Source organism: Helianthus annuus, chromosome 5 (assembly GCF_002127325.2).
Source record: "Helianthus annuus cultivar XRQ/B chromosome 5, HanXRQr2.0-SUNRISE, whole genome shotgun sequence".
Taxonomy (NCBI): domain Eukaryota; kingdom Viridiplantae; phylum Streptophyta; class Magnoliopsida; order Asterales; family Asteraceae; genus Helianthus; species Helianthus annuus.
The window spans coordinates 163407117-163479205 of record NC_035437.2 but is presented as its reverse complement, the minus strand read 5'-3'; the positions used below and the strand labels follow the sequence as shown (position 1 = coordinate 163479205).

The following is a 72089-nucleotide window of genomic DNA, read 5'->3' as shown; positions in this document are numbered from 1 at the left end:
TCATCCAACAAGATCATCATCAACAATCTGAAGAAGAAGCTAGGATCCAAGAAGGGAAAATGGGCAGAGGAGTTACCTTATGTGCTATGGGCTGACAGGACAACTCCCAAGAATGCCACTGGTCAAACACCTTTTTCTTTAGTATTTGGGGCAGAAGCAGTGATCCCAACAGAGATGGTGATCCCAACCGCTAGAACAAGTACACGTGATCCTGAAGAGAATGCTACAATCCTGGCTCAGGATTTGGATACTATTGAGGAAATCAGGGACCTGGCTAGGATAAGGATGGCAAGCTACCAACAAAGAATGGCTGGTGCTTACAACAAAAATGTTAGGATAAGGAAGTTCCAAGTCGGAGATATGGTGTTGAGAAAAACATTCCAAAACACTATTAATCCTGCTGATGGGAAGTTAGCACCAAAATGGGAAGGCCCTTACTTGATTGAAGCTGAAGCAGGAAAGGGGGCATACAGATTGCTAACTATGAAAGGAAACTTGTTACCAAGAGCCTGGAATGCTGTTCACTTAAAAAGATACTTTATGTGAACATGATCCTTCAAGCATGTGATCCTTACACTGAAGTATCCTCGAAGGATCCCGGTGATGTCAGTGATCATTACTCTGGTAATGTCCTTATCTTAAAACATTTACATTTCCTTACTTTTTACCAAAGGATAAGGATCCTGTATCCTTCATCCTCTTCTCACGAACCATTTGAGTTATGATAGTTCAGGTATCTACAGCATATCGTCAAAGATCTTCAAAAGCAACGCAGATCCTTGGGCTTGTCCCCAGTTATCCTTGGGATTATCCCCAGTTTCCGCCAGCAACGCACGATGATCCTGATATAGTTCACGTCTTTGGGACCAGTACCCACTTCCGGGGCTGACAACCTCATCGTACTGGCTATACCCAGGATCCTACGTATAATGGTAGACGTACCATACATCCGTTCATAAGGTTTCTAACGTTTTCACGTTAGCTAAGGTTTTGACATTTTCATGTCACTAAGTTTGGATAGTCGCCAGTAAGGGCCATACTCCAGTTTACATACGATCCTTTGGGCTTGTCCCCAGTTATCCTTTGGGCTTGTCCCCAGTGATCCTTTGGGATCATCCCCAGTGATCCTATGGGCTTGTCCCCAGTTATCCTTTGGGCTTGTCCCCAGTTACTAACTTATCTTTTATATTGGCTTAGTCCCAAGTTATATTCCATTTTTTCAGGTTTTCGAAGTTAAACGATTAAGGATCCCTAATCCTTATTATCCATTAAAATCTTACTTATGGTTATCTCGGTTAAAGGTTAGGATCCTAACTTGGATCCTCAGGTATGATCCTTAACTATTTTTAATTTCATTATTCATTTGAATGACCTTTAGACCTTGACAACTGAACCTATGATCCTTAAAATAAACTACCTTGAAAATTTTCGATTATAGGATATTTGATCCAGGATCATATCCTAAATTTCTTAAACATAATTTGCTCAACTTTTCCTACTCAAACAAACATGTGTCAAAACAATTGAAAATAAAAAGGATAATAACACAAGATAAGCCAGAAAGATTAAGGTTATATTATTAACAAAAGGATCTTTAACCCTTGCAAAAAGTTGTCAAAATTGCTAACCTACATTTCTGCCAGCAAAACGTGGCCCGTCCACATGGGTTAGCAATGGGTGTCCATTGTCTTTGCGGTCTTAGCATGTGCAGGAAATTAAAAGCGGCAGGATCACAAAGGCTTCATCCCCCAAACAGAGGATCCCTCCACCTTTTGTAATCCTACCTATTGTCCAAAGGATCCAGGATCCTTAACCCTAAAAACTATTGTTCAAAGATTACAAACCATAATTGTTTCAAACCACAAACAAACCACTACCAAACTCAAAAAATTGGGCTCCGGCCTAGTCTCGAAATATCCATCATCGCCCAATCTAGCAGCTCACACCTTTGCTGCTCCATCACCACCAGCTTCTCCACCCTGATCCTTGTCAGCATCACCGCCCTCCAGCATTGGGATCTCCTCTGCTTCGTCCTCATCATCCAGCTCTGCCAATCTTGCCTTCCAACCCTCCACGTCCCATGAGCTCTTGTCAAAGGCAGGATCCTGAGCCTCCGCAGCCATTTGTAGTTGTATCTTGTACATAGCAGTTGCGGCAGAGACCTTGGCATCCTGGATAATCTCCTGCTTCTCGCCATCCATGTCAATTAGCCTTTGAGCAGCCTCATCCTTTGTAGCCCGGAGTTCCTTCTCAAGATCGGCTATCTTGAGATCCTTTAACACGCCCATTTGTTGGAGGTCGGCGATTTGGCTCTCCTGATCCTCGACGTGGCCAAGGTAGGTCTCAATCTCAGCAAGTTTCTGCAAAAGAGAAAAAAGGTAAGTTCAGGATCAGGTGATCCTCAAAAAAGCAGGATATACGGGCAGAATATACAAGCAGGATATTAGAGAAGGATAACCAACAGGGGCAATGATCTTTACCTCATTGACATAGTCAAGGAACTGTTGGCGGATCAGGGGAAATCCTTGGAGATCCTCAGAAGTCTTCCTCTTCTTCCCCTTACCCCTAATGGATGCTTTAGGGGCTGAAGCGGAGGGACTGGCAGCAGAAGTCTTCCTCCTCGAAGACTTGACGTTGGTGAGATCATCTATCCCAAACTTGGAGGCGGACTTGGCAGATTTGGCAGACTTCCCAACACCTACACAATCAAAACAAGATAAGTTCCCTTACTAATTAAACAATCTAGCATATAACTTACTTTTTATAAGGATACTTACTTGACATAGTGGCAGATGCGGAGGATACTTCTTGTGAATCTTGGACGATGACTTGGAAACTTCTGACCTCAGGATTAAGCTTTTTAAAAGCTAAGACTCTTTCTCTTGCAGCAGGGGTTAACTTAAGATGAGCAATGGATATAGCTGCACAAAAAATAAAAAAGACGTTAGTAATCCTCATCATATGAGACAAGTCTGATAGTGATCCTTCCAGGATCCTCTACCCTACCATGAGTGGCCCATTCCTTGGGCAGATCCTTCCCATCTGGGATGGTATCCCTTCTAACAAAGAAAAAGCGACGCTTCCAGTTCGTGTCATTCTTAGTAACCTTGAAGACAGGGTGATCCTCCCCAGCTTTCCGTTTTAGCAGATATCGGCAAGAACCGAACGTGGTAAGATCATAAAGTTCGGCCAACTCTACCATCCCCAAATCAATTCCCTCCTGCTCGATGATCCTCTCGAAGGTATACAAGACCCTCCAGATCATCGGCATAGCTTGGATATAAGATATGCCGGTTAAAGAAAAGAAGGATTGGGTGAAAGCTGGAAAAGGATACGAATATCCTATGGTGAACGGAGTTGCAGGGAAAGCCATCCAGGTGTCGGAGATAAAATCACTTAGAGCGGTAGAAGAAAAAGATTTAAAAACGGTATCCGCCGGAAAACAGTGACGGATCTTATCAATGAGAGCATCGGTATAACAGCATCTCTCGGTAGGAGAATCCTTGATGATCCCTTGGCTTTTCAACGGACTACTCTTCTTGGGATCCTTATGAGGAGAATTTCGGAGCAACATACTTGTGGCAAAACAAAAACAGAGCAAGAACAGAAAAAACAGGGCAGAAAAAGGAAGAAAGAAAGGAAGAGAATACCTGATCAATCTTCGGTGGAGATTATAAAGGGAGTATATCCTGAATTTAAATACAAATCGATCCTCACCCTATCTCCTATTTATAATTATGATTTGCAGGGATGTCACTTCAGTGACGTAATGATCACAACGGCTAGTCCGCTTATAACGGCTAGTTATCCGAAGTAATCCGTTGAAGATAAGATCAGAGCAAAATATAACTCATTAATTTACAATAAACTCCTTATATTTTGGGGGCAATTGTTAGGGCTGGATTTTTATTATACGTGATCCTTATACGTGATCCTTATACGTGATCCTAACCAGTGATCCTTGTTTCTTTGGCAGACAGTGATCCTCAGCAGGACTTCAGGATCAGGATCATGGACAATTAAAGGATCCTCATGCTAACAGTTACCTTCGTTTAATACAACGTTATTTTGCAGGAACATCTAGCAGGATACGCTCTTAGCATCATAATCAAGGGACGCGTCTTCACAATTATAGCATGAGTTTAATCAGAGATAGACGTTGCAAAGGATATGGAAACTTAGCTTGATTTAAGGGCGGCAATTTAGGCTAGATTGTCTTTTATTTCTAAAGGGGTAATGAGCTGATTATTAGTCTTTTTACCTAAAATAGGTCACCTACACTTGTATATATAACACTCTTCCTCATTTGGAAGAACACACGACGACACACAACACAACTCTCACACGCTTAGACACTCGAAACTATAGTGATCCTTGTACTCAGCTCATTATCATCCAAAGTTGTAACTATTTTTCTTATATTGAAGTTTGGTGATCGGTAGTTGCCATCACCCGAGGTTTTTTATGCCGGAGATCATACATTGATCAAGGGCTTTTTCCTCGTATAAATCATTATGTCTTTGCATATTTCACATTGAAGTGATCCTTTACTTTCTCTACAAACCAAGCATCATACCCCATTTACATAAAGTTTGGTTGCATTATCCTTGTGTGATTTTTGACCAAAACACCATATATCCTAGGAATTTACCTGCCTTAACACCAAAGTGGCACTTTGAAGGATTAAGCTTCATGTTATAATTATCAAGGATATCAAATGCTTCCTCCAAATCCCTTAGGTGATCCTCAGCTTTCTTTGATTTGACTACCATATCATCTATGTATACTTCCATAGTTTGTCCAATTTGATCTTTGAACATCATATTCACCAGCCTTTGATATGTTGCACCTGCATTTCTTAATCCAAAAGGCATGGCAATATAACAATACAAACCTGTTGGGGTCATAAAGGCTGTATCCTCTTGGTCAGATGGTTCCATCTGAATTTGTTGGAATCCAGATGATGCATCCATAAAGGTCAACAGTTCATGCCCCGCTGTTGCATCCACCATGGAGTCAATGTGGGGTAATGGGAAAGGATCCTTGGGACATGCCTTATTTAGATCGGTGAAGTCGACACATACCCTCCACTTTCCATTTTTCTTTTGGACAACGACCACATTGGCTAACCATTTTGGATACTTTACCTCTCTGATCATACCTGCTCGAAGTAGTCTCTCTATTTCTTCTTGGATAATGGCATTCCTTTCTGGTGCAAACTTCCTCCTTTTTTGATGGATTGGTTTGATAGACCTGTCAATGCCAAGTTTGTGAGTAATAATATCCTTAGATATACCTGTCATATCTTCATGTTTCCAAGCAAAGGTAGATTTTCTTCTTTTGAGGAAGGATATTAGGTCTTCTTTCATCTTGCCAAGGATCCCTGATCCGATATAGATTTTTGATTCAGGATCACTAGGATCCAAGAGGATTTCGTCCACATCTTGTTCCCTTGCCTCCAAGACATTCCTCGGAGGATACTGTAATTGCTATTGCTCCCTTGGCTTCGAGGTTGGCTTCATGGATGAGGTATAAGAATCCTTAGCCTCCTGCTGATCACTGTCGATCTTGATTATTCCCCATGGGCTAGGGAGCTTCACACATTGATGGTAGGTGGATGGGACTGCTTTCATATCATGTATCCAGGGCCTGCCAAGGATAACATTGCAACAAGACAAACAGTCAATAACACAAAATTTTTGATAATTATGTAATCCTTCCACGTAGATTGGGAGTTTGATGTCCCCCAGAGTTTTCTTCGTTTCTCCACTGAATCCTACAAGCACGGAGAATCTTGGTGTGATGTCTGATTCTGGGATACCCATTTTCTTCAGAACATCAAGCTGGATAATGTTCACTGAGCTTCCTCCATCGATAAGGATCCTGCGGACAAAATGGTTAGAGATAAAGAGAGTAATAACTAAACTATCATGATGAGGATCCTGAATATTGATGCGATCATCCTCATCAAACGTTATTATCTTCCCCTCTGAGACACTTGATGTTCTAATAGACCTTTCTCCATTATCCATTTTTGACTCCTTTGCATGCCTTTTGGCCGCCGAGAAGGATGTACCACAGATGTCTGATCCTCCGGAAATAAAGTTGATCACTTGTGCATTTGCCGGAGGTGCTGGAGCCTTCTCAGGGATCCTTTCAGGATCCTGAGTCCTTTGCTTTTTTCTTCCCAATAATTCTTTTAGGTGCCCCTTGCTTAACAGATATCCAATCTCTTTTCTTAAAGCTATGCATTCTTCAGTTAGATGCCCGAAATCCTCATGGTATGCACACCATTTTGACTTGTCTTTAGTCCCGGATGGTTTGTCATTCTTCCTGGGCCACCTAGCTTTTCACCTAGATTCTGCATTGCAAGGATTAGTTCATGATTATCAACGGAAAAACAATATTCTGAGATTGGAGGATAATCCTCATCATCCTCTTCTTGGTCAACAGCATGCACATTCTGGTTCTCATTTCTATGGTAGGATTTGAATTTGTTGTTCTTGAAGGAGGATCCTTGCTTCTCCTGTTTTGAGGATCCTACTTGTCTCTCCTGGATCCTCTTGTCATCCTCTAGCCGGATGAACCTGAGTGCTCGAGTTCTTACTTCATCTAGATTCCTGCATGGTGTCATAACAAGATCATCATAGAATAGTGAATCCTTAAGCAGTCCCATTTTGAAGGCTTCAACAGCCGTAGCCTTATCCAAGTTGGGAATGTCCAAGGATTCTTTACTAAATTTAGTTATATAATCCCTTAATGATTCATTATGTCCTTGAGTTACCCTATATAAATCACTGGTTAATCTTTCAAATTTTCTACTACAAGAGAATTGGTTATTGAATAAATTAACTAAATTAGCAAATGAAGTAATAGAGTAAGGGGGAAGACTTAGCAGCCACTTAAGAGCTGATCCAGTAAGAGTGGATCCAAATCCTTTACATAGGCATGCTTCCTTCAACTTTTCTGGGATAGGATTGATCTCCATCCTCTCCCTGTATTGTGCTATGTGTTCCTCTGGATCCGTTGTACCATCATACAGCTTCATAGTAGGGATATGGAACCTTTTGGGTACCTCTGCATCACAAATTGGTGGTGCAAAGCGAGATACCTTGTGGCTTCCATCTGCAATCTCTGGGATAGGCTTGACTACCCCTGGAACACTTGAGATCATATCTTTTAGCTTCTGCAATTCCCTGGCCATAGCATGATTGATACCTGTATCCTGCATGAATCCATGGTTAGTGGTATGATAATTATTTAAGGTATTACCTCCCATTGGGTTCAAGTTAGTGAATCCATATTGTTGGGATTCTGGAATAACGGAGGGACCAATGGAAGCAATGGTCTGCATTGGAATGAAGTCCCCTTGATGGACATCTAGACTTCCTGTTTGCAAACTTTTTAGGGATCCTGGCATCTGGGAGGATCCTGGTATCTGGAAGGATCCTGGAACGAAGGAGGATCCTTGACCCTGGGATGATCCTGGAACAAAGTAGGGTCCTTGAAACTGCTGTGCTCCCGGATAGGCTCCCGAATTCATGAAGGATCCCATATGCTGGGGATAGGATCCTGCCGGCTGAAAGTGTGAGCCTGATGCCTGAGTCATTGTTGTTGATCCGAGGTGCAATCCTCTTGATTCTCCCATAATTTGCACGTCTGGAATTTCCGATGGCTGAGAAGTGATCATTGGAGTATCAAAGCTCAAGGATTTGGGCATCAGTGGGGAATGATCCTCTGCCGTTCTCCTTTGTCTTTTGAGATCTCCAATTTCCCTGAGGATCTTTTCATTAGTTTCATCCTGCCGCTGCAAACGATCCTTTATCTGCAAAATCAAAGTAAATACGTCACTAGTACTGGGAATATAAGAATTCATAGCAGAAGGAGATGGAGTTTTAGAATTAGTAGGAGTTTGTCTCTTCTCAGCATTCTTCTGGGATCCTGCCGGTGGAGGAGGTAGAGTGTTCTGAGATGAGGTGACTGCAGACATCGCCGTGGACATGTTTTTCAATGATGAAGCCATGTAATTCTTTGAAATGATTTCGAACAAAAGGTTCTCTTATGAATGAAGCACCAATTGCCCCACGGTGGGCGCCAAACTGTTTTGGTCAAAAATCACACAAGGATAATGCAACCAAACTTTATGTAAATGGGGTATGATGCTTGGTTTGTAGAAAAAGTAAAGGATCACTTCAATGTGAAATATGCAAAGACACAATGATTTATACGAGGAAAAAGCCCTTGATCAATGTATGATCTCCGGCATAAAAAACCTCGGGTGATGGCAACTACCGATCACCAAACTTCAATATAAGAAAAATAGTTACAACTTTGGATGATAATGAGCTGAGTACAAGGATCACTATAGTTTCGAGTGTCTAAGCGTGTAAGAATTGTGTTGTGTGTTTTTCCGAATGAGGAAGAGTGTTATATATACAAGTGTAGGTGACCTATTTTAGGTAAAAAGACTAATAATCAGCTCATTACCCCTTTAGAAATAAAAGTAAATCTAGCCTAAATTATCGCCCTTAAATCATGCCAAGTTTCCATATCCTTCACAACGTCCATCTCCGATTAAGCACATGCCATAGTTGTGAAGACGTGTCCTTTAATTGTGATGCTAAGAGCGGATCCTGCTAGTCATTCCTGCAAAACAATATTAAATTCAACGAAAGCAACTGTTAGCATGAGGATCCTATGATGGTCCGTGATCCTGATCCTGGAAGTCTGCTGAGGATCACTATCTGCCAAAGAAACAAGGATCACTGGTTAGGATCACATGTGAGGATCATGTATTGTAAAAAATCCAGCCCTAACAAGTACGATGAGGTTATCAGCCCCTAAAGCGAGTACTGGTCCCAAAGACGTGAACTATACCAGGATCATCGTGCGCTACAGGCGAAAACTGGGGACAAGCCCAAGGATAACTGGGGACAAGCCCAAGGATCTGAGTTGCTTCTGAAGATTGTTGACATTATGCTAAGGATACCTGGACTTATCAGAACTCAAAATCTCGTGAGAGAATGATGAAGGATACATGATCCTTATCCTTAAATAAGAAGATATGTAAATAAGAGTTCGAGCTTAGGACATTACAAGAGTAAGGATCATTGATCCTTCAGGGATCCTTGAAGGATACTTCCAATGTAAGGATCACTCATGCCAGAAGGATCCTTCTTCACATGAAATATTTCTTTAAGTGAACAGCATTCCAGGCTCTTGGTAACAAATTTCCTTCCATGGTTAGCAATCTATATGCCCCCTTTCCTGCTTCGGCTTCAATCAAGTAAGGGCCTTCCCATTTTGGTGCCAATTTCCCATCAGCAGGATTGATGGTATTTTGGAATGCTTTTCTCAATACCATATCCCCAACTTGGAATTTCCTTATCCTGACATTTTTGTTGTAAGCACCAGCCATTCTTTGTTGGTAGCTAGCCATCCTTATCCTAGCCAGATCCCTGATTTCTTCAACAGTATCCAAGTCTTGAGCTAGGTTTGCATCATTCTCCTCAGGATCACGGATACTTGTTCTAGCAGTTGGAACCACCATTTCTGTTGGGATCACTGATTCTGCCCCAAACACCAAAGAGAAGGGTGTTTGACCAGTAGCATTCTTGGGAGTTGTCCTATCAGCCCAAAGCACATAAGGCAATTCCTCTGCCCATTTCCCCTTCTTGGATCCAAGTTTCTTCTTCAGATTGTTGATGGTGATCTTGTTGGATGATTCTGCTTGACCATTGGCCTTCATATCGTGTATCCAGGGCCTGCCAAGGATAACATTACAACAAGACAAACAGTCAATAACACAAAATTTCTGATAATTATGTAATCCTTCCACATAGATTGGGAGTTTGATGTCCCCCAGGGTTTTCTTAGTTTCGCCACTAAATCCTACAAGCACGGAGGATCTTGGAGTGATATCTGATTCAGGGATACCCATCTTCTTCAGAACATCAAGTTGGATAATATTTACTGAGCTTCCTCCGTCAATAAGGATCATGCGGACAAAATGGTTAGAGATAAAGAGAGTGATGACTAAACTATCATGATGAGGATCCTGAATGTTAATGCGATCATCCTCATCAAAGGTTATCGCTTTTCCTTCCGAGACACTTGTCGTTCGAATAGGTCTTTCTCCGTTATCCATTTTAGCTTCCTTTGCATGCCTTTTAGCTGCTGAGAAGGATGTACCACAGATGTCTGATCCTCCAGAAATAAAGTTGATCACTTGTGCATCTGCCGGAGGAGCTGTAGCTTTCTCAGGGATCCTTTCAGGATCCTGAGTCCTCTGCTTTTTTCTTCCCAACAACTCTTTTAGATGCCCCTTGCTTAGCAGATATCCAATTTCCTTTCTTAACGCGATGCATTCTTCGGTTAAATGCCCAAAATCCTCGTGGTATGCACACCACTTCGATTCGTCTTTAGTTCCGGCTGGTTTGTCATTTTTTCTAGGCCATCTGGCTTTTTCTCCTAGATTCTGCATTGCCAGGATTAGTTCATGGTTATCAACGGAAAAACAGTATTCAGAAATTGGAGGATAATCTTCATCATCCTCTTCTTGGTCAACAGCATGCACATTCTGGTTGTCAGTTCTGTTATAGGATTTGAATCTGTTGCTTTTGAAAGAGGATCCTTGCTTTTCTTGTTTTGAGGATCCTACTTGTCTCTCCTGGATCCTTTTGTCATCCTCTAACCGGATGAACCTGAGTGCCCGAGTTCTTACTTCGTCTAGGTTCCTGCATGGTGTCATAACAAGATCATCATACAACAATGAATCCTTAAGTAATCCCATCTTGAAGGCCTCAACAGCGGTGGCCACATCCAAGTTAGGAATATCCAAGGATTCTTTACTGAATTTGGTTATATAATCCCTTAATGATTCATTTTGACCCTGAGTTATCCTATATAAATCGCTAGTCAACCGTTCAAATTTTCTACTACAAGAAAATTGATTATTGAATAAGTTAACTAAATTAGCGAATGAAGTAATAGAGTAAGGGGGAAGACTTAGCAGCCATTTAAGAGCTGATCCAGTAAGAGTGGATCCAAATCCCTTGCACAGGCATGCTTCCTTTAACCTTTCTGGAATAGGATTGATCTCCATCCTCTCCCTGTATTGTGCTATGTGTTCCTCAGGATCCGTTGTACCATCATACAGCTTCATAGTAGGGATATGGAATCTTTTGGGTATCTCAGCATCACAGATTGGTGGTGCAAAACGAGATACCTTATGGCTTCCATCTGCAATCTCCGGGATAGGTTTGACTACCCCTGGAATACTTGATATCATATCCTTCAGTTTTTGTAGTTCTCTGGCCATAGCATGATTGATACCTGTATCTTGCATGAATCCATGGTTAGTGGTATAAGAATTATTAAAAGTGTTACCTCCCATCGGGTTCAAGTTAGGAACATTGGATGTGAATCCATGTTGCTGGGATTCTGGGATGATGGAGGGACCAGTGGAAGCAATGGTTTGCATTGGAATAAAATCTCCTTGATGAACATCTGGACTTCCTATTTGCAAATTCTTCAAGGATCCTGGTATCTGAAGGGATCCCTGAACATGGGATGATCCCGGAACGAAGGAGGATCCTTGAACCTGGGATGATCCTGGAACGAAGGAGGATCCTGAGTTCATGAAGGATCCCATATGCTGAGTATAGGATCCTGCCGGTTGGAAATATGATCCTGATGCCTGAGTCACTGCTGCTGGGCCAAAATGCACTCCTCTTAATCCACCCATATGTTGAATGTCTGGGGCCTCTGATGGCTGAGAAGTAATCATCGGAGTATCAAAATTCAAAGATTTGGGCATTAGTGGGGAATGATCCTCTGCCGTTTTCTTTTGCCTTTTGAGATCTCCGATTTCCTTGAGGATCCTGTCATTAGTTTCATCCTGCTGCTGCATACGATCCCTCATCTTCAAAATCAAAGTAAAAATATCACTAGTACTGGGAGCAGAAGAAGTTAGAGCAGAAGAAGATGAAGGTTTAGAGAAGATAGGAGTTGGTCTCTTCTCAGCATTTTTCTGAGATCCAGTTGGTGGTGGAGGCAAAGATGGAATGCCATTAGATGAATTGACTGCAGACATCGCTGTGGAGGTATTCTTCAATGATGAAGCCATGCAACACTTCGGAACGATCACCAACAGAAAAACTTTGTTATGAATGAAGCACCAATTGCCCCACGGTGGGCGCCAAACTGTTTTGGTCAAAAATCACACAAGGATAATGCAACCAAACTCTTATGTAAACGGGGAATGATGCTTGGTATGTTGAACAAAGTAAAGGATCACTTTAATGTAAAATACGTGAGTGACACAAGGATTTATACGAGGAAAAAGCCCTTGATCAATTAATGATCTCCGGCATAAAAAACCTCGGGTGATGGCAACTACCGATCACCAAGCTTCAATATAACAAACAATATTTTTACAACTTCGGATGGTAACGAGCTAAGTACAAGGATCACTATAGTATCGTGTGTCAAAGCGTGTGAGAAATGTGTTGTGTCTTCCGAATGTTGAAGAGTGCTACTTATACAAGTGTGTGTGGTCGTATTTTAGGTAAATAACCTAACTATTAGCTCGTTACCCCTTCAAGAATAGAAGTAAATTTAGCCTAAATTATCGCCCTTAAATTGTGCTGAGTTTCCATATTGTCCACAACGTCCATCTTTGATTATGCATATGCCAAAGTAGCGTGACAGGTTCCTTGTTTACGTTGTTAAGAGCAGATCCTACTCGAAATTCCTGCAAGACAACATTAAATCCAAAGAGAACAATCGTTAGTATGAGGATCCCTAGGATGGTCCGTGATCCTGATCCTGGAACTCTTCTGAGGATCACTATCTGCCAAAGAAACAAGGATCACTGGTTAGGATCACATGTAAGGATCATAAGTCATAAAAATCCAGCCCTAACATATATGTTGACTCCTTGTTAATCACTAATCATTTTAATGGATCCTATGCAGTTAAAGGTGAGAAGTTAATCGAATACCTCGATATTCTCAAAAAATTAGCAGGATATTTCGATGTTTTTACACTTGAACAGGTACCAAGAGAGGATAATGCTGAAGCGGATGCCTTGGTAAACTTAGGATCATCAGTCAGGATACCGGAGGGAACCCAAATACCGATAGTTCATATCCTGTATCCTGGTATGGATCCCTTCAAAGCTCAGGATAAAGAGGTAACAAGCATTCAGGATTCTGGTTATGATCCTGAGAAGGATACTGGATCCTGGATGACTCCAATCATAAGATATCTCAAGGAAGGACACATTCCTGAAGACGAAAATCCTAAGGCATTTAGGATGAAGGTATCACGATTCACCATTATAAATAATATTTTGTATAAGAAATCTCTTGCAGGTCCATACCTAAGATGCTTGAAGGATCCTGAGGCCATGGAAGTGCTTCAGGATATACACGAAGGAGATTGTGGTAACCATACTGGGGGCAGATCATTATTCTCAAAGGTGTTGAGAACAGGATACTATTGGCCGACAATGAAGAAAGATGCTGCAGAATACGCTCGAAGATGTGATGCATGTCAGAGGCATAGCAACATATTGCATCAACTGGCTGAACCATTATATCCTATAGCTTCCCCTTGGCCATTCATGAAGTGGGGAATGGACATAGTAGGAAAGTTGCTAAAAGCTCCAAGAGGAAAAAGTTTTTAGGCTAGCAATGACTGACTATTTTTCTAAATGGGTTGAAGCTAACGTATTTGTCCAAGTTAGAGACCAAGAAGTAGTATCCTTCATAAAGAGAAATATCCTGACCAGGTTTGGAGTACCAGCCGAGATAATCTGTGACAATGGTTCTCAGTTCATAAGCAAGAGGATTACTGACTTTTGTAAGAGTTAGGGAATCAAAATGATCACATCTACCCCGGTACATCCTCAAGCAAATGGGCAACAGAATCCTCAAACAAGTTAATAGTCAACAACCTGAAAAAGGGACTAGGAGCTAAAAAAGGAAGATGGGCAGAAGAACTACCCTTTGTTTTGTGGGCTGATAGAACAACAATAAAGAGTGCAACTGGCCAAACCCCTTTCTCCTTAGTATTTGGAGCAGAAGCGGTGATCCCAACAGAAATGGTGATACCCACAACAAGATCGAATCTTCAGGATCCTGGGCAGAATCCTGAAGCAATGTGCCAAGAATTGGATACTGTGGATGAAACAAGAGATGCAGCAAAGCTAAGGATGGCAGCATATCAATAGAGGATATCCAGAGCATACAACAAGAATATAAGGACTAGAAGGTTCCAAGTCGGAGATTGGGTGTTAAGGAAAGCTTTTCAGAATACTACGAATCCTGCTGATGGAAAGTTGGCTCCAAAGTGGGAAGGACTCTATGAGATTGAATTGGAATGTGGAAAAGGAGCATACCAGCTTAAGAATATGGAGGGGGATATACTACCAAGATCCTGGAATGCTATACATCTCAAAGCCTATTTCAAGTGAGTTTAGAATTTAATTTATAACTCAAGATGGTATGAATTCTGTCTCTTTTAAATATAATTTATTTTATTTGAACCCAATATTAACTTAAGCATCGGAGGGATGTTAGCCAAGCTAACACCCACCTTAGTTTAAGGTTGTTTTGCAGAATATGCTTCGAGATATAGCTCCAGGATACACTCTCAGGATAGTTCGAAAGATTAGAGGATTGGCCCCCTCTCTCACGTTTAAGGGATCCTGATCCCTTCACTGGTTTAAAGGTATTCACCTTTCTCACGAATTGGGTTTAAACACCCCGCCTGGAGCGCAAGTTATCCAGGGATAGTTCAAGGTGGCGGGACCAGTTCATGTAAAAGTGGCTGACAATTTCGTTACTGTTGGCTATACCCTGGATCCTTAAGGTATATGAGGATTGATCACCATCTCTCGCGAAAGGGTATTTTCATACTCTCTAAGGTTTAAAGGTTTTCACCTTTCTAAGTCTTGGAGTTTATACACTCCCGCCTGTAGCGCACGAAAATTTATGATTTTCCCCAGGATACTAAGGGTTTATCCCCAGTACATTAAGGGTTTATCCCCACTAAAACTAAAGTTTTTAACAAGATTGCAAAGATATGACAAGTGGTGATTACACACGTTCTTTTGTGGATAAGAAGATACGAAGTTTAATCACTAAGTGAAGAAATACTCAAGTATGTCATGCACTGATGCAATATCCTACATAGACAGGGGACACCCATGCCGGGGACATTGCAAAGGATTCAAAGGTTAAGGTTGGAATTTATTGCCTAAGTGTTTCTGGTATGATTTATTATTCAAGTCTCGAAAACCTTATCTAAATGATCTAAGTTTTCTAAAAAGTCATATTCAACCAAGTTTTGTCTAACATTTAGAAGACATTTCATCAGTATCCTGACCAAGATATTTGATCAGGATATTCAAAACATACCTTTCAAAATAAAAACATAATAAATAAGACTAAAAGGTCAGTTTATTATTATTAGTCCAAAAGATTGTATTCTTGGTTTCGTCTCAAAAAGAGACCCATCCACCAAGAATACAACTAGTTTTAAAGCATATATACATAAACAGTTGAACGCTTCGTCCTGAAAACACAGGATCCCTCCACCTTCAACTGTCAAACTATTCTACTTGCAGGAAATTAAAATTGCTCTAAGTGCAGGACGGCCAGATGATTTAGACCCTACAAAATACAAGTATCATTAAAGACAAACTAACCACGATACAGGTTCAGTATATGTGTACGGGATACAGGATCTGGATACTTACCTTACTAGGGAAGGAGATCATGGGCTCGATGGATTCCATGAAGCCAAGGTCACCATAAGAGAAACCTTCGGCAGCAGCAGCAGAGGGCTTAGAGCTGATGGCAACATATGGCTCCTTTTTCACCAAGGCAGTCTTAGAAAAGCTGTCAAGCTCCTCTAGATCAAAAGTAGCAAGGTCCTTGATGGAATCTGCGTAAAAGGGACTAATTCTAATTACATTACATGATAGTATTCTGAAGTAACCAAACCTATGCAGGGATATTTAAAACAGATATCCTTACCAGACATGTTGGAATGACTAAAAAATATATCCGTTGGAATCAGGATATCCAACAATTATATTTTTGGGGACAATTGTTATGGGTGAAATTCTGAGCCCATATCCTGACTTTGTATCTTGATTTTTTATTAGTTGTATATGATCAGGATATTGGATCAGGATACCGTATCAGGATACCGGGTCAGGATATTGGTAACATCCTGAGGCAGTATCCTGACTATTACTAACGATTGGCTTGTAAAATGTTGGTTACAAGGGACTAACGTTCATAAGGACCAAGTCATCCTGAAGACCCGCTCAAATTGGTCAGGATAAAGACGTTGATGGCGGAAGAATAGCTCTTGTAACGGTCAGAATAGAAGAAAGGCATATTCCTCAAGAATTTCGGATGCTGGTCAACGTTATTAACGTTGTAACGGTTATGTGAGCTGAAGACCCGGTTTTATAGTCAATAAGCACGTGGAAAACAAGTAAAAACAGGCCCCCGACGTTCAGAATGGAATATTCCCAGCATCCCGGGATAATAGGAGAGTTAGTTTGTTATTTGTAACTATAAATAGAAGGCCAGATCAATAGGAACACACACTTCACTCTCTACTCTCTAACTCACACTTCTTTTTTATTTCTATTACGCACAAACACTCATCACTTGTAATCGTTGTATCACTTAGCATTGATCTGAGTCATATCCTGCACTGTATCCTGACGTTTAAAGCAATAAGAAGAACAAGGCAGCTGCGATTGTCAGCTCCCGAAGTTTTATGCCGGAGATCTAGATTGATCAAGGGCTATCCTCGTACATCTCGTGTCAACCCCTTTACTTTTTTCTCATTGTTTGATCGTAGATACAGCTCAATATCCTGAGCCGTATCCTAAAAACTGTTTTTACAAACAACTTAACCAACATATTTTCAATACTCTTTTTAGCACACTACCTCACTTAACTAATTTGATCACTTAATTGCTTCGGTAATTTTTGACCAAAACAACGACGTTGGATGGAAACTTTAAATGATTATGATTGTGAAATAAGATACCATCCAGGCAAGGCCAACGTAGTCGCAGATGCCTTGAGCAGAAAAGAAAGAGTGAAGCCGATAAGAATTAATGCCAAGAGCATTGAGATCAAGAACAGTTTAAATGAAAGGTTGTTAGCTGCACAGAAGAAGGCTGTGTTGGAAGCTAACTACCCTGATGAAAAGCTAGGGGTGACTAAAGAGCAGTTATCCTATAGCAAGGACAGAATCCTGAGATTAAATGGAAGAATATGGGTTCCTGTTTATGGAGGACTTCGGGATGTTATCCATCAGGAAGCCCACAGTTCCAAATATTCCGTTCATCCTGGAGCTGACAAGATGTACTAGGATTTAAAGGCAAACTATTGGTGGATAGGCTTGAAGAAGTCTATAGCTGCCTATGTAGCTAAATGTCTGACGTGTGCTCAAGTCAAGGCTGAGCATCAAAAGCCGTCAGGATTGCTACAACAGCCAGAAATTCCCACTTGGAAATGGGAAATGGTGACGATGGATTTCATCACCAAGTTGCCAAAGACGCAGAAGGGAAATGATACTATATGGGTCATAGTTGACAGACTAACTAAGTCAGCACATTTCCTACCCATTAAGGAGACTTATAGCTCCGACATGTTAGCCCAACTGTACGTGGATAAGATTGTATCGTTGCATGGCGTACCAGTATCTATTATCTCTGGTAGGGATACTAGATACACATCTCATTTTTGGAAAAGTTTCCAACAGTCTCTGGGCGCGCAGTTGAATTTTAGTATGGCTTACCATCCTCAGACGGATGAACAGAGTGAGCGTACTATTCAGACTTTGGAAGACATGCTTCGTTCATGTGTAATTGATTTAGGTGGTAGTTGGGATAAGCATCTGCCATTGGTCGAGTTCTCCTACAATAATAGCTATCATACCAGCATTCAGGCTGCACCTTTTAAGGCACTATATGGTAGGAAGTGCAGAACGCCCATCTGTTGGGCAGAAGTAGGAGACACTCAATTATCAAGTCCTGAAATAGTCTTTGAAACAACGGACAAGATTGTCCAGATTCGTGACTGCCTGAAAGCTGCCCGGGGTAGGCAGAAGAGCTATGCGGATAAAAGGCGAAAACCTCTCAAGTTTGAGGTTGGTGATAAAGTTCTGCTTAAGGTATCACCTTGGAAAGGAATGATGCGATTTGGTAAGAAAGGTAAGTTAAGCCCAAGGTATATAGGACCATTCGAGATTATCGAATGTGTAGGATCAGTGGCTTATAAATTAAACTTACCTGAAGAACTCAGTGGAATTCACAACGTGTTCCACGTCTGCAATCTGAAGAAATGTCTAGCTGATGAATCACTAGTCATACCACACACGGATGTGCATATTGATGAGAGCTTGAAGTTTGTGGAAAAACCTTTGTCGATTGAGGATCGACAGGTTAAGAAGCTTCGAAGGAAGCACGTGCCTATTGTCAAGGTCAAATGGGATGCCCGTAGAGGTCCCGAATATACATGGGAGTTAGAGTCCACGATGAAAGAAAAATAACCTCAATTGTTTCAGTAAATCTCGAGGTCGAGATTTCTTTTAAGGGGGTGAGGATGTAACACCTCGAAAATTCATGTCCAATAAAATAAAGACACGTGTCATGTAAGACAAACGTGTCAGGAACCCGGATCAAATAAAAGATGTATTGTAGGATTTAAAAAGGGGCGTCATGTTAATAAAATACCTCTGAACGACCCAAGGGCGACATGTTATTAAAATACCTCTGAGCGACCAAAGAAATAAATCCCAAGATCCTTAAATCATTTCGATTAGCATCAGATACATATTTAGCCTGTTATTCCTAAATGAATAAAATTCCATATTTGGGTTCTTTTGAATGTTACTACAACATCCAGGAAAATTAGATTCTTGAGTTTAAAAGAATTAAAACTTGAATTATTCAAATCCATGGTAAGTTCTTGTTATTTCCGTCACATTAAAGCCTTCCACAAAGTGCCAAAGGTGTAAGTGCATGGCTAGGCATGCAAACACTGACTACATGGTCCCACAACTGAAAGGAAGTGCATGGGATTCGGACTTGTAAGTGTTGCATGGTCAAACTTGGATGTTTGCAAAATTTTTGGCTTCTGGCCATCGGTTATGGACCGTATGGCTTTAAGCTTACGGTCAGTAAGGTGCCTATCTAGGCGATTTCAGCAAGGGTCGGTTACGGACCGCAACCGTTCAAGCATACGGTCCGTAAGAGCTGCATACGCACCGCAAGAGCTTAGGCTTACGGTCCGTAAGCCTGTCGCTGGCAGCAGGTTTTGGACAGCTGCCTGTTCAGCCTGTTGCACCACCTTATTATCATGGTTTTCGAAATCAGGGGCATGATAGGCAGTATATAGCACCTTAGGGACACCTAGGATAATCTTGTAACCATGCTAGACTATCTTGGCATGATCTTGGACAATAAGGTTCATTATATAAGAACTTGTAGTTGTGAACATTTGTACTTGCTCACTTGCATTTTTGTTCAAGCATCTTGGAACTTCTCTGGACAGCAACTAAATTTCCCTTAGGTCCCTAATCTCACTTAGGACTCTTGTAAGTGTTCCTAATCCTCTTTAATTCATTTTAGCTTAGTTAATTAGTTAAAAGTAAAACCGTCGTAATTAAGGTTTGACTTCGAGATTAGTCAATAATTACTCAGTCAAATCTCGAATTAAAAATACCTATAAGTAGGTAATTATGTGGGTAACAAACCCTTAAAAAGGTATTTCCAGATTCCCACTCTAACTATGTAAATTGTCGAGTCAAAGCTTACTTTAAAAAGTCAACAGAATGCTTAATTTCAAAATAATACATAATTAGCAATGTAGGATACATGCAACCTGTTTGATCATTAATATAACTTGGTAATTAATGTAAGAACATGTCTAAACATGTTCTACTCGACAATTTTCAGTTTAGACCCGGTTTGGAACCGAAAGTCGCATAATTTGACTTTCGCTTTGACTTTCTGTTCTGACCCGTTTTAGCCAAGTTTAGGATTGCCTTAGAGCTTCTTTTGGACCTAGTTACATGTTAGTATAACCCCCTGTGATTATACGGCTTGGTTCACTAGATGTCTAATTATTATGCAAGTTTCCGTTAAATGCCCATATGTTGACCATTATGCCCAAATGACCTTAAAATATAATTTTTGAAAATATAAAAGAGTAGACATCTTAGTTACTGATTTATAAACTTGTACCCAAAATTTGACATCAGTTTGAGGTCTAGATTAAGAGTTATGCTCATTAGCGTAATTAGAGGCCTTCTTTTTTTTTACGCATTTTTACGACATAGTATGTATCAAAACTAGTTTATATGCATAAGGGTTGATACCTACTAATATATATTCAGTAAATTTTATATTATAACAGTAAACTGAAGTTTTAAACTCAGGTTTCCAGTTTTGACCTTTTAGGCTTATGTGAAATTACCAAAATGCCCTTTCGGTGCACAGGATGGTTATAATTAATAAAATTCACATATATATGATACCCTACTGTTATAACATAATAAATTAAGTATATTTACTGATTTATTCAGATATGTAACTCAGGTTACTAGTTTAACTCTTTTATACCCTTTGAAATGACTAAAATACCCTTTCGGTGCATAGTTTGGGTTAAAAACCACTTTGGGCATAATAAGACGTATCTTACTGATATCACAACATATTTGGTGCATACTAACTCAGGAAACTTGTATATGATTTATATGGTTACCCGTTACGCACTTTCGCGTTCGGATCGGCTTATGTAACTAGTTTACACATATTAGCCGAAACGGGTCAAACCATATCATTTTTGTCTCAAAATCCAAAATGTGATTATGTTACCCATATTAAACAAGCATGCAAGCTTGTCGGGTCAAAACCACATTCTAAACCGGTTCTCACCTTCCATGCGATTGAACCGTATTCATCCTTGAAAACTAACCAGTCTAAGCTAAGGCTAAATTAAAGACCCGTTAGGATTCTAATAGGTTATTATAAACCTTCGTTCCAGAATAGGAGATCCAGCAAAAGATACTTGCACTTGCTTGTTGTGGTTTGTACTTGCTCAGGTAAATACTTTTAACTTATTTTCCCTTATACGGGCTTAGGGTACGGTATATAAAATACCGCTTGGTCGGGCATTTGACCTTAATCGATTAGTGGTTAAGTATTATAAAGATGACCCATTTAAAAATTTGTTTTGTTTGTTTTATGCCTTTGGGAGTTTAATGACCATGTCCCGGATATCCTTGGCATCATTTATGAAATGGCCACGACCTAGACACGCGGGTGTAGGCGTACACCCGATAATGTGTCCATATTTATTAAGGTTTAACCGTTGGTTTCCCGCCGCGGATGTATACTATGTGGTGTGTCTATTAATCTTAAACTCGGCACGAATCAGGCGACTAAACGCATAACAAACATGTAATTCTTTTACAAGTTTAAATTTGATTAATTATCCCAAGTTATAAAAAGTTTTGTGCCATGTGCATTCAAATAAATTTTTAAAAACATTTTCAAAATGAGTCAGTTAAATTGTATTTACCAGTGTAAAACTGACGTATTTTCCCCAAAAAGATTAAGTGCAGGTTCTACACGTAATAGGCTGGCCTCTCCTTAGCATTGTTTAGAGTCTCGCAAGCTTGGATGCAATAAATCTGTTGAACAATTCTCCTTTTTACTTGATCCGCCTGTGGATCTATTTCAGCTACATTGTGATACTTGAATATTACAATTTGTTTGGTTGAAATAAATCTATCTTTTTGCTTCCGCTGTGCATTATAATTTGTGTTGTTTGACTATGATTATATCAATTATGTCACGATACTCCCCCACCGGGCCCACGTGGAAATTAGGGGTGTGACAGGTTGGTATCAGAGCCAACACTGAGTGAATTAAACACTAGCCTTTTGTGTTTAATCTCAGTGCACAAATTGCACATTCCTCGAGTTCCGAGTCTAGACAAAGAACATAGGACAAACTCTGTTTTGTTTTTGTTTTATTTGGTCTTTTATTTTTATATATGTTGGTTGTTATCTTAACCATGCTTGCAGGTAAGAATGCCGCCAAGGTTTTTGAGAGGAAGAGGCAAGGGCCCAGTTACGGGCCATGACCATGAAGCCAGGCCTTCGCACCGGCGTACCCCATCTATCACAATGAGCACTAGCCCACAGGAGCCGTGGAGGGTTTATGTTGAACCCGGGAGGCGATCAGTCTCCTTAAGTTCCTCACCATCCTATTTGCATTCTTTCGGGCCGCAATCCGAAAACGAGCCCGACCACCCTCCGCCTTCCTTCATACCGTTGTAGCGGTCAAACTCGCACCATTCTTTTGGTGACCCTACCCCTACTTTACAAAGCCGGTTCATCCCGGCTAATTTTATTCAAGAACCCATGGGTTTTAACCCACTCGGACCCGAGGATCACTTCTCGGGTGAAAATGACATGGATGAAGATACGGATCCCATGGAGCCTGCCACTGGGACCCCGAACCACCCCATCGAAATCTCCGATGGGTCATCTTTTCATGGATCACCTTACCGTGGTCCTGACAGCTACCAGGCGAGGTTCAACCAGTGGGACTGGTATTTTACCCCATCTGAACACTCGTCCCCATACCAGCAGCAGCAGCAACAGCAGTGGGATCCTTCCGAGGATCCTTGATTTGTGGCAGTCACTCCGCCACCACCACCACCAGTGGAACAGCATCCGCCTCCGGAGCCACCGAGGCGAAGAAGGTCAAACGCACGGATGTCCGTGCGAGGAGGAGTCCGCATCAGCACTCCTCAGCCCTCGAGTGGCAGTCATTATCCCCCACTCCAAGAAGAAGAAGACCCGCAGATGGGGGGTGCATCAAACCCCATCCCAGAGATCAACTTTGCGCCTATGGCGCCACCGTTGGGTTTTGACAACCCAATCCCTGCCTACGCCGGTTTAGCGGCGTATAATCCTTTTGAGCAGCTGGCTCATACCCATTACGACTATGCCAATGTGGACTCGTACCAGGAAGCATGGGACTACAACGCGCGTCACCCAGAGGGACCTTATGGTGGTCTTTGGACCACTGGTTACCCAACTTATGGGTACCAGCGTCCGCCACCTCCTCAACCTCTGTATCAGCCGCCGCAGCCACAGTTGATCCCGCCAGAGCGCCAGCAAGAGGTCCTTGAAAGATTGGACCGATGTGAACGGGAAACTCAAACAGAGTGCAGTAACACTCGAGGCTTCTTCAAGGGGTTGTCAGACTTGATCAAAGGGAAGTCCAAGAGAAGGGGTCATTGAAGACCTTTTGTTATTTATTTTATTTAGTTGTAATCAAGTCCCTGCGTGGACTTTTGCTTCAGTATTCAGCCCCTGTGTGGGCTTGTCTTTTTGTACTCTGCCCTTACGTGGGCATGTCTTTTGTTAACCCTTGCGTGGGTTTGTTGTTTGTTTCACCCCTGCGTGGGCATTTTATGTTATTTTTGTAAAAGTCCCATTTAAGGCAAAATGTACTTGTTTGAAAATTATTTATGAGATGTTTAATTTAAATTTTCATTTTATTTATTATTAATTATGTGCATGAAACATAAAATAAATGAAAATAATTACAAAATTTATCATTGTAATAAAATGGTAAAATCTAAAAAGGACAAGACCTAGCCATATGTTATCATAAAACAAGGCCAAGATGGTAGTTCCATAATTAGATTAAGATCCATAATAATATCTCAACCTAGGACTATTCTGCGTTAATTATTAAAAGAATCTTAGAAGTAAAACCTAGCCAATGTGTCGTTGCAGACCTGGCCAAGATGGTAGAATCTACACAAAAGATTCCAATTCTTGTTAACATCTGTAAGTATGTTAGCATTCTTGGCAAACTGTGAATCGTTAAAGTCACACAGGCCATCCTTTAAAAATGGTTAATTTAAAATTCCCTTGATTATATAACCGCCCCTTATGGGCGAAGTGCCTGTGGGCAATAATTAAATGTCCTCAGGGACTAAAGACAGTGGTAGCTTACGACTCCCTGTTAATAAAAGGTGATGAACTGTGGTTCAAACCTAAATACCTGGATACTGTAAAGTCCTGGTTTATAATTAAATTAAATTGTTCTAGTGACTAGGCCTTATGTGCTACTATTAATTTATAAATTTAGGGTAATAATAAAAATCCTAAAATTCTAGCAAATTAACCTAAAATGGCAATTCAAAACATAGAAGTAATGGAAAGTGTAAATGATATGTTCGAATCCGCAAGACGGATTCGAAACAAAGAAAGAATAAAGGATATGAACGATATGTTAGAAGCCTCGAGATGGATTCGAAACATAGAAGGGAATGAATGTTAGAATGAAAAGTTTGAGTTTGCAAATAGGTACAAATCAAATAAGTGAGAATGATTGATAAGAATGAAAGGTTTGAATTTGTAAGCGAGTACGAACCAAGCAAGTAAATATTCTAAGAAACGAATATGATTCAAGTTATGCTTTGAAACTTATGTATATATATATATATATTTGTGTGTATGTATGTATTTATGCAAATACGTTGTATGCAAGAATGGTTTAAAGGATAAATGAGTTATGCGAATCAAATGATGATTGCCATTTGAACCCGAAATTTAATGATTGAAATGGTCAATTTATATAATGGTAGGTGAGCGTAATGTACCGTCATGTAATGTCACGAACTGGAAGGAAATAGCCAAAGTGAGGTATGGATAACGAGTTAATGGATTGGACTTGCATCAGGTATGTATAAAGGTTATGCTTTTAATGAGAGCTTATGGCTCAACGTAGGGATGGATGTGTCAGAACTGGGTAATTGGTAAATATAGGTCAGAATGTAATTATAAATGGACTTCCGAAAAGTTAAACAAAGTAAGTAGATAGCTATTAAGCAAGTAAATGTCAAATAGCATGAAGTATCTGATTTGCTAAGTAGGTAAGTCCGATGAGAACTAATGTAGTAAGAAGTGTGAATGAGTAAAGAGGTAGAAATAGAACTCCAGGAATAAGTGAAACTAATGCTAACAGTGATATGTATTAGCAAGTTCATATGAAATTCAAATTGTTGTAATGTAAATTACGGTATTAGACTCTCTAGGCCTCTACTAGTCAGCACACACTAGTTTAAGTACGGTAATGTAATGAGTTAAAAATTTAAGAAGAAATTGATAAAGAATGGAAATGTAAAGTATATGTAGTTGACCTGTTATGAACGGGTCAAATGGAATATATGTTTGATGTTAAAGGGATGATACGTACAAATCTGGGTGGGTTGAATTGATGTAAGAATGGAAAGGAAATTTCTAGAAGTGACGTTCTTAAGATTATGGCTTGCTAATGAACAAACCGACATTGATGGGAAAGGTTTCGGGGACGAAACCTCCTTTAAGGAGGGTAGACTTGTAACACCCCAAAATTTCATAAATGTTTATCTTAATGCTTAAATGCTTCAAATGATTAGTTAAGTTGTAAATAAATAAAGGAAGTTTAAAAAGGGTTAGAAAATATGCAATAATGACAACATAAGCAACTTTGAGGGGTAGAACATGTAAAATATGTTACTAAGTATGATAAAAATTAAAAACCCAGTGTTTTGTGGGTGTGTGGGTCGCGAACCAGAGGGCAGGAAGGGGAAACCCTACTCCTTCAACTCTTCATAAGAAATTCAAGAATTGATGATGAAATCAGACACAAAATCGAATGCATGAACCAAGGATGATGATCCCTTAAGCAGTTCTAACATCAAGTAAGTTAAATTTTATGATTTGGAGGTCTTGAATAAAATGGGTTATGATCAATTCGTAAATTGATATGAAATTAAGCAAGATTGTGAATTAGAATCACCAAATAGAACTTGTGTTGTGTGTGATTTTGAGTAATTTCATGGTTTGAAGCAAAACCCACTTCTTCAAGTAGTATGATGTTATGTGATGATCTTGTAGTTGTGAAATTTGTGTAAATATTATGAACTAGTTAGTGTGTGATGCATAAATATAGGTTAGATTGAAGGATGGTATGAAATTTATGTAATTCTTAGTGGTGATGATGAAGGAAGATAAGAAATAGGAATGAAAGCATGATTTGGTTGTACATTATGCATCAAACTGTGTACGCACACCAAGTGTTTGATGAAATGCCTAGTGTAGGATAGTGTGGGAAATTTCATGCTAACTAATGAATGAATATGTGTTGAGTATGGTAATGATATAATTAATGATAGTTGAATATAAGAGACGCGTAGTAGAAGGAATTCATGAGAAGGTGTTGTTGATGATATCATTTGGGTGGAAATGTGCATTAGGAGCTTGTACCTTATGCTTGAACGATGAGGATGCACATCATGTATTGGATCAATTTCTTATTGGTAATGTAGGATTTGATGTACACTAAATACAAAACATGTGAACTTGCTAGTAATGATGTTATGACTTCGTTTAAATAGGCTCACCTTGTATGTGGTGGTCAAATGTGAGATAATGAAAGCATTAACATGTGAAAGCATGTGTATGTGAATGCGTATGTGTATATAGTTAGGTGATCGTGTGGATGTAAGCATATTTCATCATGATTGTTATATATATATATATATATATATATATATATATATAGTGATGCTTGTATAGCCTAAAATAATAACACGGATATATGAGGTTATGTCGTAAGTTATATGTTAAACCGTTGACTTCTGAAAGTCAACTACGCGTCTATGCATAAGAAGCATGATTTGATTTGTTGTCTTAAAGGTAGGATCATAGGAAGCCGCATGGTACATGTTATGTTAATACGCGTCATTTGTGATGACATGATGAATTACATTAGTTTGAAAGGATATGAAATTGATTATATGTCTTATGCTTGTTAGTTGTGACTAAAGGAAGTCAAATGTGAAATATGCAGTTGATATGATCGTTAACATGTACAATGATGTATGATAACGAAAATGTGATTTGGTGACATGAAAGTATAGGAATCATGTCAAGACGGACTCAAGCATGAAAGGCTAACGGGTCAAGATGAGGCAAGGAATCAGATACGAACCCGGATGCACGAGGTAAGTGATTCCGTAATCACTTCTTAGTTTGTTTAAGTAATGTAGCGTTTTAATTAATTAAAAATGATGTTTAATGTCAAATATGGATTTAGTTGAATGAAATCGGTGAATTTTTCTAAGTAGACCAAACGGGTCAAAATGAGGTCTTATGATTATATCGAAATGTTGTATAAGAAATGGCTACGATAGTATAACCGGTTAATGGGTAGAATTGCACATAAGTACGCAATCCGGGAATCGGTGATGTGGTTTAATAGTCAAAAGACTCAGATGTGAGTTTGGTTTAATAGATATACATTTGCGCAAGTGAAGGTTTTAGTAACAAGTTTGATTCGTAGATTTAAATGTAATGAATGAGTTTAATGAATACCGGGTATCGGGTGCGTAAACCCCAAGTACGAAACTCTGGATAAAATAAGAGTATTATGGTTATAATGTTCATGTATGTTTTGGGTTAAAACAAATGAGTGGTTTGATGAAAACATAAACGTGTCGAATAATTAGAAAATGATTATTATAATGTTCATGTATGTTTTGGGTTAAAACAAATGGTGAATGAAGTGTAATGCAGGAATAACAAAGAAGTCTCACCGCGGGTCGTATGATCAGATGGAAAGCCGGAATGTAAAGAGTTAACGGAGCAAAAAATAAACGTGAATAAATCTTACATGTTTATGATGCGTACTGATGTTTATGAATTTTATGTGGTGAGCGCAGGTAGTACGAGATACGAAGGATCTTCAAGGGATAGAGATCAAGGACCGAGTCACTGGTGAGATTGTACGGGAACGTTGATGAATATAATGTAGTAAACATAAGCTATGCTTTTACTTAATAAATAAGTCGATTGATGGATCTATGTGAAGGAGTTATGTTAAATTTTAAATAAGTTAAGGTATTTATAATGAAAGAATTTTATGGCTTAAACTTCCGCTGCGACTTTTTGTCAATTACGAGTTAGGGTCTTACATCATTCAAGTCCGCGTGTCATTCGTGTATATATAGCGGTCGTGTATAGCATATCGAGTAGTATAGCATAATCGTATGAGTATGGTATAAGCGTATATCGTAGCATAATGTCGTCTATATTGTAGCGACTTGTTACCGTTTTGAGGTAGAAGAGCAATGCGAGTCGTGTGTGTTGATCGAAGTGAGAGCTAGAATCGAATAAATGCCAAAATTAAACACATAAACAGATAAACACACTTAAAACACATAAAATCGACGAATTATCAGAGTGGCAACTGCTGGCTCATAAAATCGAGAATCAGATCGTCTGCGGCTACTAGACATCGACTACCCAAAGCGATTCGACTATTCTCAATAGACTTGTCGTCACATTTCGACTTTCGGGATCGTGTTTCCGCCTCGATTCTTGGGCATTCAGCACGTATTCCCTAGGTCATACTCGTGAGTTCAGGTCGTTGGAGTCCGTCGAGGCTCTGGTGAGATAAATAAAAGTCGGAACAAGTTGTCAAGGTTAGGGTTTCACCCCTGGCTTAGCAACTTCTTCCTTGTTTTAGTGAAATTGAGGAGATTATTCATCAAAATATGGATTTCAATCCTGATTTGGTATATTTCTCCTCGTTAAACAAGCGTTCGTTATTGAAATATAGTGAAGAAATCATTGATAAAACAACATTGACCTAGCAAGTTAGTCGAGAGTTTGCGGTTTTCACACCTAATCCCGACTCTTGTCGTTGTCTGAAAATTCGAGTGCGGTGATTGTGTAGGCGAGAAATAGCAGGATATAGCACATAAGCTTGGTCTGTTGGTTCCTAACTATAGTCTAGGTCTCTAAGACTTCGACCCGGACTAGGTCGAGTCTAGCCTAATTCCCTATAGTTATGGCTCTGATACCAATCTGTCATACCCCAACCGATGGCGGAATCATCGGGGCATGGCACTGAGCGAAACAGATTGTCCAGAAGTTTCCATAACAACTATCATTACTATTCAATTTATATAATACGTCCCATACCGTACCTTAAATAGCAAACAAATTTTTACACATAACATCAAGTCAAATATTTTGTTCCGACAACTCAGATTTAAATGTAAAAATTGTTCAAATGCTTCTAGAGACTTGATCTGCAAGATCTACAGATAACTATGCTCTAGACGCTTATTCTAAGCTCGCCTTCCTAGCAGATAAGCATCCTAATTTCCTGTCACATACGTTAAAATAAAGTCAATACATAAAATGTAAAGGTGAGCATACAAGTTTGATAATAGCATAATAGAGTTCGAAATAGTTTACGCATAACCAGCACGTACACAGAGGAAAAACGAAGCATGTTAATTATCGACATGGATCTATCGATACCAATGACTGCGGGTTGACTGCCCGAGGCAGTTCGTAATACATGATTACCACCGTAATCCATGCATGTAATTGTCCTTAAGAACCCCCGTGTGAACGGGTGCTGAGTCCGAACTATAGTACTATCGTCGTTAAGGCAGGTAGACAACATTCCACGTGTAAACATAACAACAAGCATTCATTTAGTCACGTAATACATGCGGTAACGGTTAGCGCTTGAAATAATTGAGTGGTGTGTTCGTTTGTGATTTAGAATAAGTAACGTATGTAACACCCAAAAGTGCTAAAGCAAAAAGGGTTCGAGTATACTCACAGTGATTGATGGATTGAAGGGAGCACTTGAGAGTAGGGTTAGCCTGAATAGTTTGATAGCATAACGATGAGCAACACGTAAAAACAAAAAACAAGTGTTGGTGGGGTCGGACAGCCTGGTCGATCGGACGGTAGGTCCGATCGGACGGCGTGATCGTTCGGTTAACCAGTCCGTTCGGACAGTCTGTCCGGTCGGTCGGTAGGCCGATCGGATGGACTGTTCGAGTGGATTGTTTCTTTCTTTGAAAAGGATGTGTTTGTGTATGATGGTTTGACTTTTGAAGTTTTCGTTGTAGCATTTGAAAACATTGAAGTATCCTTACCTTTCAGGTCGATCGATCGAACGGACCGTTCGATCGGTCGGCTTAACCGATCGGTTAGGTACTTCAACAACAAGTTCTTATCAGGGTGTCACCTGGTCGGACGGCTCGACCAATCGGGTAGCACTCCAATGCGTTGAACAAGTTGAAAATCGATTAAGTGTTGAAGCATAGTATCTCATGATCCGAAGAGTAATTCAAATCAGACCGTAGTCCGATCGAACAGCACTTCGTTCAATACTAGACTTCATGAAATTGTTAAAGTGTGGGGCCATGTGCTAGCCGATCGGTTGGCCTAGTCGATCGGCTGGCTTGTCCGATCGGCTGGGCTGTCCGTTCGGACAGTCAGCCCGATCGGTCAGCTTCCTGACCTGGTCGGCCTGTTCGTCTAACACTTGGTTGTTTTGATTTTTTGACGTTATATCGAGGTACCTTGACAACGAGTTGAACCATAGAACCCTCGTTCTTACTTGTTTCTCCTGCTCGGACAGGAATCACCTAAATCCGGCCGGTGAATTATTCGGAACAGAGTTTAACGTTTAACCCGAAATCGGTGAACCTCATGGATAGAATCCGTATCTTGAGTCGTGCAACCATCGAATTGATTAGCAAGTCGGCACAAGCTCCGTTCCTATCGGTTTGAAGGCATTGAGTGTAAAAGAGTTGAAAGAAAGTTGGAAAACCATCTTTCAATCCATTTCACCGAGAAATGTTCAGATCTATGAAAGAGCTTTGCTTGTTTATGTGGAAATCGGCTAGATCCAAGTGATTCTTGATGGATTGAAGCCAAAACATGAAGTTCTTCAAGAACACCATGATGACATCATCCTTGAACACTTGAATCTTGATGATTTCACGGTTAAAAAGTAAGATTTGAAAGATAGAAAGGTGTAGGAGTGTGTATAGATCAAGAAAGTACAAGATTTAGGATGAAATCTTACCGGAATCGGAAGGAATCTGAGAAAAAAAGGATGAGAGCACGAGCTGGTCGGTCAGAGCTTTCCAAAAGTGGTAAAGATGACAATGACAGGGGTATTTATAGGATGCCGAAAGTGGAAAGGGTTGGCTGATCGGTCAGGCATCCCGATCAGACAGCCTGTCCGATCGGACAGCAGTCCGGTCGGCTGGGCCGTTCGATCAGCTGAGAGCCTGATCGTTCAGCTGCCTGATTCGAGCGTTCGGTGCGACGATTTTTGATATTTCAATTTCGATTACGTTTGATAGAATACGATAGAGTTTCCTATTCAAATTACTTTTAATCCCAACCACTATATCTAACATACAATCACCCATATCTCGCGCTGTCTTTCGCCACCAATTATCATAATTCAATTTCGGTTGAGTTTTATTGAGTTTCGAGTTTCGATTCGAGTTTCGATTGATTACCACACAATACATAAAGTAAACATGCACAGGTAACACACAAGGTACACACACACGTATAATAACACCAAGGTTACATAATTCGAGTTTCGAGTTCGATGATGATTTGATTAGCTTGATCATTGATTAATTGACTTTATTGCATTGTTACTTCCTACTATTCACAGTCGTTTAGCGTTTCGCATCAATTGAACATTCGATTACTTTGATTAATAACACTTACTCCACATAATACAACTAACGAAAATCATAAATTAGACTAGCTACGGTCAAAGGGTTCAATCTTGACTTTGACTTTGACTTTGACTTTCAGTAACATGGGGTGTTACATCCATGTTTTAACATCTACTTCAAGAAACAACTACAAGCTACCAACCTCATCTTCACCATTTATACAATATCCCAGCCACAACACCACCACCATTTCCACCGAAAACCACCGGTTTCGTAACTGAAGATTCCTTCTCCCTCACTTCAACCACACAATCCTCCACCTCATGAATCACATACTCCAATTCAGTACTAACAAATAACAATCAAACACACACATAGTAACATTTCATACTACAACATCTCAACAATACCGATCAAATATTCAAATCCATGAAAGAAAACTAAACACATAATTGCAAAAACAACTACCTGCTTGTTTCTCCTCTCTATTTGAACCACTTCGGTGAAGAATCTCAAGCTCCACAAGTCCTAGAGACATCAACCATAACGTCAAACCGGACATAAATCCTGCAAACAGTACCAAAACACACGAAACTCTGGTGTAAACAAACCACATAGGGTTTCCGAACTCGATATCATTCTCATCGGTGACTATCGAGCTTCTAGAAACTCCAGCACCGGCTCCGGCGGCTAGGGCAAGGGTTAGCAGAAACATTGAGAAGGGGGAGGAGGTGGTGGTGGATTTGAGAAAGATAGAGGGAAAGAGAAGGGAAGAAGATGAGGTGGTGGTGGTGGTGAGAAGGGGAGGAGGTGGCGGTGGTGTTAGAGAGAGAGAAGAGAGAGACAGAGGGGTGGTTTAAAGTTTAAACATGTCTGAACCATTGAGATTTTTTTATTTTATTTATATATATTAATGCTTAAAATGACTATTTTGCCCCTAGAGAAAAGGACAAAATAACATGATTTTATAAGACAAATATGACCTGATTTCACTTTTGTACCAGAATGGCAATAAAACTGAAACCACAGGGACCCAGATGCAAAAGGTTTGAGTTTTGGACTAAAGTGAACAAAACTCAGAGACCAAAATGGCAGTTTACTCTAAGTTATTTGTCAATTAAATTTGAGAAATCAAATCTAGTTGTAAATTGGATGAGAATTTACTACAATTGCGCTTGGTTGTTTCTTAAAGTTCTCAAGTCAAAGTAACTTTTTTGTCTACATTTCTATTTATTTCGGTATATTAGATTTAAATAACTCTAACTTTTATGAGTTGGTCAATAACACTTTTAACATTCAATTTGTACCACATCACTCTCAACTTTTAACTTATTATCTTACAACACTCCCAAACTAACCCAACAGTAACCCAGTTTGCTGACATCAGCTGCCACGTCACCAAACCAACGCCACATTAGCTGCCACGTCATTAAAAAGTCACGTCAGCAGCCACGTCATCAAAAATGCCACATCACCACACAAATGCCACATCAACAAAAACTAACTGGGTTAGTATTCCATTAGTTTGGAAGTGTCAGAGGAAAATAAGTTGAAAGTTAGGAGTGATGTGGTACAAATTGAAAGTTGGGAGTGCTATCGGCCAATTGGTGAAAGTTTGGGTTATTTAAATCTAATATCCCTTATATATATAAATCATCAAGTTCATAACATAAATCATCAAGTCTTCTTACAAACCAACAAGTATCATTCACACATAGACATCAACATAGCAAAATCTCTAGTTCATCCTACTCATTCATATTAAACCATAAACCATCAAAAACCCCAAGTTCTTGAACATGGGTTCTTTCATTAAAACTTCTAATTGAGATGATTAAGTCATTATTAACAGTAAATTAAGTGTCCCTAAACCCAAATTCAACCATCCCATTCTTTCAGTTTATCCAATTAAGGGAAATTTCTCAAAAGCCACCAAGGGCTTCACTCAAAAGATTCAAAAGATGATTTGGGTACTTACTTATTGCTTAGGAGATGATGAATACTTCCAAACTCATGGATCATCCATGCAAACATTCGAATTCATTCTCTTCCCTTCTTCCTTCTTGATTCACACGAGAACACACACACACACACATTATGTGTGTGTGTCGACGCATACATCTACCCCAAATGGGGTTTCCCTTTTCATTTTATCTTTTAATTAAAACACTTTCCCACTTATCCTCTTTTTGTCCTTGTAGTTTTGTTTGTTATTTGGTAGTCACAAAATTCCATTCCTATTATTCAACTTATATCTATAACTAAGTTAACTAACTTAGTTACCCATATCACATTGTGTAAAACAAAGCATGCTCAAAATTTAATATTCGGGTTTTGGGGTGTTACATTATAATAAGTGAAAAATACATCATATATGTGTAGATATAAATAGACACACTTACCCATTCGATGAATAGTAACTCTATCATTTTTTCCACGTGTTATCTACTTTAAAAGCTATTACTTTGCCATATCTAACAAACGTTGGTTTGTCCCACATCTTTCTTAGGAGAGCTCGCATGTTCGACTCCCTCCCTTACCCTTTTTGCTAAAACTATTACTTTGCCATATCTAAAAATTAATTTATTTTTTGTGGTTTTCCAAAACCAACCAAGATGGGTGAGTTTTAGAAATTAAGGCCATGTTTAGTTTAGCTTTTCAAACAAATTATGACTTTTTGAAAAAGTTAATAAGTTATAATGGAGTTACTTGTTGACTTTTCCTCTCACATAATAATCTCATGCCAAACACCTTTTAACTTTTCAAAAAGTCAATAAGCTAATAAATTACTAAAATAAGCAATCCCAAACACCCCTTTAGTGGCATCGTCTCAGCTCCCCTTCATTCTTTTATTTTCCATTTAAAATAACAATAAATCTACAGGGTTCAAATACATAGTCTCCTAAAACTAAAGAGTCGTAGGAAGGATATCAAAAGGACTCCGATTGATTTCATTCTAGCGGCATTGGAAACGTCTCGTCAAACTTTACGATCTTAGATTTTAGGTTTTCGCTTTTGGTTTTTTAACTTGTAAATTTTAGAACTTTTGTTTTATATTGTTGTGTCTTTTTATTTGACACTGTGTTTTTTTCGTCATTGTGTCTTCTTTGCGATTCATGCGTTGTTTTTATTTTCATCATTGTTTCTTTTTTGCTATTCATATACTGTGTCTTTTTTCTTCAGCATTGTGTTATATTTTGTTTGACATTATATTATATATTTGCGATCCATTGTGTCTTTGTACGTTTCAACTATAAAAAGTTAAATCACTCAAATAATGCGGTCTCGTAAATTTAATGATCCCTAGATCAAGTGGTGGAAGACTTGCATTTCTCTTGAGAGATGCAAGTTCAACTCTCACTTGGTGCAGAGTGAGGCATTGGTGGGCAATGATAGGAGACCCAGGGAATCCTGGGTTGGATCCTTGAGCCAAACGGGTTTTACCGGTAATTTCACCGTCGTGCCTACGGGCGGGTGTGTTACCGGGTTTTCCCCGGAATTGGTGGTGGACTCGGCTTACTCTCGGAGTACTCCGTTTGGTCCAGTGGGTGCCCCGAGAGTGCTCGGGATTGATTCTGTTGGCCGTTCAAAAAATAAGTTCCCACTCCCATCATCTTTTGCGCGTTGAACTAGTGTCTAGGGATGGCAATGGGTCGGGTTTGGGACGGGTTTAGGTAATCCCAAACCCAAACCCGATTAGATAAGCTTGTCCCAAACCCGTCCCAAAACCCGTCGGGTTTCTAGCGGGTAAATACCCATCGGGTATCAGGTATACCCGCAGGTTTCAGGTAAACCCGTTAACTTAAAAAGATTACTCATTGGGTATACTCATCTCAAAACCCATTGGGTATCTATCGGGTAACTACTAACCGGTTACATTTTGTATTGTTATTATAAAAATATATATCAAATAACTATAATGTATACGGAATAAAATACCTATATGTGTAAAAAATGGATGGATCATATATATACATATCTAATCTAACTATTATAATAAAAGAAATCAACTTTTGGACACGTGTCATTCATTGAATGTATCCTCAAATTTATATTCATCTAAATAAATAAATAAATAAATAATTAATATTAAATCTTATCATACTTTAATAAAATATTATCCTCAAATCTAAATTGTTAATTTAATATATTTTTAAAACAAATACCTCTCTTATCTACTTATCTTATATTAAATATATAAATAATAGATTAATATTAAATGTTATCCTAATTAATTAAAAACATAACTTTTTTTATTATTTGGTATACACAATTATGTTTATTCAACTCGAGTAAAACGCGAGGTTTTTAAGGATATAATTTTTTTTTATTATTTGGTAGATTTTTCAACCCCACTATACACGAGTTTTTTTTTAAAGATACGACTTTTTTAGTATTTAATTTACAAAATTAATTTATTTAGGATATAATTCTTTTATTATTTGGTAGATTTTTCAACCCACTATACACGGGTTTTTTAAAGATACGACGTTTTTAGTATTTAATATACAAAAATACATTTATTTAATCTGTGTAATACACATGGTTTTTAAAGATATAACTGTTTTTTATATCTATTCAACACGTGTAATATACGGGGTTTTTAAGGATGTAATTTTTTATTATTTGTTAGATTTATTCAACCCGATTATACACGGGTTTTTTTTTTGAAAAATATGACGTTTTTAGTATTTAGTATACAAAATTACATTTATTTAATCTGTGTAATACACGTGGTTTTTAAATATATAACTTTTTTATATTTGATATATAAAATTACATTTATTTAACCCGCACAATATACAAGGTTCATAAAGATATAAGTTTTTATTATTTAATATATAAAATGACATTTATTCAACCCGTGTAATACACGGGGTTCTAACCTAGTTAATAGTATAAAAGAAATTATATTGGGTATACAATCGGGTAAACGGGTATACTTTATCGGGTAATTGGGTCGGGTAAACGGGTATATCACTAAATCCCAAACCCGTCCCAAACCCATGAAAAAAATAAAAACTATTCCCAAACCCGATTAACCGACCCCAAACCCGTCCCAAATATGTCAGGTTTCGGATTTACCCATCAGATTCGGATTTGATTGTCATCCCTACTGGTGTCCAAGATTGCCAAATGCCGACATGCAACTTGTCCAGCAATTTCCTAATTAAGACAAAGCACAAGTTGAGTTCGCTCGTCTACCAAGAAAACTTCTTCAAAGACTTCATGAAAGCACAATAAAATATAGTGTCAATCATTCAAATATTAATGTATTTGAAAAGTCTTGGTCTTTTTTTTTTCTATATAACTAGACGTTAATTATGAACAATGACACACTCAACTTACAACTTACTTACAAAACTGTGTTTTATTTTTAGAAAGAGAGCAATGGAGGTCGAGAGAGATTCAATGAAACTAACCCTGACTAATGAGCATATCAAAGCAGCTTGCATTCTTTCCATGAATGCTCATAACCACAGTCAAGATTATGTTACCAACACCAAGAAACATGGTGGAGCTTCATCATCGTCAACAACAAAAGATGTTTTAATCATTGCATTTAAAGGATCAATGGAGGTCAATGGTTTCTACCAAGATGATCATTTTGGAGAAACTAATGTTGATTGTAATATGTTTCCGTCTCTCCAACGGATAGCAGAGGGTCAACTTGCCAAAGTCAACGGGTCATTTCTTCAAAAATTTAAGGATCTTTTGAACAACTCCGGGTTCAAAACAAAGGTAATGTTTGCTTTCACTTTGTTAGATTTTCTTTTTAGTTTATATAAGGCTCAAACTATCCACACATCCTATCTGCCTATTTAGACACCTTTTGCCTCGTATATGCCTCGTATAGGCCTGTACGAGGCGTATAGGGTTACATCAAATTCAGTGTCTGACTCATGTCAGTTCTGGTTTGACTGCTCCTATATGCCTCGTATAGGCCTCATATATGACCCATGCCCCATATATGCCACATATAGGCCTATATGGGGCGTATATAAGGGGTTTTTTTTTAACAAACATTTTATGCAATATTAATCGTTTTAGCAAACTTTTATACAAAAATAAGTTTTCTGTTTTAAATAAATAAAAAATAACAATTACATGATATGATACAACACCTGTATAGGCCTATACGAGACCTAACCATACCTATAGTCCTATACGAGACCTATACTACACCTACATGCCTATACGAGTTATTATAATTAATATGAGTTTTTTATAATTAATATTAGAGTTATTATAATTAATATGAGTTTTTTATAATTAATATTAGTGTTATTGATATTAATATGAGTTTTTTATAATTAATATTAGTGTTATTATAATTAATATGAGTTTTTTCATAATTAATATTAGTGTTATTGAAAAAGGTTATACGCGACATATAGACCTATACAAGGCGTATACAAGGGTGTATAAATGAGGAGTAGGTTGTGTGAATACGTAGACCCTTATATAATTAGAATTTTGACTGACCTAAAAGTCAACTGTGGATTTTTAGTTGGAGAAAGCTGTAAAAAAGAATAAGAAGATCTTGTTCACCGGACATTCATCCGGCGGTGCAATAGCTAGTCTAGCCACATTGTGGATGCTAGATGAATACACAAGAAAACAAAACATCCGGTTTCCTATTGGTTGTGTAACTTTTGGGTCTCCGCTAATAGGTGATGGAACCCTAACCCATGCAGTCAGGCGAGAGAAATGGGCGGGTCATTTCACCCATTTTGTCATAGAGCATGACATTGTTCCTCGTATGATGTTAGCTCCAAAAACATCCGTTAAAGAACACCTACCCAATGTCCTCAAACAATTCCAAGAAAAAGTCAACCCCGTCACCACTCAAAAACCTAACAAAATTCCTAAAATTTTCAACAAAAGCACTCCTGTAAAAACCATTGATCATGATCAGTTGGTTAACGGTAAGCAAGCTGAAGCATTTTTTGAACATGTGTTGATTAATGCCTCAACTGTTGCAAGCCATGATGCGTTTGATCTTATGGAACCGACAAATTCTCTAAAAGACAAATTATCAGCTGATTTTGTAAAAGTAAGCCCTTACAGACCTTTCGGTTTTTACGTTTTCTGTACTCAAGGCGAAGATCTGGCCCCATCGACGCCCAGACAGCAGCTGGTTGTAGAGAATCCAAATGCTGTTCTCCAGTTATTGTTTTACTTCATGCAGTTACCCAATGAAGATCAAGACTTGGCTCAATTTGCTCTTCAAAGTTTAACTGAAAATTTTGGTTATGAAAAAGAACTGAACAAGAACGGGTTGCAGCTGGAAAAAACAGTTGATATCAAACAACTTAATAAACACCTATTGACTTCTAATGGTGATACTGATGATTTGGTTCCTACACGTAACAAAGCCTTGCTTGATCTGGTGAGTAAATTATTTTTAAGAACTTAATCACACACACACATATATATATATATATTAAGGGCCTTAAGATACTTTTGAGAAAATTTGTTATGTGATCATGCAAAAAACAAGATTTTTTTTTTTTTTTTTTTTGTATAATATATAAGCCAGGGACTCTCATAGAGTTTCATAAATTATAATTAAGGGGAAAAAATAGATGTGAGGGTTATGTGTTTAATGTTTATACCTTAAATATGCAATCATGGAACTTATATGATAAATTACTAAGAGTTGCACACCTATGGAGAATTTTTTTTATGGTTAATCCAACCCGACCCATTTCAACCTTTATAAAAAATATTCATTTTGGCCCCAACCAACTTAAGATCCATTACTCAACTAACGGGACCATCTCTAATCGTCTTCTAATTGCTTTTATTTCCATGTTCTTGAACTAACCTATGTATCCATGTTGATGTCTATATAGACTGCAAGTGCAAAATGGTGTCTGTTAGCAGTGGAAGAGGCCGAAAAAAGGAAGGAGAAAAACATGAATGAGATTAAAAAATCCATGAGAGAATACATTTCAAACGAAAGGGAACCTACAACAAAGATTATTGAAGATATGTTAGACGAGATTGTCGTGTACGGAAAAAAACATAGGGGTGGAAACATTGATCACTATGAAGCTTTTAAGCTCCAAAAAGATCATGACGACTTTAAAGCTAATGTGAACCGTTTAGAACAGGCTAAAATATGGGATGTAATTGTTGAAATGGTGAGGCGTAAGGATTTACCTGATGACTTTGAAGTGTGGGGTGAGTTGGTAGATTTAGGGACTCGATTTAGAAGAGTTTATGAGCCCCTGGATATTGCAAACTATTATCGACACTCCAAAGGTGAGGATACGGGATCCAGGTATATGGAAGGAAGACCAAAGAGGTATAAGTTTACACAGAGATGGTATGAACATGCAAATGTGACGGCGTTTGAGTTGGTTTCGGAGAGTAATTTTGTTGCAGAGGTTGAGGAACTTATGAAACCGAAGAAGAAGTCAGAAGAGGTTAATGAGGGTTTCAAGAACATAATAACTAAAGTTGAGAAGTGGAAATCTGATGAGAAAATAGCATATGAAGATGTATTTTGGGGAGAATCTGTTTTGTCCAAGTTGCAGGAAAAACTAGCATAAGCCAACAAGATTTGATGCATCGTCATCAAAGCTAATCGGTTTTGTGGGCATTCTTGTTTCAAACTGTGTGTTTTATTTGTAATAGGTTTAAATGATTGTGTATGATTTGGTTAAACATTGAATTTTCTCTAGTTAGCCCTCTTGGTTCTATAATAGTTGCCTAAGAGTTGTATAAGTGAATTTGCTGGATGTATCTTCAGTTTAATAAAATCTATGAGTTTAAAGAAAAAGATCCTCGGAATGATCATAGATGTAAGGGTGAACGGAGTGGTAAGGTTTACCGATCGGGGATTCGACTGCCAACATTGGGTTTACCGATCACACATGCTAATCTCGGCGAACCTTCACCGATTCGGTGAGAGGGAGGGAAGCGGGAGAGAGATGAGTGTGTGGTGGGCTCCATTCCTTCTCAACCAATCACACATTTTTCCTTTTAAAAAAAATAGTTTACCTAAACACCATTAGGTAAACCACCGCCAACATTTTTTAGTATTACGTAAATATTTTAGGTAACTTGACATGGCACTATATGATTGGTTGAATTGGGAGTTTACCTGATACCATTAGGTAACCACTCCTTCACCCTAAGCTAACACTATTGTTTGACTAACATATCATTATAATGTGATGGGTTATCACGTAAAAGAATAAAATATGAACACAAGTCAAACTGATCTAATATTTTTTTAACGGCCAACGAATCCTCCAAATGGGCTACTGGCAAAATTCACCATATCGGGATACACTCGCCTTCCGAACCGGGGAAAACCCTCACTAGGGCCGAAGCCCGTGAACAATCGCTCGAAGGCACGATAGTGCGGTGAGATAAAACCCGCTCAGTTCAAGGATCGAACTAGCGGTCGCCGCTTACATGCCTAGTCTCCTATCATCACCAGGTGACGCAGAAACTAAATATTGGGCATGAATTGAACCTAGGTCACTTAAAATATCTTCTTTACCACTCCACCACTAACTCATTGGTTCAAATTGATCTAATTAATAAAATAAACCAACACCCATTTCTTTAAGAGATTTTCTAATGGCACACCTCCTGTCTATCCGCACACTTTTGCAATTCAATACGCATCGTATAGGCCTATACGGTGCGTATTGAAATAAAGTAAAAGACATGGCAGGCTGACAGGTGTAGGTTATGTCTGGCGGCGGGCTTGATACGCATCGTATAGGCCTATACGATGCGTACCAAGGCACTGTTTTTTTTAAGTTTATTTTTTGTTGTGTTGTGTCGAATGCGAACCCGAGAAACGAAAGGGATTTCGAGCAGTTGGTCGACGACATGATAGATAAAAGATCTTGACACAATCATATCCGTTTTCAAGTATTAGACTAGATAGTCCAAGATGAAATATATTAAAACCATTCAAGCCCACCAGTCTACAATGTGTTATGGTGAGATTTTTCAAATTTGCACAGTGGGAGAAAAGACTAGCACCCCTGTCAGTATTGTCATAATGCAATGAGACATAACTGAGATTTAAGTGGCGTGTTAAAACGGAACATAATCCCAGATTGTCTAAAGAAGCGCTTTTATCATGTGTCATGCAGTAAACAAATACCAAGGGTGTATACAGATCTCTATTCGGTCATCTTTCCAAGCTTTTACACACGAATATGTGGTTCCCAATTTGCGGAACATAATGCAGATTGTCTAAAGAAGCGCTTTTATCATGTGTCATATTAGATGCGTATCATGTGGGAGAAACTAGCTAGGACTAGACCCCTGAAGTTGTCATTTGATAATCACACGTGACAGTTCATTTGATAAAATACGTGGGAGAAAAGACCAGCACCCTTGTCGTTCCGTATTTTCTCCTTTCTAATTCTCGAAGAATCTCGTAACGTATTCTCTGTTTTGTCTGTAAAATTATGTTTCTCTAATATGACACATGATAAAAGCGCTTCTTTAGACAATCTGGGCACTGATTTTTTGAAGTTTATTTTTTGTTGTGTTGTGTCGAATGCGAACCCGAGAAACGAAAGGGATTTCGAGCAGTTAGTCGATGACATGATAGATAAAGATCTTGACACGATGCGTATTAATCGATGAATTTACTGAAATACCCCTGTTTTTGTGATAAATTCAGGGGTATTTTTGAGAAAATTGAAAGTGTAATACGCATCGTATAGGCCTATACGATGCGTATTATGCTGATATACGATACGACATATGCCTATACGATCGTATATGTCATTATTTCAAATTTAGTTTTATCGTGTTTCCCTCGGTTCGACGCGTATACGTGTCGTTTTTTGCCGAACTTTCGCATATTTTGTCGTTTTATGATGTATACCTTCAACATAAGTCGTTTCGGTGTCGTTCGGTTGCGTGCGAATATCGTATTCTATGATTACGTACAGTTTTGTTTGAAATCCACTTGTACTCCATAGTGTCGTGTTATATATATATATATATATATATATATATATATATATATATATATATATATATATATATATATATATATATATATATACAGGGTAAGGATAGTGTAAAAAGGGCCTAAAGTGTGAGAAGTGTAAGAAGTGTATTATAACACTATATATAATACAATATAACACCATATAAACACCGTATAACAATATGTAACACCATATAATACCATATAACACTATGTAACACTATCTATCATTATATAACAAATATAACACTATAGGTTGTCTGATAGCATGTCTATGATAGATGTATAGTGTTATATTTGTTATATAATGATATATAGTGTAACATAGTGTTATATGGTATTATATGTTGTTACATATTGTTATACGGTGTTTATATGGTGTTATATAGTATTATATATAGTGTTATAATACACTTCTTACACTTCTCACACTTTGAGCACTTTTTACAGGATCCTCTACCTATATATACATGTGTGGAAATATCGTTAGTCGTGTATTTTGACGTATTCTAACATATTGTTGCGTATTTAATAGTATTTTTGACGTATTTGAGCGTATTCTAACGTATTTTAGCTTATTTTAACCTATTTTAGGGTATTTTTTTACGTATTTCAGCGTATTTTAACCTATTTTCATGTATTTTTTCATAATATGACGTATATTAACATATTGCAGAGTATTTTAGCGTATTTTAGCTTATGTTGAAGGATAACGCAAACAAGTTCTCCACAGTTTGTTATTCAGATCTCTATTCGGTCATCTTTCCAAACTACAACACACGATAAGTTTAAACTTTATAGTGTGTGATTTGACCAGGAAAGGATTGGAGGTGATTTATACTTTTAATAAGTTGTCACAGTTGTCAAATTTATTACGTGCATTCATATTGTTTAGACAACAACAGATAATGAACGGACTGTTGGACTTCTTGTTCCAAATGCAGCTATAGGATCCGTACTTAAAGGTCTCTCTAAAACATACCAACTGATTCAGATTTAAACAATGCACGCCTCAATTCATCTTTTTTACTCTTTTCTTCGATTTCAACAAATCTTTTCAATAATCAGTACGCAACATATCTTTGTGTAGTTATTCGGAATGTTTCGGATCATCATACAAGACGAAACTTCAGCAACCATTTTTCCTTTTCCTTCAATTTCGAGAACATTCTCCGTAACATGAAGACGTATCGGGTTCTTCTGCTAGTGGTTTCTGTATTGAACCGAGAATATGAAGTTCACGGTACAAAGAGACCGCCTTGTTAATTTTAATGAAGCAATGAATATTGAATCTGCAAACCGCAACCGTTTTTTTACTATGGAAACGGTGGCTGTTTGTTGGGCTTCCAATGCTCACACAGGGTGATAAACAACGCTGATATGAACACATACCAACTGATTCAGATTTAAACAATGCACGCCTCAATTCATCTTTTTTACTCTTTTCTTCGATTTCAACAAATCTTTTCATTTTCCTTCAATTTCGAGAACATTCTCCGTAACATGAAGACGTGTCGGGTTCTTCTGCTAGTGGTTTCTGTAACCAACTGGGAACCACATATTTGCTTCAAGATTTATGTATCTGAATCAGGTTCTCAAACAAACACTACTAAAGATGAGTTGGTATTGAACCAAGAATATGAAGATCACGGTGCACACAGACCGCCTCACAAATTTTCATGAAGCAATGAAGATTGAATCTGCAAACCGCAACCGTTTTTTACTACGAAAACGGTGGCTATGCGAAATACAAACCGCAATCGTTTGTGACTATGGGAAGCACAAGTTTTCTTTTTGAGATTGATGGATGTCCATTATCTCAACGCTTATCCTTACATTACTGATCTGGAATTGGAGAACCGTTGTGTATTTGCTTGCTGATCTGGAATTGGAGAACCGTTGTGTATTTGCTTGCTGATCTGGAATTGGAGAACCGTTGTGTATCTGAATCAGGTTCTCAAACAAACACTACTAAAGATGAGTTGGTATTGAACCAAGAATATGAAGATCACGGTGCAGACATGTGGGAAGAACGTCATTGGACTGCCGCAGATGAAGTCAAATGTGATCAAACATGGACATCAGACGTAAATCTTGAAGCAAATATGTGGTTCCCAATTTGCAGAACATAATCTCAGATTGTCTAGAGAAGTGCTTTTATCACGTGTCATATGCTAACAAGAGTATGATGTTCCAAGATCAATTTCAATTGCAGTTTTTTCAACTCTCATGTTCCAAATGCAGCTGATTATAAACCGGAGCTGTTATCTCGGTTGTTCAGTAATTTCGTGATAAATACAATGTTCATCTTCGTTATCCTTTGCTTTCTGCAATCCAAGCAGGCACAGATGCTAAACGTACTGTTATTACATTCGAGACAATTCAAGTGAGTCCTATAAAGCAAGTGTCGGTCTATTCAATTGAGAGGAATCATTGCATTACATCCTTGTTGAAAAACAGAATCGATAAATTTAGGGAAAATGGGGTTGAAAGATGATAACCCAACAGTGGAGGATCTCATTCTACGGTTTCGATAAATTCAGGGGTATTCTCAAATAATGTTTCCTAGATGTTTGAAGACCGACAAATGTCCAAAGTGCTGCTTCTTCTTTCGCATGACGGAAAGCTATTGCGTGACAGGAAGCTACCTTGCAAAAATTAAAAAATTTAATCGACACCTTAAATACACATCGTATAGGCCTATACGATGCGTATTACTTTTTGGTAAAGGGGCATTGGCAGCCTTTGGCAGACATAGAAGTTTGAACCCACCTTAATACGCATCGTATATGCCTATACGATGCGTATTGAAGATGTCGATTTAATCCCAAGGTGTGCCAATAATACAACCCTTTCTTTATCAAATAATTTCTGAGGGTTAAGTCAATACTTATCAAATGTTTTGTTGGGTTTTTTTTTTTTTTTTTGCCCGTTTCTCTCTCTCTATCTCTCTTATGTATACATAGAAGTCTACCCTTATAAAAAATAATGTAGAAGCCATTTTCCTAAATCCCCTTTCCTCTTAAACATCAAAATTGTGACTTTATTATAACAATAATTAATTCTTTTTGTAGTAGCTAATTGTTTATAACTAGTATTAAGTCCCCCCGTATTGTAGTGGGTGCGTAAAACTGTGACAAATAATATTGATGTCACAGTACCGTCAGCAACCACCAACACTTAAGTTGCGGTTTGTTAATACAGATAAATTAGATCGAAACATAAAATATAGAAAATAATAACTAAGTCGATTTAGGACCTGCGTGTTGTGATGAACCTATCAAACGGGAAAAAATTAGGCAACATAAAAACGTTGAACCACACACGCACATTACGTTAGTTGACTTGCAAAATTTAGAACAAAGCGTAAAACAAAACATAAAAACGTTGAACCATATACGAACTTTACGCCGTGTTAACTCGCAAAATTTAGAACAAAACGTAAAACAAAAATTTTGCGAGATATGAAACATAAAGGGGCCAAAGTTGAAGTGAAAAAGTTGTGAAGTTAAATTGGAAAAATAAAAAACTTTTGACTTAAAAGTAAAAAAATCAAAGTAGTGTTGGGTTATAAGTGTAACATCCATATTTTTTTATAAACTCCCTAAACATAGTGTACAACATCTCTATACAACAAAATGTTGCTAATTTATAATAGGTAAATACCCAATTTTATTAGTTTATATATATATATATACACACACACACATGAGAATGATCCATTAGGAACCACCATTTATTGCGAGAACCGCGAGAACCAATGTGAACACAACTAAAAATACCTAAAAACACACAAAAAAAAATTATAACATTTTTTTAACAAAAATCGCTACTTTTCTTTTATTAAAAAAGGTAATGATTTTTGTTTAAAAAATGTGTTTTTTTAGATTTTTTTAAAGATTTTTTAGGTTTTTTGAGGGTTTAGCTTTATGTTTTAGTTTTTAGCATTTAGCTTGAGGGGGGGGGGGGGTTAGGTTTTATTTAGGTTTTTGATGGTGTAGTGTGTTTATTTTGTTGTGTGCACGTTGGTTCTCACGGTTCTCGCAATAAAGGTGGTTCTCACATAAACCCTACCCCCCTCTCTCTCTCTCTCTCTCTCTATATATATATATATATATAGGGAGAGGATTATGAGAAAACTAAAATAACTAACTAAAAAAAGCCTAAAAAACATATCAAATTTTTTTACAATTTTTTATTAAAAATCGATATTTTCTTACATATTAGGGAAATTTGGGATAGAGTTTGTTATAATTCCCAAGTTACCTTTTTTTATTTATTACACCAAAGTAATATGGAGGGTATTCATCGGTAAAGCGTAAACTTGTGTTAAATGCTATTTGATAAGAAATGAGTTTAGGGCGGGAGGTTGGGTTCAAATGTCAAAGTTATTGGAGTTAAAGTATTACCCCCTGAACTCAAGGATTCAAGTCCCGTCAAAAGCGAATTTAGTGTAATTGACATTGTTAAAAAATGAGCTTCATTTATGAAAATACAGTAGTAGAGAATGTGGAGTTTCAAGAGGGTTGCATGTAACATTTAAGGGATGTAAGATCAAGTGAGGCTGAAGCTTGATATTCATTTGGGTTGGTTTGACGCGTATAAATATATGTGTTACGATAAGATACTTACGTGTAATGTGCACAAAGCTCAAAGGACGTGGACAATTTCCTTGGTAAAAAAAAATATAAGTAAAGAGATATGTTTCGAGACATGGTTTCCTAGAATACAACATTAGTAGGATAAAGAGGGTTTAAGTTGATTGGTTTGATTACTTGACATGGTATGCTTCCTTCATATTAGGGTGAAGTAGCAACTTATTGGCTACCCAACTAAGTCACACAAGTTATTCTATTCGAAGAACAAGTCATGGCTAAGCCTTAAGTTTAGTGTCATAAAAGACAATGTTGAACAAGGTTGAATTGGTCAGATTCAATCAAAGCGATAGATAGTGGCTGGCAGATCTAATATTTATTTTCTGGGAGTGGACGATTAGGGAGTTTAACTGAACTTTAAGATGGGGGGGGGGGGGGGGGGACTAAGTGAACTTTAAGGGGGCGACTGAGATTTTTTTTGCCTATAAAATACACTATTTTTTAAGGGGGCGTCCCCCCACCGGCTCCGCCACTGATTATAGAACACTAATGCAACCATGTGGCTTGTGAATGTCACTCACAAACATTAGAGGTTCCTTCATAACATGCAACTTGAAACCATTGAGTTCATTTAAAGGTAGAGGTGAACATGGCTCAATTCGGTATTGACATAGAGTAAGTGTTCAAATCATTGCATAGGGTAATTAAGAATTAAAATAGATGTGTGAATCAAGACAATTAAGGTGTTTTCACGTTTTACACTAAATGAAAAAAATTAAAAAGGCTAAAAAACTATGGAAAGTCTTCTATGACAAAATCAAAAGCCTAATTGATGGAATTAGTTGCGATTAACTCGTCCAATATGTTACAGTTACACTATATATTGTCAACATTGGAAAGTTAGTTGCACTATTGGTAGTTACAAATTTAATAGTCCGTTTTGTTTAGGCTTGTTCAGGTGAGCATGGGGTTGGGCCATGTTGGCCCATATGTTGGGATCCATGTTTAAGAAGAGAGTCTTTCAAGCGGTTAACATCTGAGAGCTTCACAGGTTTTAGTAAATACTCCTCAGCTCCTTCTTCTAAACACCTATTTCAATATACAAACTTAGTTTATATACATTAGACACATGGATAGATTGTAATTGTACTATTCATACTGATTGATACGCGTTAGATTGTTTTCAGACGACATTATCACCACCGGTATATCTCTAGAGGTTGAGGAATTCTGTTAATTAACGAGACGAGAAAGTTAATTTTCATTTTGATCAAACAATGTAGACGAGAGAATCAAATGAAAACGTCGATAGATGGTTTCACAAACCTTGATTTTCTTAAGCAGTTCAAATCCGGTCATTCCTGGCATGGAGTAATCCGAGATAATCAGATTCACCTTCAAATCCTAGCATTCAAAGCGAATCAAAATTATTGTAGAATTCAAACATTGAAAGGTTTCATCAAAATTGGAGAAAACTGAAATTTACATCGAATCGAGATGAGGTATTCTCTTCATCTAAACCTAAATATTGTAAAGCTTTGCTTCCACTATCCACAACAGTAACTGCAACATTTCTTAAAATCAATTGTTAATACTTATTACAACGAAAATGAAATTGAAAACGTCGAAACCTTTGAAGGAAGAGATCTCGAGAAGCTTCTGGATGAGTTTTCGATCAATGTTGTTGTCATCGACGACGAGAACATGCAACTTTGGTGGATCGCAGCTGAGGTTGCTGGTGTCCATATGCAAATTTAAATTGAATGATGAATATAAAAAGAGGTAGATTTGTAGAATCTAGTGTGGGAAGTGACAGTATATAAGTGCATGGGACAAATCTACTTTAAAGAAACAAAAAGCATATATCTTGGCAAATCTATAAATCATCATCTCACTTGTCTATTTTTGTCATGTCTATTGTATTTATACACTTTTGGGAATTAAAAGATTTATAATAAACATGGGAGAAACATAAAAAAAATCTTTATTTCTTGCATTTTTATTTTAATTTTTAATTATTCTAAACTTAATTGACGATTAGAGCACACGTAAAGGGCTCAAAAGTCTATGAAATTTTGTTTTATATATTTAAAAACTAGCTTGAGACCCATGCTTTACGACAGGTGGAAACCTAGTTGGTTTTGGTGCACTCAATATAGCAAACAAAAGATTGAACCCGAAAATATAGTCGTAATATGTTTTAAACGTGTTTAGTTCAAGGTTTTTTTTGGTAAATAAGTTAACTTTATCACAATTTTAAAATATGAATTTAGTAATATTTTTTCTTAATAAATACATTAAAGTTTGTGTTTATGTATAACATACAATTATATTGAAATCCTGACAATCAAAATAACGTAAACGAAAGGTATTAAAAATCACAATACATAAACCAATAATATAATAAAAAAATGGATATTGGATTTTAATAATCCGAAGTTTTACCAGTTGGCCGATAATAATCCCAACTTCAAAAATTCCTTATGACAATCCCAACTTGTAAGATTTTGGCCTCCATTGATCCTTTTGTAACTGGGTTATAACTCAGTTAGTTCTTGATGATGTGGACGATGACGTGGACGCTGATGTGTTAAAAAATGAGTTGGTTGATTATGTGGATGATGACGTGGATATTGATGTGAAAAAAAAATAATTACAAGGGTATATATATATATATATATATATAAATCGAAAACCCACTCCAGTTGACTAAACCCTGAAAACCCATTAATAACCATTGATTAACCATGATGGATGGCTGAGATTCATTTTGGGCCATTAATTGATTTTGAATCCCTTTATCTCTATTTTTTAATATATTTGATGTTCTAGAGGGCAATATGGGAAAGATTTACAGAGAGACAAAACTCTGGCATGTGTAAGAAACCTTACATCAACCCCCTCTCTCTCTCATAATCTTCATCAACCCCTCTCTCTCTCTCTCTCATAATCTTCATCACTACATCAGTCTTCAAAAATTTCAAAAACCACAAAATAACTCTCTCTCTCTCTCTCTCATAATCTTCATCAACCCCTCTCAATATACCCCCAAAATCACCGGACAAAATCGATGAACGCTGGAGATCTTCAACAATTACCGGAGATCTTCAACAATCACCGGACTCTTACTCTCTCTCATAATCTTCATCAACCCCTCTCAATATTCAGACAAAAAGCATAATCGAGTGAAGAATCGCTTAAGATATTGAACAATCACCGGAGAAAATCAACAATCACCGGAGAAAATCAATGATTGACGGAGATTATAGGGTTCAGGTGCGTCGGTTCAGGTGCGTCGGTTTAGGTGCGTCGGTTCTTTGATTAATAGAGATTATAGAGTTTTTGTTTAATAGAGATTTTAGGGTTGTGTTAAATACAGATTATAGTGTTTTGAAGAGTTTTCAAACTGCTCCGTTCGTTTATACCCATCTGGGTTTTCTTTTGAAGAAATCTTTTGACCCTCTTTGTTCCTCTTTACTTTCTTTTGAATAATCTCACTTCTTAATCGCTTGGATACAACAGTTTTTTGGGTGAATACATGATCAAAAATTGTTCTATTGGGAAGAAAAGATTACATTTCTGTTTGACAAATTAATTTAAAATAAAGCAACAGTCATATTTATTTTTGTTCTTTTGGTTATTTTATAAGTTAGAACTCCTTTTTCACAAACAAAAGCGGGTTTCTAAAAAAATAGAAAATAAAATAAACAAGAAACTAATTGGTATGTAACATTAAATTGTTAGATGGTTTGTTACATTTATGTTTGACAATTTATTTTGTAACAGTGTTGGAAGGCGGTGAATCGGACACACCAGCAAAGGATTTGAAAGAAAAGAAAAAAATATTTTTGTAACTTAAGTATTTTGTTTTTTAGGGAACAAGTGTGTTGTATGCATTGTCAGGTTATATAATAATGTTGCACCTTAACATTTGTGGGGGCAAAAATTTGTAACTTAAGTATTTTATTCATAAAGTTGTTTATGATACTTTTTTTTTAATTTATCAGTGTTTGGGCCACCGGTGTTGTATATAACAAATAAATGTAAAAGCATTAGGTGAAAAACTGGATATACACGTTGAATAAGGTTACATTATATGTTACTTTATATGTACCATCTTATTAAGGTTACATTCTAAAAATGAGCAATAAATATTACATTATATGTAACATTTTACAAAAAAAAAAACAAAAAACAAAAAATGTAACCAATAAGGAAAAATGTTACTTTATATGTACCATCTTATTAAGGTTACATTCTATAAACTGAGCAATAAGTATTACATTATATGTAACATTTTACAAAAAAAAAAAAAGTACAAAATGTTTTGATACAATGCAAATAAAACTTGGTGGTACATTTTTTTGGTGTCACCAAAAAGTGTAGATGTTGGTGCATTTTTTTTATGTGATCCAAAAATGTAATCTCGAATGTTTTTCCCTTCCAAAAAATATAAAAACTTAATACAAGTGTAACCACACATGTTTTTACCTTCTACAAAATGTAAAAGCTTGTTTCATAAAAATAAAAAATACAAATGCTATTGTTAATACAAGTTTACCACATTTTCAAGAAAACAAGAACTTAATAACATACATTATTCATATAACACGAAAAAATGTAACATGCATTTTTTTCTTTGATTGTTACATTTCGTAACTAAGATGCAAAGAATTGTTACATCCAACAACACTAGATTTTTTAGATTCAACCATAAAATCAGTAATAAAAAAACAACATATCCAGAAAACAAGAACTTAATAACATTAATCTTTTTAAACAAGAAAATAAAAAAAAGTAGCAAATCTACAAAACACAAAAAATTGCAAATCTGGATGACCTTTTAGATCTGGAACACAAAAAAAAAATTTCAAATCTGAAAACTACAAAAAAGTGAAGATCTACAAAACACAAAAAAATGAAGATCTACAAAAACACAAACATACTTATGGATATGGAGGATCTTATAGACCTGGAACATCATGTTCAACATCAAACATCTTTTGAATCATCTTCAACATCGAACCGTCATCTGAAACATCATCGAACATCTTCAACCGGATCTGGAGCATCTTTTGGATCTGGTAGCATCTTCCCGGAGCATCTTCAACCGAAGCATCTGGAGCATCTTCAACCGGAGCATCAGGATCATCTTTTTTTTATTCGGGTCATCTTTTTTGTTCGGAGCATCTGGAGTTTCAGATCTTGATTATGAAGGATTTTGATAAGAAAAATATTTTTTTTGTTTCCAGATCATGGAGGTTCGGTTCAAATGTTGATTGTTGTTTCAGATCTTTTGGTGACTGATTCACACCTTCTTGAACCAAAAATCGCATCATCGAAGCCCTCAAACACACATGCAAAAACCCCACAACTTCATCTCCTTAAAGCCCTAATCACACCGGCAAAACCACCTCCGATTTTATTTTGTTCAGATCTGAAACCCAGATGTCAAGACTTGTTCCGATTTGGTTTAAATATGTGTGTGAAACATCTGAAATTTATGTGAGATCTGAAAGATTGTGAAGAGAATGATATATGTATAGTTTCAAATGTGTATGAGGATGATCCTTGAAATGAGACATATTAGAGAAAAAGATCAGAAATGCCCTTGTCTGAATATTGAGAGGGTATGATGAGAGGGTATGATGAAGATTATGAGAGAGAGTGAGTGTTTGGTGACTTTTGAATATCTCCAGTTGATGAAGATTATGTGAGAGATGAGAGAGATACATCGATGAAGATTATGTGAGAGATGAGAGAGATACATCAAGTACAAAGCTATTAAATGAAACTGATGAAAAGAAGAAAAGAAGTTTGCCCCATCAAGTCTCTTACACACTTACACATTCATCAGTCAACATGTTAAAAGGAAAATGTCAAAAATGCCCTTGTCTCCTCTCAAACTAACAAGCAACGTGGATCAATCCTAGCCACATATAACAGTTTCCTGGGTTTAGTCAACTGGAATGAGTTTTCTCCTTATAATTAGCCTATATATATATATATATATATATATATATATATATATATATATATATATATATATATATATATATATATATATATATAGGGAGAAGATCATGCGAGAACCACCACTTATTGTGAGAAACCGCGAGAACCAATGTGAACACACAAAAAATGCCTAAAAATAGCTAAAAATCACACAAACATTTTTTTTAATATTTTTTATATAAAAATCGCTACTTTTCGAAGCCAAAAAAAATATTGTTTTTTTTTTTTGCCACTAAAAGTAGCGATTTGAGCATAAAAAATATTAAAAAAAATTTAGATTTTTTTAGGTTTTTTGGGGGTTTAGTTTTTAGCATTTTAGCTTGGAATGGGGGGGGGGTGGGGGGGTTAGGTTTTTTTTTTAGGTTTTTTGGGGGTTTTAGTTTTAGCATTTAGCTTTGGGAGGGGGGGTTAGCTTGGGTGGGGGGGGGGGGGTTTAGGTTTTTTGGGGGGTGGGGGTTAAGTTTTTTTAGCTATTTTAGGTTGTGTTCACATTGGTTCTCAAGGTTCTCACAATAAGGGTGGTTCTCGTATGAGCCCCTCCCTATATATATATATATATATATATATATATATATATATATATATATATATATATATATATATATATATATATATATATATATATATATATATAGGGTAGGGATATGGTAAAAAGTGTCTAAAATGTAAGAAGGGTAAGAAGTGTTTTAAACCATTGGATATTTGATCTAATGGTTGAGATCAATATGGTATAAAATGTAAATTGTGTTTTAATTAGAAGGACCTTATGTAAAAATTGAAGGGCAATAGTGACTTTTCCAACGTTTCAAATATGGTAACCGTTTCAAAACCCCCATTAACTTCCTAAAGATCAGCGAATTATATGGTAACCGTCATCAATCTCCAAAAAATCAATGAATTTCTTCATACTTTATCATAAATAGATCTATAATCAGATTCATGGCGTGGTGTTTTAAAACAACTGGATAAATTGACTATGATTCAGGTCATGGTGTTTTATCTGGAGACATTGTTCATGTCGTGGTGTTTTAAACGCTTATGATTCAAGTCATGGTGTTTTATCTGGAGACATTGTTCATGGCATAGTGTTTTATCAAATAGAAAACATTCCCAGATTTTAAAACACCATGACTATGATTCAAGTTATGGTGTTTTATCTGGAGACATTGTTCATGGCGTGGTGTTTTAAAACATCTATGATTCAAGTCATGGTGTTTTATCAGGAGACATTGTTCATGGCGTGGTGTTTTATCAATACAAAAACATTCCCAGATTTTAAAACACCATGACTATGATTCAAGTCATGGTGTTTTATCTGTAGACATTGTTCATGGTGTGGTGTTTTAAACATCTATGATTCAAGTCATGGTGTTTTATATGGAGACATTGTATAATCAGATTCATGGCATGGTGTTTTAAAATAACTGGATAACTTGACTATGATTCAAGATGGTCGGAGAAGATGATCTGAATCGGAGATGGAGATAAAACGATCAATCCCTAAAAATTCTCATCGCCAGTTTTTTTTCAGTTATATTTGTAAATCAATTAAATGACAAAAATGTACAATTACTAATCTACCCTTTTGAATTAATTACGAGGAGGGACACTTGTCATTCCAAGATTATTTCTTACACTTCTTACAAAAGATGGACTTTTTACAGGATCCTTTACCTCTCTCTCTCTCTCTCTCTATATATATATATATATATATATATATATATATATATATATATATAGGGGAAGGTTCATTTGAGAAGAAAATTTTATTAAGAATAAAAAGAACAAAAGGATATAATTGTAAAACATTAAATAGTTTTTTCTCATCTCATTTATTATTATGTTTGACTAATTAATTAGTCATTAACACTATCATCCTCCACACTAAAAATTTTTGCCTACACACATCCAAAAGTTATCCTACACATTTCGAAATTTATGCTACACATATTGAAATTTATCCTACACAACTCGTAATTTATCCTACACGCCTCGTATTTATCCTACACTATAAATGAATTTTTATTTTTATTTTTTGAGAAAAATATATATCTTAAAAATAAGTTACCAATTTAATATAGTTAGTTATTAAATATGAAACTACCAATTAATGATGTATGTAAGTTTACCAATATACCCTTATAGTTACATTAAGTACAAATATTAAATGAAGTCTAATGAAGCAATCCTATTGGTTGAAATTTCTTCTTTTTTCTTCTCACAAAGAATATCTTCTCATTTGAACTCTCCACTATATATATATATATATATATATAAAAAGTATATCGTACATTACGGCTTAACGTACTTCACGTACAACAACGTGCGTGATTTGTTATATAACATGCGTGATTAATGTTTTCAATATGCATGATTATTGTGTTTCAACATGCGTGATTTTGGATTTTTTGAGTTATAACGTGCGTAATTTTAAAATGAACGTGCGTAATTACCCGTCGTACATGATGTACGTTAAGCCGTAATGTACGTTAACCTTCCTCTATATATATATATATATATATATATATATATATATATACACACGGGGAATTGGCCTGTAATAATCTCACCTAGACCTTATTGGCCATTAATAATCTCGTCTCATAATATTCCCCCCACCAGTCCCCCCTTTCACCTATTTTTCTTACAATGGTCCTCCGTTAAAAAAACTTAACGGAGTTAAGCTTTTTTCCAAATTACAAACAGATTTTCTTGGGCTTTTGATCAGAACGATGATACGAGTCCATTGATGTAAAAATTATTTCGAAATGGTACTCCAAGTGACTTAATTTTGGTTAATTGGAAATTTAAACACCCGAATTGAAGCGTCGTTTTCATCGTTTGGAGCACCGTTTCGAGGCAAGTTTTATATCAATGGACTCGTATCGTCGTTCTAATCAAAAGCCCTAAAAAATCTGTATGTAATTTGGAAAAAAGCTTAACTCCGTTAAGTTTTTTTAATGGGGGACCATTGTAGGAAAAATAGGTGAAAGGTGGGACTGGTGGGGGGAATATTCTGAGGTGGGATTATTAATGGCCAATAAGGTCTAGGTGGGATTATTACAGGCCAATTTCCCTACACACACACACACACACACACACTATCTTCATCACCACCACTCCCCCACCTCACTACCACCATAAACCGCTTCATTGCCACCAGAGAAAGGGAGGGAGATACGAGGAATGGAAATAGGGCTGGCTGGGTGATACGCGACGGACCATGGAGGAGCCATGGTGGTGGCAAATCGAGGGTTTTTGGGTTCAGATTTTCACGATGGCGCAACCACCATATTGGTGGTTGTTATGGTGTGATGGTGGGGTCTTTTAGGGATTTCGACTGGATCAAGGGTTTGGGGTTCAGATTCACATGTTCAAACTCATATTCTAGTTAGATCTGAAAGTATGGGTTCGTGTCCGGCAACCAAGGGTGAATGGCAAGGGTCGAATTTAACAACTCTAGTGGTATACTCTGTTTAGCTGTTGTTGTTTTTGACATGTCTAATGGTTAACCTGGTGGGGAAGAAATTGAGATCAATGGGTGAAGGTGGTGGTAATCGGTAGGTGAAGCTGGCGATGTAAAGGATGATGATGGTGGTTAGTAGTTGTGATGGTTGTGGTGGAGATGGCGGTGGTGTTGGTGGAGATGGTTGTGGTGGTGGGCGGAGTAAATGGCGGTGGTGGTATTGGTAGCTGATGATGGTGGTGGTGGAGGTGCCAAGTCATTGTCCACATCATCATATAATAAAGTTGTGTGCCACATCAACGTCCACTTCAGCGTCCACATAATCAACAAGCTCATTTTTTAACACATCAGCATCCACGTCATCAAGAACTAACTGGGTTATAACCCAGTTACAAAAGGATCAATGGAGGCCAAAATCTTAGGGTGAGAGGGGCACTCCACTCTTAGGGGGGTCCCCTCTCTTACGCACGGCCAATCAGCACGCGCCACGTCAACTCCCCTCTTAAACTCCCCTCACACCCTCAATTTGATGGTGGCACTCCTCTCTTAGGGGACTTGCTTTTTTCTTTTTCTTTTTTTTTTTGTTTTTTTTATTTGTTGTAATTATACATGTTTATAAATTAAAAAAATATTAATAAAAATTAAATAAAATTTAATAAAAGACATTTCATTAAATTAAAAATAAAAATTACATTCAAACTAGAAAAATAAAAATTACATTCAAACTAGAAAAATAAAAATTACATTCAAACTAGAAAAATATAAAAACAAACTACTCGTGTTCGGAACTCACTTCAAGGTGAGGTAGATCTAGACGTCCGAGATGCTCAACGAGATCGTGTTTTAGTCTCCAATGCGTTTCTTCGTCAATGAGCTCGCTATAAGCTGTATCATCGAAGACAGGTTCGACTGGAAGATCTTGAATGTGTACCGGTGCTATCGCCCTTCCGTCGTCTTTTATAATCATGCTATGTAAAATAATGCATGTATACACGATGGACCTTATCTTTTTCACCGTTTTGGAACGCATTGGACGATTTAGTATTCCCCACTTCGCCTTTAACACACCAAACGCCCGTTCCACATCTTTTCTTGCGGCCTCGTGTTGCCTCTTGAACTTTTTTTCATTCGGGATGTGAGGATATGGAAAAGACTTCACAAACACGGACCAGCTAGGGTAGATCCCATCAGTAAGATAATACCCGCGTATGTATAAGTGGTCGTTCACCTGAAATGGACAATTTGACGCCGTTCCGTTTCGTTGAGTAAGAAATAACGGAGATTGTTGGAGCACGTTGATGTCGTTTTGTGAACCCGCCGGGCCACAAAAAGCATGCCAAACCCACAAATCTTGAGACGCCACCGCCTCTAACATAACTGTCGGGTATTGATGATCGCCTCTCATATATTGTCCACGCAATTCTGTGGGGCACATTCTCCAGACGAAGTGTGTACAATCCAGACTACCCAACATACCAGGTAGGTGATGTCTCTCTCATGAGCCTGATACAATAGCGCAACGTCGTGGCTAGTTGGTCTACGTAAGAATTCACCGGCATACATTGTACAGACCGTCTCGCAGAAATATTCAAGGCACTCACGAGAGGTCCTTTCAGCCATATTTAAATACTCGTCGTTTTCGTCTGGTGGGTTACCGGTTGCAAGTTGTTTAATCGCAGAAGTAACCTTTTGCAACAGCGTGAAACTTTTCTTCATTCTCTCGTCCAAGCCCTCTTGAAACCACTCGTTATTCGCTTCCACGTCACTAACAATTTTTAGGAACAAAGACTTGGACATACGAAACCTCTGACGAAAAATATCGGCATTAAATTTTGGATTTCGACAAAATAATTGGCCATGAGTGTTTCGTGGCCACCCACACGATCTCGACGGACAATTTTTTTTACTAGACGATGCCGTGTCCAGTAGCTCCGCTTGTTGGATGAGATTTTGGAAGAAAATTAAACTACCATCGCTTGACGATGAATCTTCATCGTCGGGAAAGTCGGGCAGGGCAGAAAAAAACGGGAACTTGGAATCCATTTTTTTTAAAGATAGGTTAAAAAAATTAGATGAGTTGAATGGGTGAGAGTTGTTTTGGGTTTGAAAAATAAAAAGATTAAAGAGGTAGTATTTATAGGGGTTAGGAAAAAAAAATTTTAATGTATAACGGCTATATAGCCGTTTAAACCTCGATCCCCTCATTGGTGAATACACACCGACCCTGCTCGCCGATTTCGGTCACCGCGGTGATGGCGGCGGTGTTCCCGAGCGGGGACTTGGGTCACCGCATGGGGTCACCGAGAGTGCCCCGTATACCCTTACAAGTTAGGATTGTCACAGGGAATTTTTGAAGTTGGGATTATTATCGGCCAACTGGTAAAAATTTAAATTATTAAAATCCAATAACCCTAAAAAAATACATTAATATTACATAACCTTTTTCTAGTAAAAAGAAAAAGAAATGAGGTCTTATTTATTAAATACAACGTTTACTAATATGAAAATCTGAAAATAGAATTTAAAGATTTGGGTGAAAAAATGAAATTGATAATACATTTAAATAATTAGAAATAAATATGCTTATAGAACAATATATATAAAAACGGAACTTTAAATTTACTATATACGCAGGTATAGTAATTCATTCAAATGGTTGAACAAAACTATAAGTTTTTTTAAAGGAAAATCATCATTTGAGAATAAAATGCTAACTGAGTTAGTAACAAAATGAGTATCAGAACGAATGAAATATAAAAAATATATTAAAATCGTTACACACTGAATTTACATTGAAAAAATGATAAAAATAGTGTTGTGATTAGAATAAATTTAACATGTTACGTAAATTTTATATGTTTGGTTTTTTATAGAAAATTAAATTATATTTTAATTGGTTTCTCATAGAAAATTAAATTATATTATTAGTTTACACCAAATCTTATCCCAACTGATGCTATTGAAATTAACTACCCTTAATTGACACACACATTGCTTTCAATATTTTAGAGCATTCACATTCATACCATCATATTTTTACCCTATATTACACTAAAAAATACTATATTTTATCTCTCCTTTTCAATTAAATAATATTTTCTTATACCTTTATCATTATATTTTCTTTCTCCTTCACTCACAACCACTTTCAAAATATATTAAAAAATTATAAGGGGTGAACAGTGTCCTTTCAAATATACAGACAGAACAGTAACATTTTCTTTCTCCTTCACTCACAACCACTTTTACTACTTTTTATATTATAAAAACTCCACTCAAAGATTTTGATGGAGTGGATGTGAATGCTCTTAGTTGTTTAATAACAACTAGGATTTTGACCCGCCGCGCGTTGCGGCGGCGTCGAAAGTTAAAGTAACTCGTATTTATACTGTATATTTGAACCGACTCTTTAATTCTTATTATATAACTATTGTTTTTTTTCAGCTTTTTACATCGAAATAGAATTCTCAATCAAAACTCTATAATTTTATTTCAATCACCAAACTAAGGCACTAATCTAGCAAACAAACTTAATCGATTCTTAATTTCTGAACCTAATTGCAGAACAAACTAACTACACACTGAATTGATCTAAAACATGTTAACTTAATGCCAACCAAAACGATCTCTAATCATAACTGAAGCAACAAATATCTAATCATAATCAATGTGGAATTAGAACGGTAATTGATTGCTGCATCGATCTAAATGAACTTGATGAAGAAAGAAAAACCCTAACTCTTGAGAATTAATAAAAAGAAAAAATAAAAGTTTGTTATATAATGGGTACCAGCTAAATGGAAGCAATGAACAGACATGGAGAATAATCAGGGCTTCATAGATCCTGATTGAGTAGAAGAGCGGAGACTTTTAACAGCCCACGGATGACGGAAGAGGAAGAAAACCGCGAGTGTGAGTTGTGAGACGAATTATGCGGTTCAGTCAAAAGTCACATGAGAAAGGCATGGTCGGAACCACCGACCTTTATCTTTCATATTATATAGTAAAATGAAAAATAGCTAAAAAAGAAACGGGTCAAACGCGTTAACATGTTGAAACTTGTTGCTTAAAAACAAAGCGTTGCGATTCCTCTTTATAGAACATTGTGTTAGTTATCCCACTGAACCAGGCTGTAAACATAAGCAAGTTTGACAAATAAACAGGTCATTAAATATTTAAACTATTCCATAAATGACGGTTTAACATCCATTATTGACGGCTCAATATAATGAAAACAATAAAAGCGAAACGCAGATGTTTGCTTTTTAAATACTACCAAATTCGTAAATTACCGAAAACAAACTGTCAAGCGTCGGCTATACACATTTACACCATGCGTTTCCTTCAATGTATATTTTGTACCTGTATGCATAAAATTAAATATGTCTAGTCAGAAAAAGAAATTGATTAATTTTTTAATTTGTAGCAAAAACAAAATTTAATGATAACTATAATTTGTTGTGGACTGACCTATGGGTACATTGGCTTGCTAAATCTGTATCATTAAACTCTTTTCTCCAATCCTGTATTTTTTTGACAAAATAAAATGAAATTAATTAACTATTTAAACTTTTTTCCTACTTTAAGTTTCCATAATTTATTATATATGTAATCAAGATTAAGCTTGAAGTATGAAGCTCGGGGTCAAGCTTGAGCTTTGTTTATTGAATGAGATCCGACTTAGACAACTAGACGAAATAAATAAATCACCAAATACTAACAAAATTTCACAATAACAAACAAAAAAACATAACAATTGCACATCTAAATCTATTATATATAATAAATGTGTTAAATTTTGCTGATGTGTCAAGCTAGGAGGCCTCTAGATTTTGCTTTTTGGCGGGAAAATTTCGGGTCCGCTTTTTTTCTTTAGTGAAGCCCCAAATACCCATTTTGTTACCCGGTTATAAAAACCTTCTAAAACACGCTTTCCCCACACAAACCCTAATTTCATTTTCTATCAGCTTCCTCTCCCATCGAAACTACTATAGATCTTCCGATTAAATTCGTGCAGCAGTTGAGCAATCCTTCATTGCTGATTTTCCCTTTTGATTCAAGTTTCTACCATTCGATTCATGGCAGTTTGATGATATGGATTTTATTTCATCGCCATTGAAGACGAGGCTCTTCTGATGATTATGTTCAAGGTAAGTTAAAGCCTTTCGATTTTATCTCTGATTTGTTATACAAAATTATTATATGCGTTGAAGGGTTTATCTTTTCTTTACATAGCCAAGAAAACCCTAACATCCATCTCTTTCGGCATTCCCTTTCATCGATCTACCAGAGAATCATTATCAATAGGTATGTTTGTACATGATTTGTTTACTTTTGAACATAAGAAGTTTGTTTAATCAGATTTCATCGATTTCCAAACCAGATTTGATTTTTATTCTGATTGTTTTATGTGATCTGACTGCAGCGGAGATTCTTTCTTTTCTAAAACCCTAGATATGAAATTCATTTTCTTTCTGATCTACTCATCTTCGATCCAGAATATTCAAACTTCAATCATCAGGTAAGAAATCTTTTTTTTATGATTGGTATTAATCCGGGTATTCTCAATCCTCATTCATTCCTGTCCCATTCGCGTTTTCTTCATTTTTATTTCTTGCACAAAGAGAGGTTAACTAGAGATATAGGGAGAGAGAGAGAGAAGAATGGGAGTCAGCCACTTTATGGACCCAGTTAATCACTTCACAGCAGGTAACATTCAGGTATTTCATTGTTCAGATTTAAAACATGTTTTGAATATGTGTGTTTACATGCACACGAATGGAGATTACATTATGTTTTGGTTTTGATTCGTGTTAGTTAGGTAATACCCCAACTTTTCATTCTACTGATTTGACCCGTTATGGCTTCAAGTTTGGTGTGTGGGTTTTAGGGTGTTGCCACATATTTGAAGATGTGTTGGTTTCTTAGATTCAAGAAAAAAAAATTCACTGCATGTATGTTTTTAAATAATTATTTTATGATACCATATAGATGTCCTAAGTTTTTCCGGCCGAAGAAAAGCATAAGGTAAAACAAACATCATTTCAAAACAATATAAAATTGAATGGTTCAAGAAACTTTATACTGATTGTTGATTGCAGTTGTTTTGTAGAATTAAGAATGATATGTTCCAGTCAAACAGTCCTCGAGACTGCATCAGCTATGGTAATTTCCCTTTTGTAGATAAAAAGGTCTCATAGTTCAGTAACCATATTTAAGTTTATTGTAGTGGATTTTATTTAAAATATGTTAGTAGCTTATATCAGTTGGAAGATGATATTAATGTTTACTCTTCTTTTTCATGTGTTGTATACAGCAAGTTACCATTCTAAGAGATTGGTGAACAAATGTGCTTTGTGGTTTTGCATCTTTTCAAATTGAAGATTGGAGGTGCTCTACTAGACCTAGAATAACTATTTGATAATACTGAACCTGTTAAATATGATTCGAAAAACAATAGTATCATGATAATAATCTGACTTATAAAAGTAATTTATTCATTTTATTTCCATTCATTCAGATTACTTTCCACATGTTTCACTCATTAAACCTTTTAGCGCAAATCAAGCCATTCATAGGTTGAAACTACCACTTGTACTATCTTTATTAACAAGGGGGGGTATCAAAGTGGTAAGTTAGGTGGTTGCTATAACAAAATGGTCTTGAATATGCTTCATGGTGATTGGTCCATGCAAGTTATTTTCTTGTGTTTAATTTCTTAAACATGGCCTCTTTGATTGATAGGTGATAAGTGGTGATTCGGTTTAGGTGTCTTTAGAAGCGTCAGAATTGAATATTCCAGGAATCTATTTGATCCATGACTTTGTTTCAGCTCAAGAAGAGGAGGTAAGGGATCTCTGATTTCTATACATACAAGCCACTATATTGACCGGTAATCCAACCCCCACCAGTTCACCTCTTACCATGTGTCATGAACTTTCTTGGATTATTGTTTTCAAAAAGTAGATATCATATTGTATCTTTTCTTCTTTTTTTATTTTTTATTTTTCTTTACAATTTCAACAGCAACTGATTGCTGCAGTTGATGCAAGGCCTTGGCATAGTCTTGCAAAAAGAAGGGTTCAACATTACGGCTATGAATTTTGCTAGCATGTAAGTTGCCAACTCCACAACTTTGGACCTTAATTTAAACTAGGCAAGACAATATTGTTGCTAACAGTTCAATCTGCTTAAAAGTTGTCAAGTATCTGATTTCTTTTTCTTCACATCAATTTCCACAAGTACATGCAATAACAACATATTTGAAAGTCGATTCTTATTTATGTACGCACGAAAATAACATACTTGAGATATTCGTTCATTGATGCATTGTATCACAGTTTGATGGTTAAAAATAGACTCATATAGATAAGATTAGTTAGGAACTAAAAATCTGAACTTAGTATGATATAAAGTTAATAAAGATATAAACTCTTAACATCCTTTTTTTTTTATAAAAACAGTTCTTGAAATTTTATAAAAATATAAATTTTTTATATCTGTAAAAAAACTGAAATTTAACAATTTAAGTTAAAGCTCTAAAATGTACTTACGAGTCAAATACTATTTTTTATTTTTTATAAAAATGAAAATTTTAAACTTAAAGTTTATTGGATGAGTACTATGTGGATATTTTAATTGTGCTTCTTTCTTTTAATAATGAACATCAAAATTGAAATTCATGTCTTTAACCGGCATTATTTTTTATTTATCCATAGTGAAATTGTTTTGGTTCCTTAATGAAATGTTAATATGAACAACCCGATGCATGAGTTCTTGCTCTTTTATACTTAACTAATATAACAAACCTTAATCCACTTTTATTTATTTTTAACCAAACTCATGGCTACTTGTTTGGTAATCCCTTAACTAACAGAATGGGTGAGTGGATGACCATAATTCAAGAATCCAATATGCTCATCGTATGACGCTCTTATCAGATCTAATCTACAAGGTAATTTAGTTTGTTTCCTCAACTACATGTGTTTGTTTGAATCATATGGCTTTTTTTAAGTAGATTTGTAGTTTTGATGGTGCAGTGCGGCTGCTGTGTTTGAGTTGTTTTTGAAATTGAATAATGACGTCACGAGACGGTAGACCCCGGGGAACCTTTGAGCGTTGATATTTGATAGTGATGTGGTTTGGGGCAGAGCAAGAGCAGCCTGTGTTTAAATGGCTAGGGGTACTTTTACCAATATCCACCATGTTAACAAGCTCTTAAATGAAGAAGTTGGCCCAAAGACCATGCATATGCCAACTGTAGAGAAACTATCCGTGTTCGATGCATCATCAGTAACTTTACTGGGGATACTTTTAACCGGGGCACCTGGCACAGGCAAAACTCTACTTGCCAAGGTAAGATGTAGAAGAATTTAGTGTCGGTTTCATATATACCCCTAAAATCTTGCATAGTATCATAATTACCCATCTAAAAAACATAATATCAAATATACCCATTCATAATACTTAATATTTCATCTTTGCCCTCTTTGACTTTTTCATCAAATGTAATATAAAAGGATCCTTATACCCTTTTCTTTCTCCTTAGACTCATATTCCAATACAAGTTTTATGGGAAGGGTATACATGTCATACATTTCAAAATGAGTTTATATGAAATTATGACTTTTTTTTCATTCGGTAAATATGAAATTATCCCAAGAATTTATATACACTTGCTGGTGTGTTTTGAACATGGCTAGCATTTCAATATTTTCTTTACAAATATATAATGTTTTGAATTGAAATTTTTGAAGGCTATTGCTGGAGAAGCTAAGGTTCCTTTTTTCTATAGAGCAGGTTCCGAGTAGGAAGAAATGTAAGTTCTAGACTTGAGTGGAAAATATCTCGAAATAATTTACGACTGTTATTTTTGGTCATTTAGGTTTGTTGGTGTTGGTGCTCGAAGAGTGAGATCCTTATTCCACGCAACAAAGAAGAAGCTTTATACTTTCATCTATTGCATTTATGGTTTTAATTATAGATTTCCAAGTTGTTAATTATTACTATTTTTTTGAATTTGTTAGGCTTCATGCATAAAAAGATTTAAGGGTGTGTTGATGACTATTGAACCCTTGCTTTTGATTGTAATTTAAATTTTCCTACCCGGGTATCTACCCGGGGAATAACCTAGTCAATAACATATACATCAATCATATCTAATTTCAAAAACTAACAACAACAATAATGATAACAATAATAACTCACCAATTTCCATTTTAATATCTTCTCTTCGACGTTTCCGATTCCTAGCCCAATCGGAGAGGCTCGTACATCCATCACCGTCGTATGTCACCTGCCACCGTGTACGGCGGCGCTGCCGCCGTCATCAACCTCCACCGTCACCCCTCCTCGGTCTCTCCCTCTCTTACGCCACTCTCTCCCCTCTCTCTCTTCGTCTATCTCTGAGTCTCTCTCTCCGTGTCGCCGCCACCAGACGGTGGTGGTGGCCAGCCGTTTCATTTAGAGAGGGTAACCAGGTGTGTGGGGGGGGGTGATGCTGGTGGGTGTTTGTCGGACCAACATGTCGTCGGAGACGGAGTTCCAGTGGTCGGATTTTGGCGAGAGGGAGAAGAGATAGGTCAGTGGGTGAGTCTCATGTGTTTATGTGTTTGAGATGTGAGAGAGCTGAGGGTTTGATAGGTTGAAAGAAAGGTACAGGTAAATAAGACAAATGGGAGGCATGTATGTCATATGGTGGGTGCACCGACATTCATCTTTAAGATTATATAAATACAATAGATACAAAATATTAGTTTTAAAAAGTATATTTTAAAAATGGGTTACAAGTTTAATTAATTAGCTAATTTAAAAGAATACAATAAATTAATTAAAATATATGTGATAACATTAAATACATATATTAAATAGAGCATTTCTACTGTAAAACTAACTTTTTCTATTCTCACAAATATTTTGTTCGCATTTGAACCCCTATTATCCATAGAAGCCTAAAGTTCAAAGTGCTTGGTTGATTATAAATATAGATCATAGATTTAATAACACTACATTATCATTTGTAATTTATTACGCTACATTATTTAATGCTAAAATGTAGATGGATAAAAGTATAAATAACAAATTATTTACGCATCAACACTTTATCAAATGCAACAATATTGTTCTTAAGTGTCATAAAATTAAATTCAGATTATTTTATTGTAAATAATAAACTATATAATATATAGATAATATTGTGAGACGAGCTGGTAGTGCTAAAGACCAAAGTTTAGTAACGATTATATATATTCTAGAATATTTTTTTTGTTTAATTTTCTTTTCTGGAGGAATATTTATATATCAGGCCATGGTGATATGCTATTATATAATGATATATTATACAGAACATTTATTTTTAGAAAAATAAAATTACAACCCCTAACTTAACGACTAACTATTCTATTCTTTACTTAAAGACGTCTTTTTATCTGTACAGAACATTTCTTTTTTGGAAAAATGAAATTACAACCTCTAACTTAACAAGTAACTATTCTTTACTAGACATTTTTTTTCTGCTCCAACCACGACTATAAACACCGTATAAATTCTAAGAAAATTTTAAATATTTTGTAACTGGTTATTTTTTCTTGTATGCCTCTTACCACTATTATTATATATTAAAAAAAAAAAGATATATGGATTCACATTAATTTCGTAAATCACATGCATATCTACGAATGTATAAATATTAGCTCGCAAGCTAGTTCCAAAGTTTGTGTATTCACTTTATTATCATGGTTTCTATTGTTTTTCGAAGTAATAAGACCTAACACACGAAGTACATTTTATATGAACGTTTTTATTAATCGTGAAAATCAAGTGCATACGTGAAATTGTTTTCTTGGTTTGAGTTACACATTTTTTAAATTTAAATGGTTTAAAAACAATTGTGATAACTTACTTAGATAATTAACATCATTAAAACAGGTTCTTAAATTTTTTTTGGTGATTTTATGTCTAAACAAAATTTTATGCGACATAAACACCGACATCCAAATATATACGTTACATTATATACTTAAGATTTTCTCTTAAACATAGCTTTTATTAAGATAATCTAACAACTAAATACGATGGTCTTTTCTACAGCAACCAAATCTCGTATGTCGGTTGGATTCGCACAAAAGGAAAACATCAGGCATATTCCATAGGAAATAATATATATAGGAGCTTTGGTTTTGTCAACCTTGAAACCATTGTAGAAGCTAACTTCAAATGACCAATGAAAAGCAAATGATCTATTGAGTATAATTAGTAATTCTAAATTATTTGATCTTTATATAAAGCATCAATGGCGGTTGTTGCTCAAAATTATATAAAGCATCAGTGGCGGTTGTGGCTCAAATAATCAAATCCGATGGGTAAAATGTAAGAAGATAGTGGCTTCAAGAAAGATGAAAGACGAGCAGTCTTGGTATGGGGAGCTGAATTTGGATATTACTGAATTGGTGGTGGCCATTGAAATTGGAACCGGAGCAATCAGTGGCGGATTTTGAACTTTAAATAGGGAGACGATATTTGGGTTTCATCTTTTGAATATTATACTAAATACTAGTATCATAGTAAACCGAAATAATACCGACCAAACCAACTACAACGAACACGGCAATAGCTTTTTACATAAGAAAAAGCCGTTAATTTTAACTTCATGGTCCATTCGATTCTATAAAAGGAAAAAAATGATGATTGATGCATGCACATCATCATGTTTGTTTGAATTAGGACAACTCATCTTTTAGTGGTCCATAATACCTGAGATATTGACAAGTCACAACAAAAAATATAAAATTCATATATCGACACATTCACATCTTTTCTAACACAATTATTCTCTTTTTTTCAGTTTTTGGATAAATATCATCACAATTACGACAACAAATTAAAAATGCCAACTAAAGCACATATGGTTGTATATTTGATTAAATAAAAAACTTCAGTAATATTTATAAAATATTTATCGTTGATAATTTTAAATACAAAGTAGAAGAAAGTGACAACGTTAAATACATCTGATTGAAGATGTTTTCCTACTTACGAAATACATACTATTTGGGCCCAAGGCTTCTCATACCTACAAGAGTCCATATACCATCTTGCCCGAATGCTATTTAAGTATTTAGCAATTGTCAAAACATGCATCAAGAACAATTATACCCAAACCAAAGATTTATTAACCCAAAAACTAATACAACTATGAAACAAACAACTTGACAGAAATCACTCACAGACCTTCTCTCACTTGCAATACTATGATCTAACAATCTGACACAAGATCTCAACACGAGATCATCAAAGAAAGATGAAAAAAGCGTAACCCTAGGAGAGAGAAAGATATCGCTGGAGCCTGGACCTGGAGACGATTCTTGAGAGAGAGACACTGATGTACAGATAATAAGCAAAATCCTACTAATCGAAGCACTGGAACTTCTCTGTTATATGAGTCTTGACATAAAAAGCCCAAGCATGTATTGGCCCAGCATATGTAGAATCTTGACTAAGCCCAAGCATGTATCCGCGGCCCAGCACGTATCAAGTATGAAACAACAACAACAATCAAAGAAAGAATTAATAATAAAGAAAATTAAATTGGAACTTAGTTTATATTTTTTAATGCCCTCCCACAATTTAATTTTCCTTATAAAAAACACAAAAAACCTTTAAGCAGATAGCTAAAAGCAGAAGCAAAACACCTGACCTTATTCGAGTTGTGCAGTTCAATAAAACACCACTTTAACGCAAATAAGAAACGCTCCTAATGTTATTGTAAGATTGATAATGGCCACGTGGCAGTAGAGCGGACAGAAGTTTCTATTAATGGGATTTTCTTTCCTGATGCCTTTTCAAAGGCTGATACCATCTCCAAAACAGACGTCCCTTTACTAGTCTCCAAGTTATACACTTCACAACCCCAGTTCCATCTTTAGTGGAGTAATCAGTTCCGAACAGTTTAAGCACAGGTTGTCTACCAACACCAACATGCTGAATAAAAGGCATAAGATTGTTTGGAATTCCATGAGGATCTTCGCCAATTCGGCCACCGGGATGTGCACCAACAGGGTTAAAATACTGCAATAATACAAATTTCCACTCAAGGTCTGAAGCATATACATCTCGGCACACCTCCTCGATCATTAGCTTTGTTCGTCCATACGGTTTGGCTGCAGACAAGGGAAACTCTTCTGTGCACGGCAACTCCTTTGGCCAGCCACAAACAGTAGCCGATGATGAAAACACAAGCTTCTTGCAGCCATAGGCAGCCATAACTTCCAATAAAGTTATAGTACCAATGATATTATTGTTGTAATACATCAACGGCTTCTGCACGCTTTCACCGACTGCCTTTAATCCAGCAAAATGTATAACCGCGTCAAACTTTGTAGAAGCAAAAAAAGTGCTCTAGTGCAGGCTTATTCCGGATATCCATCTTGTGAAAGGACAGATTACGACCACGATCACCAGTGAATTATCCAAAATATCAACCACCACAGTACGGTAACCATTTAACAACAACTACAGAACATTATAACTTCCTATATAACCGGAACCACCGGTCACCAATATGGACATCGATAACGTCATTTGAAATTCTTAGCCGCCGGAATAGAAAAATTGAGAGGGGAATTGGAGCGACAGAAGTGTTTGTTAACGTAAAATTTGAACCAACCAATGTAGAGCACTTCGACCACCAGCAATCGAACCAAAATCCTAAATTGCTAAAAAGCATGAGAAGGAGAGCATCGAATATTAAACCGCACGATGCACCAACTATCAACAGTGACTTTAACAGCCTTCTTGCCTTTGACAGACTTCGTTTAGCACCATATAAAAGTTTTGGCATAAACGATTGTGCGATTTGCGATAAAGGCTCTCCCATACAGCAAACATACAGTATATTTGCATAAGGACCTGATAAGCGGCAACGGTTTGTGTGTCCATTGACGTTGCAAAGTATACAAGTAGAGAATAAAACGCCACCTTTGACAACATCATTATAAATACCGAAGCCGCAAGCTTGAATATCTGAAGCACTTCATTAGCGAATGGAATCGCAACGGCATAACTGTTATACCCTTTATCTTTCAAAGCTTCAACCATCATAAATCATGCAACCACCTGAGATGCCATTGTTGCCCATGCGGCACCGGCAATACCATAACCGAAAAATGAGCAGAGGACGACATCACAGATGCCGTTGATAACACTTGCAACTACCAAAGCCTTTAAAGGTCCCCATGAATCCTTCATTCCCAGACTTGCACTCTGAGCAACCCACCCAACAAGAATTGTGAGCCATTCCAAGCCTCGAATCTGAACATATGTGTCTGATGCTGATAACATGTGTGCATTCTTAGCTCAAGAAAAAGCGCTGAGTGCCCATTCTCCCTAGAACCTCAGTTTTATCTTGTTTAGCGAGTGAGGTGGCCACCAAATTTGTTGTAGCAAAAGAAAGAAACATAAACAGCTAACTCATATAATCACAAAGCAACGTACCACATACCAACAACATTGTTACATGATAAAGTCACATGAATTCAAATATGGCAAATTGGTTTTAAATTCACTAACAACTCATGAAACTCGCCAAGTAACAATAACATCACAGAAAAAGAAAAAACAGAGAAAAAACGTTCTTATTAAGACAAAAACATATGATTCTAAAAATGACCATATATAACACATATCTAATAAAAACCCAAGAGTTACAAAACTCTATACAACTCAGAACAATGTCTGAAAACTTGAATCACATGATTCAACACCATGAAAAATCACATGACCCTTTTTTTAAATCAGAACCAAGTCTGAACCTTTTGGCGAAACCTAGAATCACACGATTCTACACATCAGATAACAAATTACAGCTAAAAACACTCGGTTGAATAAAAACAAAGAACATTTTCAACTAAAAAACATCCCACCAACTAGAGAAACAAACAGGGTTGTAACACATATTCAAGAATAATCTTCACAACATTACTGGTTAAGACACATGAACCACACGGTTCAACTAACCAAATAAGAAGATTTTAGATAATACAAAGAACAGATAGAAACCAACACTATGATCTAATTGGGACTAGACTCAACAACACGAAGAATCTACAAACTACCCTAGACCAGCGTGGAAGAAAACAAACATCACCTAGACCAATGAACTAATATCACTACGATCGGCAATGAACAACAAACACATAAGAACACAACACAGGAACCCTACACAGCCTCACTATGGTCGGACTCAAAACATGAAAATCCAAAGACCAGTGAGATAAAGGCAAACACTGTTGAAGAATACATCTTCCAAAAAGCAAAACCTTTACAAGAAACACAATCACACGACGATTCCAATAACCAAAGGAATACATGATTGTCACAAAAGCCACACATATGATCACACC

The 72089-nt window shown here is 36.8% G+C and overlaps 2 protein-coding genes, 2 long non-coding RNA genes and 1 pseudogene across 25 annotated transcripts; 2 read left to right on the top strand and 3 right to left on the bottom strand.

The window, feature by feature from the left end:
- The first annotated feature begins 36938 nt into the window (after positions 1 to 36938).
- LOC110941662 (protein EDS1) lies at positions 36939 to 40334 on the top strand. The gene is made up of 3 exons (XM_022183328.2): positions 36939 to 37376; positions 38146 to 39027; positions 39494 to 40334. Exons 1-3 carry the CDS (start codon positions 36966 to 36968, stop codon positions 40193 to 40195), a joined length of 1995 nt encoding a protein of 664 aa, XP_022039020.2. The 5' UTR covers positions 36939 to 36965; the 3' UTR covers positions 40196 to 40334.
- Positions 40335 to 48009: 7675 nt separating this feature from the next.
- On the bottom strand, positions 48010 to 48956 carry LOC110939319 (two-component response regulator ARR5). Its single transcript, XM_022181015.2, has 5 exons — positions 48842 to 48956; positions 48697 to 48773; positions 48537 to 48614; positions 48370 to 48440; positions 48010 to 48299 (listed from the first exon to the last, which is right to left on the bottom strand). The coding sequence occupies exons 1-5, from the start codon at positions 48954 to 48956 to the stop codon at positions 48155 to 48157; spliced, it is 486 nt and encodes a 161-aa protein (XP_022036707.2). The 3' UTR covers positions 48010 to 48154.
- An 11912-nt stretch (positions 48957 to 60868) lies between these two features.
- On the bottom strand, positions 60869 to 66336 carry LOC110941664. The gene is made up of 3 exons (XR_002594274.2): positions 65899 to 66336; positions 61162 to 61214; positions 60869 to 61053 (listed from the first exon to the last, which is right to left on the bottom strand). It is a non-coding gene; the product is annotated as an uncharacterized LOC110941664 (long non-coding RNA).
- LOC110941663 lies at positions 61614 to 65816 on the top strand. Of its 22 annotated transcripts, none has more exons than XR_004893529.1 (13): positions 61614 to 61841; positions 61927 to 61998; positions 62117 to 62212; positions 62316 to 62718; positions 62804 to 62882; positions 63008 to 63081; positions 63212 to 63321; positions 63436 to 63537; positions 63718 to 63804; positions 64568 to 64645; positions 64731 to 65046; positions 65448 to 65509; positions 65576 to 65816. It is a non-coding gene; the product is annotated as an uncharacterized LOC110941663 (long non-coding RNA). The 22 variants fall into 22 exon arrangements; XR_004893528.1 differs by having other exon boundaries at positions 62793 to 62882; XR_004893530.1 differs by having other exon boundaries at positions 61615 to 61841; positions 62804 to 62856.
- Positions 66337 to 68758: 2422 nt separating the features above from the next.
- Positions 68759 to 72089, bottom strand: part of LOC110941665 — an 8554-nt pseudogene continuing 5223 nt past the window's right edge.

Excerpts from the sequence above, each read along its gene's own strand:
- LOC110939319 (XM_022181015.2), bottom strand. The coding sequence starts at position 48,956 with ATGGACACCAGCAACCTCAGCTGCGATCCACCAAAGTTGCATGTTCTC. Across the intron at positions 48,774-48,841 it reads CGAGATCTCTTCCTTCAAAG|TTACTGTTGTGGATAGTGGA; the intron begins GTTTCGACGTTT and ends GAAATGTTGCAG. Across the intron at positions 48,441-48,536 it reads AACTGCTTAAGAAAATCAAG|AATTCCTCAACCTCTAGAGA; the intron begins GTTTGTGAAACC and ends GTTAATTAACAG.
- LOC110941662 (XM_022183328.2), top strand. The coding sequence starts at position 36,966 with ATGACACACTCAACTTACAACTTACTTACAAAACTGTGTTTTATTTTT. Across the intron at positions 37,377-38,145 it reads ACTCCGGGTTCAAAACAAAG|TTGGAGAAAGCTGTAAAAAA; the intron begins GTAATGTTTGCT and ends GTGGATTTTTAG. Across the intron at positions 39,028-39,493 it reads ACAAAGCCTTGCTTGATCTG|ACTGCAAGTGCAAAATGGTG; the intron begins GTGAGTAAATTA and ends ATGTCTATATAG.